The following is a 72,089-nucleotide window of genomic DNA, read 5'->3' on the forward strand; positions in this document are numbered from 1 at the left end:
ACAAAAACGCCTTTATCTTATGCCCATTTGACACCCACCATGCTTTGTACATAGCCTCCCCAAACAGCACAGACAGGAAGATGATGACGAAGATGAGAAAGCAGCGGTCAGTGTAGTAGGTAATCTTCTCCCTGCGGGTCTTCTGGTCCCAGGGCAGGGCTTGGCGGGCCTCGGCATAGCGGCTAAAGTGTAGCAAGGCATCCTCCTCCTCTTCAGCCGTCTCCCTCTCATGTTCAGTAACTCTGTCTCCCTGTGCCATCTCTTCAAGACTTCCTCTATTGGGCAATTCTATATATCCCTTCACCCTAAACCCTCTAGTTCAGGATTTCAAGATTTCAACGTTCACAAAACTAACAAATAATTAGAGATGGAGAGAAATGCAGAGAGTGGTGATTATAGTTTTACAGCATCCATACTGCTTGTGTGTCCCTCGTGAAGATTGGTATCCAGTCTATCGATTAGCACTCTCAGATCTCTGGTAACTTAGCTTCCATTGTCAACTCCTCCTCCTGTTGTTGTCTCTGTTTTCTGAATCAACGAGAAACAGTCTTGATGTCTCCTGTGTGTTATTCTGTCTGGTTTTCTCCCTGTGTTAGACTGGCTGTAGGGAAGAAAGTGCCAGGCTGATTAGTTTGGTCAGGACACTTCACTAAGCAGATATAGGGGATTAAGCCACACTCAGCAGTTTACAATCCTGTTTGACCCAAGGTAACAGATTGTAAAAGAGAGAGAGGGGGAGGGGAGAGCGAGGGGGGAGAGAGAAAGAGAGATCATTAAAATGGAAAATTGGCTTTTGTCAATCAAGTCAGTGTCCTCTTATACAGACAGTTAGCATGATTGATAGGAGCACAAGCACTCTTGCATCAGTGTCATCTCTCCCATGTACTGTCATGGAGTCTTTCAGCTGGGTAGACTGTCCATTTCTAACAGCTCCTTCTAACAGATCCATGCAGGACCTGAGCCATCTCTTCATATGAGCCCACCACGTCACCCACTGGGCACAGACGTCAATTCAACATCTATTCCACGTTGGTTCAATTTAATTTTGTTGAAATGACATGGAAACAACGTTGATTTAACCAGTGTGTGCCCAGTGGCAACTCTATGAATCATTGAGTTCAGGTGTTAAATCCTTAAGAGTCTATTGACCAGTGCGTCAATCTAAGTAACATAATACAATTAATTACTACTAAAACAGGAGTATAAAGATCCAGTCCATGTAAAAAACTGGAGGCCTCTTATTCATCAACGTTGTGATGCGAAAATCCTTGCAAATGCATAGCACATAGAATAAAAAAGGTTTTACCAGATATTGTTCATCCTGATCAGACAGGTTTTTTACATGGACAATATATTTTAGATAATATACGACAATTACTTGAAGCAATTGAACATTATGAAACATCAAAAGATACTTAATTTTATTTGGAATGCTAAGACATACAAAATTAAGCGTACCTATTTACATAATGAATATGTGTTTGGGGGGCTAAAATGATTAAATATTAAAGCTTTAAACCTCTCACTAAAAGCTTCACTCATACATAAGTTATACTTAAACCCAAAATGGTTCTCCAGTAGATTATTGAGAAAGGCTCATGTTCAAAAATTGCCTTTTTGCCTTTATACAGATTACAACTACTCATTTCCGACTAATTGAAAATGAAATTTTGTTTAAAGTATCGCCCTTTCTCCAAGTTATACAAAGCTGGTTTCAATTTCAGTTTTATCCTCCATAAAAGATTGGCATATTGGCAATTGGCATAAATAGAAAAATATACCAGTTTCAATTGACGACAAAAATGTTGACATCTGCGCCATGCAGGTTGCAAAATAAATGGAAAGAGATTTTCGATGTATCAATTCCATGGCAGATGGTTTATGAACTGATACAAAAAACAACACTTGATGCAAAACTTAGAGTTTTTCCAATTTAAATTATTATGCAAAATTCCACCAACAGAATGCTAAATATATCAAATCAAATCAAATTTTATTTGTCACAAACACATGGTTAGCAGATGTTAATGCGAGTGTAGCGAAATGTTTGTGCTTCTAGTTCCGACCATGCAGTAATATCTAACAAGTAAAGGCCAGGCAGAACTCCTCCAGTGGACGAAGGAGTTTGTGAAACACTTGGTGGTGCTGTGAATGGGCGGACGAGGAGTTTATTGTAAGTCATATTTTCTCTTATTTATTCCCATGTATGTTATGTTTGAGTGATAATGTACTTACTGTATTGTGCTTTGCCGTGAGCTAGCACTTAACCCTGAGTTGCTGAAATCATATCTGCTATAGGCAATGTGGGGATTGACACTGATTTTTGAAAAATGTTATGTTTCATGACCTGTGGAGAGGTGTTATTCACCATGTGGTGAATGAACACACATGGACACTAGGACACTGTGAACATGACTGCATGGGGGACAACCACACCAGGGAATGGATCAAAAAGGGCTCTCACAGACAAGTCCTCAAAACAAGGTGGCTGAAGGATCTTCATGAATACCTGAACTTCAGGTGGGTAACATGCCGGGGCAGTAGGTAGCCTACTGGTTGGAGTGTTGGGCCAGTAAGCGAAAGGTTGCTGGATCGAATCCCTGAGCTGTCAAGGTGAAAAATCTGTCCGTCTAACCTTGAACAAGGCAGTTAACCCACTGTTCCCCGGTAGGCCGTTAATGTAAATCAGAATTTGTCCTTTATTTTAAATGTAAAATTAATAAAAAGTTCTCAAGAATCCTTCCCCCGATTTAGCAACTGATTACAGCTAATGGTCCATTATGCACTACTGCAGTAATGTCCTCGGGGACCACCAGAATATGTATACAAATATCGGTCTATTGGTCACAGAGGACAGGGTTGGGAAACCCTGCATTAGGGTGATGTTTGGGAAACCCTGCATTAGGGTGTTGGTTGGGAAACCATGCATTAGTGTGATGGCTGGGAATCCCTTCATTAGGGTGATGGTTGGGAAACCCCATAATGACAAAGAGGATTTGAGGGGAGTGACCCAGGCTCGACCCAGGCTGGACCTTCTTCTACCATATGATTGCGAAGTAGGCGAAGACGTGGGATGCAGGAAAAATGTTGAGTAATTGAATATAAACAGGAACTTCTCAGTGTACAGTTGAAGTCGGAAGTTTACATACACCTTAGCCAACTACATTTAAACTCAGTTTGTCACAATTCCTGACATTTAATCCTAGTAAAAATTCCCTGTCTTAGGTCAGTTAGGATCACCACTTTATTTTAAGAATGTGAAATGTCAGAATAATAGTAGAGAGAATGATTTATTTCAGCTTTTATTTCTTTCATCACATTCCCAGTGGATCAGAAGTTTACATACACCCAATTAGTTTCTGGCAGCATTGCCTTTAAGTTGTTTAACTTGGGTCAAATGAGATGGGTAACCTTCCAGAAGCTTCCCACAACAAGTTGGGTGATTTTTGACCCATTCCTCCTGACAGAGCTGGTGTAACTGAGTCAGCTTTGTAGGCCTCCTTGCTCGCACACGCTTTTTCAGTTCTGCCCACACATTTTCTATGGGATTGAGGTCAAGGCTTTGTGATGGCCACTCCAATACCTTGACTTTGCTGTCCTTAAGCCATTTTGCCACAACTTTGGAAGTATACTTGGGGTAATTGTCCATTTGGAAGACCCATTTGCAACCAAGCTTTAACTTCCTGACTGATGCCTTGAGATGTTGCTTCAATATATCCACTTAATTTTCCGATCCTCATGATACCATCTATTTTGTGAAGTGTACCAGTCCCTCCTGCAGCAAAGCACCCCCACAACATGATGCTGCCACCCCCGTGCTTCACGGTTGGGATGGTGTTCTTCGGCTGGAAAGCCTCCCCCTTTTTCCTCCAAACATAACAATGGTCATTATGGCCAAACAGTTATATTTTTGTTTCATCAGACCAGAGGACATTTCTTTAAAACGTACCATCTTTGTCCCCATGTGCAGTTGCAAACCATAGTCTGGCTTTTTTATGGTGGTTTTGGAGCAGTGGCTTCTTCCTTGCTGAGCGGCCTTTCAGGTTATGACGATACAGGACTCGTTTTAATGTGGACATATATATACTTTTGTACCTGTTTCCTCCAGCATCTTTACAAGGTCTTTTGTTGTTGTTCTGGGATTGATTTGCACTTTTTGCACCAAAGTACGTTCATCTCTAGGAGACAGAACGCGTCTCCTTCCTGAGCAGTATGACGCCTGCGTGGTCCCATGGTGTTTATACTTGCGTACTATTGTTTGTACAGATGAACGTGGTACCTTCGGCCGTTTGGAAATTGCTCCCAAGGATGAACCAGACTTGTGGAGGTCTACAAATTTTTTTCTGAGGTCTTGGCTGATTTCTTTAGATTTTTCCCATGATGTCAAGCAAAGAGGCACTGAGTTTGAAGGTAGGCCTTGAAATACATCTACATGTACACCTCCAATTGACTCAAATTATGTCATTTAGCCTATCAGAAGCTTCTAAAGCCATGAAATCATTTTCTGGAATTTTCCAAGCTGTTTAAAGGCACAGTCAACTTAGTGTATGTGAACTTCTGACCCACTGGAATTGTGAAACAGTGAATTGTAAGTGAAATAATCTGTCTGTAAACAATTGTTGGAAAAATTACTTGTGTTTTGCACAAAGTAGATGTCCTAACCGACTTGCCAAAACTATAGTTTGTTAACAAGAAATTTGTGGAGTGGTTGAAAAACAACTTTTAATGACTCTAACCTAAGTGTATGTAAATTTCCGACTTCAACTATATGCAGTGTATTGTAAACCATCCAATCTCCTTTCTCTAAACCATTGAGGGAAGTGATGTACAACCTTATTTGTTCTGTTGTAGTCAGATTGTAAGATCTGTGACCTTACGAATTGACCTTGAAAGCACATTTTTATATTTTATAACACAATTATGTTGGTTTATAGCTATTAAAATATTTTGTTGGCCTCTTTACCCTCCTCTAATCCTTCCATCCCTGTGTTCATGGGGCTGCCTCTAGGGGTGGATATTATGTCTGGGCTGGCACACACATCTTTTATTTCTTGTTAGGTGACAAGTGGCAGAAGATTCTGGATAAAAGGTGTTTTTGATCTGGTTATATTCTGAGTTTCTGCTTTAGCCATTTATCACTTGTCCATTTTTCGTGATAGCTAAGGGTTAATTTGCGTTTGATCATGTTCACATTGCATCTTAACTCCTTAAAGCTGGAATCAGCGAGTCATTGGCGACCCCCAGGACGCACCTCTTTTGTTATTGCACTTTGAACAAAACCCAACCCTTGCCTCTTTTTCTCACTTCTCTTTTGGGGTCGAGTGATCCAGATCCAAAATGAATGATGATGATGCTTGTTCAGTATAACATTTCTGAAAATGTTGTCCCTGCTACCACAACTGTTTATCTACAACTAGCTAGCAGCTGACTACTCTGCTATTTACATTCTAGGTCTCTCACTCCCTCTCATACGTGCTCCCTCTCATACGTGCTCCCTCTCATGCCCAAACGCTCTCTTTCACATCTATGCACTCTCCCATTCTCTCACAACCATAGATTGTATATATAAACAACACAAGACGCGGGGGGAAGCCTGGGGTCATGGACAACTCGCTGATTACCACTTTAAATATGTCATTGAGTTTATTTGTTTTTTAAAATATTTGCCTAGTGGGTTAACTGCCTTGTCCAGGGGTAGTTATGTGTTTTATATCCCAGTTGAAAACTCATCTGGAATATCTGTACCATAGCCTAATAATTTCACGCCTCTGTATTAGTTCACTGGTTTATGTCTTATTTCACTGGACATCCCATGTCTCCTTGAATAGCAAGGCTTGGAGTAACTTCTCATTTATCTGCATAGACCTGGAACAATTAATTGGCGTTAACTGTTGTTTTGAGGGTGAAATTTGAACAGTAGGATTATGTCAAAATTGTAATATTTTTAATATAGACAAACGTTGTATAAAATGTGTAAAATTTGACCTTTGAAACGTTATATCCAGAAAAAACAATTATACAAACAAACTAATGTAACATTATTTATTTCAGCACACTTTCAGTTGTATAAATAAAGAAAATCTGACATTTTCCCATTTTAAAACTTTGCTCTGCCAGGAGAAAGTGCAGTGATGACACTTTTGGGTGAGAAATAAACTAACAACCTTTAGAATCTTTGATATGACACGGTGTGCCCAGTAAGAAGGTTTCTGATGTCCTGAAGATGCACCTGGCAGGTGTTTGTGTGTGGAGAATGCAAACTGAGAGAGAGGTTGTGGGGATGCCTACTACTGCATAGACTAGAAATCACTGGCCTCTTTAAGGACTAGAACACTAGTCACTTCAATAAGGTTTACATATCTGGCATTACTCATCTCATATGTATATACTGTATTCTATACTATTCTATGATATCTTAGTCACTTAATAATGTTAACATATTTTGCATTACTTTTTACGCATCTCATATGTATATACTGTTTTCTATACTATTCTACGGTATCTCATTCACTTAATAATGTTTACACATCTTGTATTACTCATCTCATACGTGTATATACTGTATTCTATACTATTCTACTGTATCTTAGTCCGTTCCGCTCTGACATCGCTCGTCCACATGTATGTAGTCTTAATTAATTCCTACTTAGATTTGTGTGTATTGGGTATATGTTGTGTAATTTGTTAGATATTACTTGTTAGATATTACTGCACTGTCGGAGCTAGAAGCACAAGCATTTCGCTACACCTGCAATAACATCTGCTAATCACGTGTATGTGACCAATAAAATTGATTTGACAACTCGGTTTCCTGCACTAAAGGCAACATGCTGCCACATCACAAACTGTGTTTAGGCAGCATGCCGTTACTCCCGGGCGTCATCTCCAGTCTCTGCTGCATCAGCCATTGCCAACACGTCAACCCTATACCGCCTGTGCAAATGTAAATATCCGTTGTCTAGGCAGTAATGGGCGAAATGTGGCAGCTGGCTTACACAGAGGTCTGGTCCCTGACCTAAACACTTCCTCTCTCTGTCTGTAGGCATCTCCCTGCAGTTACCAAGGTTACCACCTGGTACATGTTCAGGTGGTGGCTCACCATTCCGCCGCTGTTAAATCTCTAGGACATCAAAAACCAACCCTGGGTCTCGCTGAAACATCAGCCTCACCACCTCCCTGTTGTCTGCATCATCCAGCTCCCTGAGGAGGAATTCCTGAATTAACTGATGCACACATAGCCTATTATCAGTAAGGCAGAATGGGATATTTCTCTCCACACCCAACTAAAGGTATTTGTCATTATATATATATATATATATATATATATATATATAAGGTCTAGGATTCATTCAAAGTGATCCAAGATGGCGTAGCAGTCAGACGTCTTTGTACTTCGTCTTGTCGTGTCCCATGTATATATATTTTTATATATTTTCTTCGCATATCTTTTTTATATTTTTCTAAACCTCAACTTCAAAATACTCTCCTGCAACCCACCTCACCCAATGTGGTGTGGATCTGCTTTTTTCTAAAGTATTTTTCTTTACCTCTGAATCAGAATCCCCCAACAGAAGTTAGCCAGCTAACGAGCTACTAGCAAGTAGTCAGCTAACCACTGCTAGCGGTCATCAGCTACCTTTAGCTCGGAAAGCTCTCGCCGGTTTGTACAACGCGATTCAAACCAGAGCATACCGGACCTATTTTCTCTCCATATCTCCGGATTCCTACCGCAAGCGCTGAACCTTCTCACCTGGATCATCGCAGCTAGCTAGCTGCAATCCGAGTGACTACTCCTGGCTAACGTCTCTGTCCCGAAGCAAGTACCAATTAGCCTGGAGCTAGCCCATGCTAGGCCCATCTCCCGGCTAACTGAAGAGGTCCATCAGCCACTCCTGGGCTACAATACCTATTTTGCCAACTGGCCTGGACCTCTTTTACTGCTTGTACGCCGATCCTTCAAGACTGGACTACCGACGTAATCTGCTCGAGGGGGTTACTCAGCTGGCTCATACATCGCGACGCCCCGGAATGTGCATCTACAAGCCTGCTAGGCGCGGCCCGCTAGCTGTCTAGAGCATATTGGACTGTTAGATGAATAGATCCATTTGCCAATTGGACTGTCTGAATCGCAGTGTCTCCAGCCAGCCCAACCACTCACTGGACCCCTATGATCACTCGGGTACGCATGTCTCTCCCTAATATCAGTATGCCTTGTCCATTACTGTTCTGGTTAGTGATTATTGTTTTATTTCACTGTAGAGCCTCTAGCCCTGCTCAATATGCCTTAACCAACCATTTAGTTCCACCTCCCACATATGCAATGACATCACCTGGTTTAAATGTTTCTAGAGACAATATCTCTCTCATCATCACTCAATGCCTAGGTTTACCTCCAATGTACTCACATCCTACCATACCACTGTCTGTAGATTATGCCTTGAATCTATTCTATTGCACCCAGAAACCTGCTCCTTTTACTCTCTGTTCCGAACGTACTAGACGACCAGTTCTATTAGCCTTTGGCCGTACCCTTATCCTATTCCTACTCTGTTCCTCTGGTGATGTAGATGTTAATCCAGGACTTGCAGTGCCTAGCTCCACTCCTATTCCCCAGGTGCTCTCATTTGTTGACTTCTGTAACCGTAAAAGCCTTGGTTTCATGCATGTTAACATTAGAAGCCTCCTCCATAAGTTTGTTTTATTCACTGCTTTAGCACACTCTGCCAACCCGGATGTCTTAGCCGTGTCTGAATCCTGGCTAGGAAGACCACCAAAAACCCTGAAATTTCCATCCCTAACTATAACATTTTGCACCAAGATAGAACTGCCAAAGGGGGCGGAGTTGAAATCTACTGCATAGATGGCCTGCAGAGTTCTGTCTTACTATCCAGGTCTGTACCCAAGCAATTCGAGCTCCACCTTTCCAGAAACAAGTCTCTCACCGTTACTGCTTGCTATAGACCACCCTCTGCCCCCAGCTGTGCCCTGGACGCCAAATGTGAATTAATTGCCCCACATCTATCTTCAGAGCTCGTACTGCTTGGTGACCTAAACTGGGACATGCTTAACACCCCAGCCATCCTACAATCTAAGCTTGATGCCCTCAATCTCACACAAATTATCAATGAACCTACCAGGTACAACCCCAAATCCGTGAACACGGGCACCCTCATAGATATCATCCTCACCAACTTGCCCTCCAAATACACCTCACCTCTTCAACCAAGATCTCAGCAATCACTGCCTCATTGCCTGCATCTGTAATGGGTCTGCGGTCAAACGACCATGCCTCATCACTGTCAAACACTCCCTAAAACAATTCAGCGAGCAGGCCTTTCTAATCGACCTGGCCGGGGTATCCTGGAATGACATTGACCTCATCCCGTCAGTAGATGATGCCTGGTTATTTTTTTTAAGTGCTTTCCTCACCATCTTAAATAAGCATGCTCCGTTCAAAACATTTGAACCAGGAACAGATATAGTCTTTGGTTCACTCCAGACCTGACTGCCCTTGACCAGCACAAAAACATCCTGTGCCATACTGCATTAGCATCGAATTGCCCCCGTGATATGCAACATTTCAGGGAAGTTAGGAACCAATATACACAGGCAGTTAGGAAAGCAAAGGCTAGCTTTTTCAAACAGAAATTTGCATCCTGTAGCACAAACTCAAAAAAGTTCTGGGACACTGTGAAGTCCACAGAGAATAAGAGCACGTCCTCCCAGCTGCCCACTGCACTGAGGCTAGAAAACGCTGTCACCACAGATAAATCCACTATATTTGAGAATTTCAATAAACACTTTTCTACGGCTGGCCATGCTTTCCACCTGGCTACCCTACACCGGTCAACTGCCCGGCACTCCCCGCAGCAACTCCCCCAAGCCTCCCCCATTTCTCATTCACCCAAATTCAGATAGCTGATGTTCTGAAAGAGCTGCAAAATCTGGACCCATACACATCAGCTGGGCTAGACAATCTGGACCCTCTCTTTCTAAAATGATCTGCCAAAATTGTTGCAACCCCTATTACTAGCCTGTTCAACCTCTCTTTTGTATCGTCTGAGAATCCCAGAGATTGGAAAGCTGCCGCGATCATCCCCCTCTTCAAAGGGGGAGACACTCGAGACCCAAACTGCTACAGACCTATATCTATCCTACCCTGCCTTTCTAAGGTCTTTGAAAGCCAAGTTAACAAACAGATCACCGACCATTTCGAATCCCACCGTACCTTCTCTGCTATGCAATCTGGTTTCAGAGCTGGTCATGGGTGCACCTCAGCCATGCTCAAGGTCCTAAACGATATCATAACCGCCATCGATAAGAGACATTACTGTGCAGCCGTATTCATCGACCTGGCCAAGGCTTTCGACTCTGTCAATCACCACATTCTTATCGGCAGCCTAAACAGCCTTGGCTTCTCAAATGACTGCCTCGTCTGGTTAACCAACTACTTCTCTGATAGAGTTCAGTGTGTCAAATCAGAGGGCCTGTTTTCTGGGCCTCTGGCTGTCTCTATGGGGGTGCCACAGGGTTCAATTCTCGGGCCGACTCTCTTCTCTGTATACATCAATGATGTTGCTCTTGCTGCTGGTGATTCTCTGATCCACCTCTACGCAGACGACACCATTCTGTATACTTCTGGCACTTCTTTGGGCGGTTCTGACTTAGAATATGTGGACAACTACAAATACCTAGGTGTCTTGTTAGACTGTAAACTCTCCTTCCAAACTCACATTAAGCATCTCCAATCCAAAATTAAATCTAGAATCGGCTTCCAATTTCGTAACAAAGCATCCTTCACTCATGCTGCCAAACATACCCTCGTAAAACTGACCATCCTACCGATCCTCGACTTCGGCGATGTCATTTACAAAATAGCCTCCAACACTCTACTCAACAAATTGGATGCAGTCTATCACAGTGCCATCCGTTTTGTCACCAAAGCCCCATATACTACCCACCATTGCGACCTGTACGCTCTCATTGGCTGGCCCTCACTTCATACTCGTCGCCAAACCCACTGGCTCCAGGTCATCTACAAGTCTCTGCTAGGTAAAGCCCCGCCTTATCTCAGCTCACTGGTCACCATAGCAGCGCCCACAGCAGGTATATTTCACTAGTCACCCTCTAAGCCAATTCCTCCTTTGGCTGCCTTTCCTTCCAGTTCTCTGCTGCCAATGACTGGAACAAACTGCAAAAATCACTGAAGCTGGAGACTCATATCTCCCTCACTAGCTTTAAGCACCAGCTGTCAGAGCAGCTCACGGATCACTGCACTTGTACATAGCCCATCTGTAAATAGCCCATCCAACTACCTCATCCTCATACTGTATTTATTTATTTATCTTGCTCCTTGCACCCCAGTATATCTACTTGCACATTCATCTTCTGCACATCAATCACTCCAGTGTTTAATTGGTATATTGTAATTAGTTCGCTACCATGGCCTATTTATTGCCTTACCTCCCTTATCTTACCTCATTTGCACACACTGTGTATATACTTTTTTCTACTGTATTATTGACTGTGGTTTTTTTATTCAATGTGTAACTCTGTGTTGTTGTATGTGTCGAACTGCTTTGCTTTATTCTTGGCCAGGTCGCAGTTGTAAATGAGAACTTGTTCTCAACTAGCCTTCCTGGTTAAATTAAGGTGAAATACATTTTTTAAGCCAATTTAAATACTAGTTTCTATTGGAAATTGATCAAACTCGATCATGTTTCTATTGAAAGTAGTATGTGTGGAGAAATACCCTTTAATGCAGTATGCTTGGAGAAATAAACTTGAATGCAGTATGCTTGGAGAAATAAACTTGAATGTACTATGTGTGGAGAAACACACTTGAATGTACTATGTGTGGAGGAATACCAAATACCAAAATGTATTCAGCCAACAATAACTCTGTTCATACATAGCATATTTAAGAAAACTTTATTTCTGTTCAATTTATAGGCATTTTTCAATATAATGCAAACCTTTGTGGCAGCCATTCTATCACATCTGCAAGAACTGACGCTGGAGATGAGAAGCCGGTACAGAGAGTTGAACATTTAATGTAGCACAGACATGGAACAGGACAGGACCAGCGTCAGAACCGTGTAAGACAAAGACATACGACAATTAATGCAGAAACGGGGAGCAGAGCTGGGGAACAGACAGATATAAGGGAGATAATAATACAGTGATTGAGACCAGGTGAGTGCAATGAATCGCTGATGCGCATTACGAGGGAAGCAGGTGTGTGTATTGATGGTGGCAGGAGTGCATAATGTAGGGCAGCCTGGCGCTAACCCTAACCCATCTTCCCCATTATCCCCTGGGTATTCATACCTGTGTTTTCTGTCTGTCTGTGCCAGTTAGTCTTGTTTTGTCTAGTCAAGCAGCGTGTTACACCGTGCTCCTGCTTTTTCCTTTTCTCTCTAACCCTGCCCAAGGGGCAGGCAAGAGAATGGTCGTGGACAGGCAAAAGATCATAACCAGATCAGAGCCCAGGAGGTACAGATTGGCAGGCAGGCTTGAGGTCAGGGCAGGCAGTATGGTCAGGCAGGTGGGTACAGAGTCCAGAACAGGTAAGGGTCAAAACCGGGAGGACTAGAAAAAGGAGAAAAGGCAAAGCAGGAAACGGGGAAAAAACGCTGGTAGACAAACTGGCACAGAGAGACAGGAAACACAGGGATAAATATACTGAGGAAAACAAGCGACACCTGGAGGGGGTGGAGACAATAACGAGGACAGATGAAACAGATCAGGGTGTGACACATTGAGTCCTCCCATGTTCCTGTTTTTTCAGATTGTCTTGGCTCCAAAAACACAACCCTGTTATTGACTGGACCACAAGTTCAATCCTGGGTTGGAGTCCATTCTGCCATTCCCATTGCCTCAAAGCGGCGTAGCCTTACCCGAGACGGCCTCCTCAGGGCTTAAGTCAAGCCTCAGATTTCTCTGCTGTCCCCGCAGAGTACCATGACCTCCTGGAGGTCTTCAGCAAGGCACGGGCTACTTCTCTTCCCCCGCATTGTCCCAACGATTGTGCCATTGACCTTCTTCCAGGCCTATCCGACCTGGAGACCAAGGCCATGGAGGAGTATATTGAGGACTGGAGGCATGCGTCCTTCTGCATCCCCTGTTTTTCTTTGTGGAAAAGGACAAGACCCAGTGTCAAGGCACTGACTACTGGGGCCTTACTGACATAACGATCAATAATCGTTACCCCCTACCACTCCTCTACTCAGCTTTCCAACCTCTCCAGGGGGCTACCATCTTTTCCAAGCTGGACCTTCAGAATACCTACCACCTGGTTTGGATACGTGAAGAGGATGAGTGGAAGACATTTACATTTACATTACATTTAAGTCATTTAGCAGACGCTCTTATCCAGAGCGACTTACAAATTGGTGCATTCACCTTATGATATCCAGTGGAACAACCACTTTACAATAGTGCATCTAAATCTTTTAAGGGGGGGGGGGGGGGGGGTTAGAAGGATTACTTTATCCTATCCTAGGTATTCCTTAAAGAGGTGGGGTTTCAGGTGTCTCCGGAAGGTGGTGATTGACTCCGCTGTCCTGGCGTCGTGAGGGAGCTTGTTTCACCATTGGGGTGCCAGAGCAGCGAACAGTTTTGACTGGGCTGAGCGGGAACTGTGCTTCCTCAGAGGTAGGGAGGCGAGCAGGCCAGAGGTGGATGAACGCAGTGCCCTTGTTTGGGTGTAGGGCCTGATCAGAGCCTGAAGGTACGGAGGTGCCGTTCCCCTCACAGCTCCGTAGGCAAGCACCATGGTCTTGTAGCGGATGCAAGCTTCAACTGGAAGCCAGTGGAGAGAGCAGAGGAGCGGGGTGACATGAGAGAACTTGGGAAGGTTGAACACCAGACAGGCTGCGGCGTTCTGGATGAGTTGTAGGGGTTTAATGGCACAGGCAGGGAGCCCAGCCAACAGCGAGTTGCAGTAATCCAGACGGGAGATGACAAGTGCCTGGATAAGGACCTGCGCAGCTTCCTGTGTGAGGCAGGGTCGTACTCTGCGAATGTTGTAGAGCATGAACCTACAGGATCGGGTCACCGCCTTGATGTTAGTGGAGAACGACAGGGTGTTGTCCAGGGTCACGCCAAGGTTCTTAGCACTCTGGGAGGAGGACACAATGGAGTTGTCAACCGTGATGGCGAGATCATGGAACGGGCAGTCCTTCCCCGGGAGGAAGAGCAGCTCCGTCTTGCCAAGGTTCAGCTTGAAGACAGCCTTCAACACTGCCAGTGGACGTTATGAGTACCTGGCCATGCCATTTGGACTCACCAACGCCCCGCGCCGCGGATTGGCCCCAACCTATGTCCAGGGTGCAGCTACAACGTTTCCTGGGGTTTCCTGGTGTTTCATTCAAGGCTACAGCACCCTGGCGGCCCCCCTCTCGGCACTCACCTCTCCCAAGGTACCGTCCACATGGTCCCCAGCGGTTGACAGAGCCTTTGTGGACCTCAAGCATTGGTTCACTACAGCCCCCTTCCTCGTCCATCTGGACCAGTCCCATCAGTTTGTGGTTGAGGTAGATGCTTCTGATGTTGGAGTGGGGGCTATCCTGTCCCAGTGATCCGTCCAGGACCAAAAGCTCCATCCCTGTGCCTTCCTTTCCCATCATCTCAACTCTGCAGAAATAAACTACGACGTGGGTAACCGAGCAGTCAAGATGGCACTGGAGGAGTGGAGACACTGGCTGGAGGGAGCAGAACATCGTTTTTTGGTTTGGACCGACCACAAGAATTTGGAATATCTCCACACAGCCAAGTGCCATAACTCCAGGCAGGCCCGGTGGGCTCTGTTATTCACCAGGTTCAACTTCACAATTTCCTATCGCCCAGGGTCCAAGAATGTTAAACCTGATGCCCTTTCTCGCCTGTACTGTCCCGCTGACACATCCTCTGACTCCGAGACCATCCTTCCTACCTCATGCCTTGCGGCTGCAGTGGGCTGGGGTATTGAGACCCTGGTCTGCAAGGCACAATGTTCCCAGCCTGCCCCTGAAGGGGGCCCAGCTAACCGGTTGTTTGTCTCTAATTCAGTCCGGTCCTGGAATGGGCTCATTCCTCCAGGCTTACCTGTCACCCTGGTTCCCGTCAAACCCTGGCCTTCCTCCGACAACGTTTCTGGTGGCCCACAATGGTTCCTGATGCCTCTGCCTTCGTTGCCGCATGCACCATTTGTGCTCAGCATAAGACTCTGCGGCAAGCCCCTTCTGCCACTACCTGTCCCTCATCGTCCCTGGTCCCATATCTCCGTCATTCTGACGGTATTGGATAGGTTTTCCAAGGCTGCCCATTTCATCCCTCTCCCCAAACGACCCTCTGCCAAAGACGGCCCAGCTCATGGTGCAGCATGTCTTCAGTATCCACGGACTCCCGGGGGACATGGTCTCCGACTGGGGTCCTCAGTTCTCGTCTCAGTTCTGGAAGGCGTTCTGCACCCTTATTGGGTTGTCGGCCAACCTGTCCTCCGGATTCTAACCAAGACCCAACCCCACTACCTGGAGCCGACAACTGGTCTGGGTGGAGTATGACCGGAACACTCTTCCCTGTTCGGCCACGGGACTCTCCCCTTTCGAGTGCTCCATGGGGTATCAGCCTCCGCTCTTCCCAGAACAAGAGCAGGAAGTCAACATACCCTCGGCCCAGATGTTCATCCACCGCTGTTGGCGTACCTGGAGATGAGCCCGGGCGGCGCTTCTCAAGACCAACTGCAGGTATCGTCGACAAGTGGACCGCCGCCGGACTCCAGCTCCTCGCTATCGCATTGGGTAGAGGGTATGGCTATCCACACGGGACCCGCCCCTTCGGGTGGAGTCCAGCAAACTTTCCCCCCATTTCATTGGCCCTTTCCCCATCTCTAGAGTCCTTAGTTCCACTGCTGTTCGTCTTTTGTTACCCCGTACCCTCTGTATTCACCCTACGTTCCATGTGTCTAGGATTAAGCCTGTGTCTCACAGCCCTTTGTCTTCTGTTTCCAGGCCCACCCCTCTGCCTCTGCCTACTGTCACACCCTGATCTGTTTCACCTGTCCTTGTGCTTGTCTCCACCCCCTCCAGGTGTCGCCCATCTTCCCCATTATCCCCTGGGTATTTATACCTGTGTTTTCTGTCCGTCTGTGCCAGTTCGTCTGATTTTGTCAAGTCAACCAGCGTGTTAGTCCGTGCTCCTGCTTTTCCTTTGCTCTATTTTTTGATAGTCCTCCCGGTTTTGACCCTTGCCTGCCTTGACTCTGAACCAGCCTGCCTGACCATACTGCTTGCCCTGACCTCGAGTCTGCCTGCCACTCTGTACCTCCTGGACTCTGACCTTGTTATGATCTTTTGCCTGTCCACGTCATTCTCTTACCTGCCCCTTGGATACTAATAAATATCAGAGACTCAAACCATCTGCCTCCCGTGTCTGCATCTGGGTCTCGCCCTGTGCCCTTATAGCCTGTCCGTCCTCTGCCCCTGGCTCTCCCTCTAACTCTGCCTGTCTGTCCTCTGCCCCTGGCTCTCCCACATGGAGAGATCATCTGTTCACCTAGTCGGTGTCTCACAAAGACATGGTAGTTGGAACCAAAAATCTCAGATTTGTACTCATCAGACCAAAGGACTAATTTCCACCAGTCCGAAGTCCATTGCTCATGTTTCTTTGCCCAAGCAAGTCTTTTCTTCTTATTGGTTTCCTTTAGTAGTGTTTTTTGTTGTTGCAGCAATTCGAACAAGAAGGCCTGACTCACACAGTCTCCTCTGAACAGTTGATGTTGATGTGTCTGTTACTTGAACTCTGTGAAGCATTTTTTGGGGCTGCAATTTCTGAGGCTGGTAACTAATGAACTCATCCTCTGCAGCAGAGGTAACTCTGGGTCTTCCTTTCCTGTGGCGGTCCTCATGAGAGCCAGTTTCATCATAGCGCTTGATGGTGTGCTACATGGGCTACTAACAGCTTGCTACACAACTTACACTTAGTATAACTTTCAGTATACATATCTCCCTGACATATTACATAATTTATGCAGCAGCATACAATACATTTTTGGACTCACCTTGTTGTGCTGTGCTCACTTGAACAGGAATGTGGCGGGGCGGTTCTTCGTGGGCAAATTTTGTCATCAAACTTTGTCATCAAAGTTTTCCCTGTGGCTCAGTTGGTAGAGCATGGTGTTTGCAACGCCAGCATGGTGTGTGCAACGCCAGGGTTGTGGGTTCGATTCCCACGGGGGGCCAGTACAAAAAAATAAAAAATAATAATAATAATAAATGTATGAAATGTATGCATTCACTACTGTAAGTCGCTCTGGATAAGAGCGTCTGCTAAATGACTAAAATGTAAAAATGAAAGTCTGCCATTCTCTGGATTTATGGTGCTTTCAAAATAACTGGGAGAAAAAAAAGCTTGAATCATGATGATGTCAGTTATCTTCAGGTCATAGCTCTAGAAAGAGGCCCGAGTTCCGAATGTACAATTCTGTATTTTCTCAGTCGTAGCTTGTTTTTGCCCAGTTCCCAGTTGTCTTGAACTCATTCAAATCTGATTTTGCAGTTCCACGTTGTTGTTTTGTGCGCGGTGCAAATCATGCTTCACTGACAGCATGGCCAATGTTGAATGTTGAACTAGGAAAAGAGACCCTTAATTTTAGACTTGGGACCACACAGCCATTCCACTGAATAGCAAGCTAATGACTGCTTTGCAATGTTTGCAGTTAGCCACTGATTTCTTCCAAACCACTCACTGTTGAATTTGCGATTTCCAACTTGTTGTGTAATGTTTATGTCCAATGGCTGATGAACACTGATATGTTTTATCTGTAATTTCTCTTCATTATCTGCCAGCAGATTGTTGACTTGATTCATGATGATGACTGCTAGCTAAGATTTTGGACTGATCATGTCAACATCATACTTTCAATCAAAGCTACTGTAGATATGTGATTTGACGTCATTTTATCTGTGGCCAATGATCTTGAGCCATCTTGGATAGGCACTTCTAATGTAACTCTATGGCAGCACCCAAGGGGCTTGAATTTTATAGCTCTACCCTTAAACTTGGCGGTGACGTAGTGTCCCCATGAGTGACAGAGCACTGAGCCAATCACGGCGCAACGCTCCATATTTTCTGCTGGCTTGCCCCACCACCACAGAAAGTACTGAGCTAGGCTGAAACATCTGCATTTTGGAGCTGCTTTACTCAAGAAAACAAAAAAGAGACCATGTTTGTATGCGGCTTTATTAACTCAATGATATATATCTTTTTTTACATTGTTTGAAAACTGATATGTGACACGTATTAATGCCAAAATTACATGCAAAACAGGAAAGCTAAAAATGTGGGTCTCAAAACTGCCCCACCTGCCCTGAATGACGGGTCCCCACTGGGTACAACGTAAAACATAAATAGGCCAATTGAGTGTTCTTCCTGAGAAAGCGTGGGATTGCACAGTAGTATATATTTTACTCTTGTAAATCTCTCTTCTTGTTACAACGCCATCTTTATTTACAGAACAGATGAATGTGTTATAACTGTGCTTCATCTAATACCAGAACCAAAGGATCTGGATTACAGTTAGGATTACATTAAAATTGCATGGTGCAAGTGATCAGTGCTGTTCGAGATTCTGACAGATTATTACAAGTATTGTGAAGATTTCCACAGACCTGCGACCACCTATGCACAGTTAAAGTTGGAAGTTCACATACACCTTAGCCAAATACATTTATACTCAGTTTTTCACAATTCCTGACATTTAATCCTGGTAAAAATTCCCTTGTTTTACTGTGGATATAGATACTTTTGTACCTGTTTCCTCCAGCATCTTCACAAGGTCCTTTGCTGTTGTTCTGGGATTGATTTGCACTTTTCACACCAAAGTATGTTGATCTCTAGCCATCTCCTTCCTGAGCGGTATGACGGGTGGACTGGGGTTTTCTCAAACAGGGGTGGTGGGCTGGGCTGGTTGGGGCAAGGGCTGTTCTCCGTGGGTTTAAACAGCATGCAGCAGTGGAAGATCTGGACCAGCGTGGCACGGAACCGCTGTATTCGGAAGGCATATACCAGCGGGTTGAGGGCAGAGTTGATGTGGGTCATAAAGATTCCCACATACATGGCACTCTTGGGCATCCCACACTCCGGGCAATAGAAGAGGATGGAGTTCATGACATGCAGCAGCAGCCAGCACAGAGCGAATAAGAAGACGATGTGCGCCAAGGACTTGGCTAGCTATAGCTCCTTGTCCAAGTACTTGCTGGTGTCGCAGGTGGCCTCGGCACGCATGTTAAGCTGCTTCCGGATCACCCTGAAGATCTCAGCGTACAGCGCGATCATGATGGTCAGAGGAACCACCACCCAGCCGAAGAAGTTGAAGTAGACCATGTAGTCCATACGCATGACCTTGGTGAACTTGCAAACTATTATGTCATCGCTGGTGATGCTCAGGTTACCCTGTGTGTGCTCGTTGTGCCAGCCCAACATGGGCATCATCCCCGTCAGGGCAGAGAGGAGCCAGCATAGGAACACTGCCACCCACGCTCTGTTCTGGGTCACGATTATGCTGTACCTGCAGAGGACCAGAGGAATTATCAAAGTCAGTTTGAAAAATGATACAGTACATTGACAAACACAGAACATACAAAACAGCTGGAGGTGAAGCTTAGCTTAGACTTTTGATTATCTCCAGACAAATATGTCTGGAAACCTTTCCATAAGCCATTTGTGTAAGATGCTTGATGGATGCATCAGGCATGCATTTTTACAGTACATGCTGTTCTAAGGAGCTAAGTATGAGATTTTATGAATACCAATGATACACCATCTCTGTGTAATGCATTAGTGATTAAATTAATTTATGCATGTATTAAGTTCTGTCCTATATTTTTATTTACTTTATTTGTATTTTTAATCCCAGCCCCCGTCCCCACACGAGGCCTTTTGGTAGGCTGTCATTTTAAATGAGAATTTGTTCTCAACTGACTTGCCTAGTTAAATTAAGGTTACATTTTTTTAATTCTTTGTTTCAGTGCCACTCAGGCTAACAGGCTGTCAAGCCTATTATGTGACAGAAGCACAATGGATTCATTTATTCTTTGAATGAGATTTATAAAATGTCACCAAATAATAATTCAAAATATAGATATATTTTTTATTTTGGCACAAATCGATTTTAGAATGCAAAATACTGAGAGATAAGAAAATGCAAGCTATATTGCTTTCAGATTTTTAATGAAGGCGATTTTAAAGTGTCACCAAATTTCCTCAGTACAAAAATATAGATTTTTATTTGGCACATATTGGTTTTAGAATGCAAAATATTGAGAGTTAAGTAAATCCAAGCATCTATACTGAACAAATATATAAACACAACATGCAACAATTTCAACGATTTTACTGAGTTACAGTTCATATAAGGAAATCAATCAATTGAAATAAATTAATTAGGTCCTAATCTATGGATTTCCCATGACTGGGCCAGGGCACAGCCATGGGTGGGCCTGGGAGAGCATAGGCCCACCCACTTGGGAGAAAGGCCCATCCACTGGGGAGCCAGGCCCAGCCAATCAGAATGAGTTTTTCCCCACAAAAGGACTTTATTACAGACAGAAATACTCCTCAGTTTCATCCGCTGTCCGGATGGTTGGTCTCAGACGATCCCGCAGGTGAAAAAGCCGGATGTGGAGGTCCTGTGCTGGCGTGGTTAAATGTGGTCTGCTTTGTGAGGTACTGCCAAATTCTCTAAAACGACATTGGATGCAGCTTATGGTAGAGAAATGAACATAAAATTCTCTGGCAACACCTCTGGTGGACATTCCTGCAGTCAGAATGTAAATTGCACATTCGCTCAAAACATGAGACATATGTTGTGTGACAAAACTGCACATTTTAGAGTCACCTTTTATTGTCCCCATCACAAGGTACACCTGTGTAATGATCATGCTGTTTAATCAGCTTCTTGATATGCCACACATGTTAGGTGGATGGATTATCTTGACAAAGGAGAAATGCTGACTAACACGGATGTAAACAAATTTGTGCACCAAATTTGAGAAAAATACGTTTTCTGTGCATATGGAACATTTCTGGGATCTTTTATTTCACCTCAAGAAACATGGGACCAACACTTTACATGTTGCGTTTATATTTTTGTTTAGTATATATACATTAGTTTCAGATTTTTATGTGAGAATATAAAAGTTGGTAGTATGACAGCAATCAATTTTAAACTACATTGATGATAATTTAATATAAAACAACAAAATGAAGGAACCTTTGATAGTAAATTGCTGCTACCATAGATTGCTCTCTTACACAACTCCCCTGTCCACATGACACTACAAATAAATGAGACACACCAGCAACTCTGCCAAAAATGCCCAACGAACCAGCCTTAAAAGTCAATCCTTGGGACGGACAGGAACATTTTAATTGTAATTAGAATTAACAGAACATTTTCTTCACTAGGAATACAGTAAAATACTCAAGTTGTTGCCCTTAAGCAAAATCAAATCTCATTATAGACAATCCTATATGAAAAGTTTTTGCAAATGTATTGCAAATTAAATACAGAAATATCTCATTCACATAAGTATTCACACCCCTGACTTAATACTTGTAGGAGCACCTTTGTCAGCGATTACAGCTGTAAGTCTTTCTGGGTAAGATGCAAAGAGCTTTCTAGATTGTGCAACATTTGCCCATTTATTATTTTTTACATTCTTCAAGATCTGTCAAATTGGTTGTTGATCATTGCTAGACAACCATTTTCAGGTCTTGCCACAGATTTTCAAGTAGATTGAAGTCAAAACTGTAACTAGGCCACTCTGGAACATTAAATGTCTTGGTAAGCAACTCCAGTGTATATTTGGCCTTGTGTTTTAGGTTATTGTCCTGCCGAAAGGTGAATTAATCTCCCAGTGTCTGGTGGAAAGCAGACTGAACCAGGTTTTCCTCTAGGATTCTGGCTGTGCTTAGCTCCATTCCGTTTCGTTTATATTCTGAAAAACTCCCCAGTCCTAATGATTACAAGCATACCAACATGATGCAGCCACCACTATGCTTGAAAATATGGACAGTGGCACTCAGTAATGTGTTGTATTGAATTTTCCCCAAACATAACACTTTGTATTCAGGACAAAAAGTTTATTGCTTTGCCACATTTTTTGCATTATTACTTTGAATATTTGTAATCTGTACAGGCTTCTATCTTTTCACTGCCAATTAGGTTAGTATTGTGGAGTAACTACAATGTTGTTGATCCATCCTCAATCTTCTCCTATCACAGCCATTAAACTCTTTAACTGTTTTAAGGTCACCATTGGCCTCATGGTGAAATCCCTGAGTGGATTCCTTCCTCTCCGGCAACAGAGTTAGGAAGGACGCCTGTATCTTTGTAATGACTGTGTGTATTGATACACCATCCAAAGTGCAATTAATAACTTCACCATGCTCAAAGGGATATTCAATGTCTGTTTAAAAATATCTATATTTTACCCATTTACAAATAGGTCCCTTCTTTGCGAGACATTTTAAATCCTCCCTGGTCTTTGTGGTTGAATCTATGTTTGAAATGCACTGTTCGGCTGAGGAACCTTACAGATAAATGTATGTGTAGGGTACAAATATGAGGTAGTCATTCAAAAATCATGTTAAACACTATTATTGCACACAGAGCGAATCCATGCAACTTATTATGTGACTTGTTAAGCACATTGTTTACACCTGAACTTATTTAGGCTTGCCGTAACAAAAGGGTTGAATACATATTGACTGAAGACATTTAAGCGTTTCATTTTTAATGAGTTAGTAAACATTTCAAAAAACATAATTTCACTTTGACATTATGGGGTATTGTGTGTAGGCCAGTGACAAAAAACTCAATTTAATCAATTTTAAATTCTGGCTTTAACACAACAAAATGTGGAAAAAGTAAAGGGGTGTGAAGTCAGTGGAGTGTAAGCTAACATATATAATTGTTTTAAGATGGTCATACCATGGAGCTATTTGATTTTTACCCTTTAGGTATGAAAAAAAAAAAAATATATATATATATATCAAAAACATTTTGATAAAATATTGAATTTGGCCATTACTACTATAGCCCATAGAAACACACTGAACAACACATTCATAAATGGCAAAAAAAGACAGTCAAAAAATAAATCATAAGGAATAAGGTTTTGAAGTGTCCTATATATAGGATATATAAAAAAGCTCAGGACTTAAAAAATAATATATATATTTACACATATTTAACCCCTTTTTGGGGGTAGGCACAAAACTACCTCCATACTTACATTAATTATTTTAACTGGTACCAACTTCAGACCAAATCCTAACCCGGGCAACGCTGGGCCAATTGTGCGGCTGTGATTGGGACGCCGGGCCCTTCCCCAAGCTCTGGGCACTCCTGGTAAAAAAAGAAAGAAAAGCTAGCTAGCTGATGGATGCAAACAATGTTCTTCCCCAAAAACATAGTACAACGACATAATCTGTTTCAGTAGTTATAGTTAGCTAGCCAACTATCTAGCAAGGTGTCATCTAAAATACCCCTAATTTATAAGAGAGTTCTTATTTGATTAAATCGGACCCATCTATGTGAAGCTAGCCACAATAAGGATAAGGCACGCTAGTGGAATTTGCTGTTAGCCTTCAAAATAAAAGTGTGTCATTTATATTTACTATGGATCCCCATTAGCTGCTACTCTTCCTGGGGTCCAGCAAAATCAAGGCAGTTATACAAATAACATTATTTGACGCGTCAAATAAACTTGTTGACCAATTTTTTTAAACGTATTTTTAATCCCAGCCCCCGTCCCCACAGGAAGCCTTTAACCTTATGCTAGGCCATCATTGTAAATAATAATTTGTTCTTAACTAACTTGCCTAGTGTCACCGAGTAGACTGATAAACCATTTCATTGCTCCACATTCCAACCTTGTTAAACATGATCTAGTCTAAATATGGCATGATTCCACCAATTGTAACTTTCTGCGTCACTTTCAAAGATACACTTTTACTTTGAAGGCGAACTGAAAATTCCACTAGTGCGGCTAATCATTATTGTGGCTAGCTTCACAACACATAACCCGGTCCGGTCAAACCTCACCACCCAGATGAAGCTAGCTGGCTGTTTATAACGTTAGCTCTGGGCAACAGGTTCAAGTTGCGGCTAGCTAGTTATTTTCATGAACTGAGGTTAAATGTCAATAGGCGAACAACAAGTGGCTACCTAGCTAATACTTACGCACAAGGATTCCTAAATCATTGCTAAGAATATAAAAAATGACTGCAGTTTTTACTAGTCATTGTTTTCAGGCTGGTTGCATTAGTGCTAACGTTAGCTATCTACCGCCGAAGTTCTAACATCTGTATCAAAGATATTTGCCTTTTTTTTATCCTGCTCGTTTGATCCTGGTCTTATTTCAGATGCTCACACAGACGTTTTCCCATTCGGTCGAACAAATATGCCTCTTACCAACGCGGGGTTGTAAACACATCGTTCGTGGCCGGCGTGTGCTTGTTTGCATTCTTTTCTTTGTACAGTTTTGACAGTGCTTCTGATCGTAATTGTGGCGCTTGGCTTGCACGTGCAAATTCAGCTACACAACATTCAATAATAGAATTGTGTTATTTGACGTGTCAAATGGAAAGCTTATTTAACGCGTCAAATAGTGTTATTTTGACGTGTATATTTTTTGACATGCAAATACACAAACGGCATTCCATAATTGCTTCCTCATTGGGGTTTTAGGCTGGGCTTCTGTATAATCACTTTGTGACATCTGCTGATGTAAAAAGGGCTTTATAAATAATTGTGACAACGTTTGACATGTCCATGGCTCAGACATAATGCATTTTATAGTAGGCCTATGTTAATGCATTTCCATATTGAAGCCATGCAATTACTTAGAACAATGTGGACTGCAAACAAATTCAACATATTTAGAAAATGTGTTTCCTCATGCTATTTAACAAACTAGGCTATAACGGACTAACATATTAGAGTTGATTACAGCACAATACATACAAGACTATAAATACACAACTTGAAGCAACCACATATTTAGCCATGGAGCACGTTCAAACCTACAGCGCTACAGCCAGCACTACGATTTAACATTGCATTAGGTTTGTTAAAATAGAGCCCTCTGCGTGGTAAAGTTGGCAGTTGTTTTCAGACTGTTCAGAACGCTACCTGGGAAAAGTAAATAGCATGCAGCCGGTGTAATTCGACTCACTTGGGAATCTTGACCCGGAGGTAGCGGTCGATGGCAATGGCCACTAGGGACAGGATGGAGCCCTGGGTGATGATGAGGAGCAGGCAGGAGAAGAAGAGGCAGGTGTAGAACTGAGTCTTCAGCCCCAGACTGATCACTACAGCCAGGGGGATGACCAGGGCTCCCACAGCAATGTCGGCCACCGCCAGAGACACGATGAAGCAGAACGTGGTGTCTCTCAGGGCCCGGTTCGAACAGACCACCAGCACCACTAACACGTTGCCCAGGGCTATGGCTGTCTCCATGAAGATGTACATCATGTCCACATGCTCCCATGGCTTGACACCGGGAGAGGAAGACATTTTAAAATTCCCCGGATTTCCCCTTGCCTTTCCTCAGATTAAAAATGGTTTAAGAAGTAGTTAAAGGTTCTTCTTCTTCAGTTGGTCCTTTGCATTCAGCTAATTTGATTGTGTCCTCTTCCATTCTGTGTGTTCCCTCTGAGCTGCTGCTGGTGAGAGAAGCGTGGGTGGTCGCTGACCTGGCATTGACTCACTGAGTGGGCCACTGAGTGGACTGCTCCACACTGACCGGCTGATCCCCTGCGTCTCTCCATCTCTTAGAGGGGAGGGACCTCGTTCTCCTCCCATCACTCCTCTGGAACAGTAGGGAGCTTCTCACACATGCCATGGGCGCGCACATGGTATGTGTGTTTGTGTGGGTGCGCATGTGCTATGTGTGTGTGTTTTTGTAGGTGTGAATCTGTGTGTGCATACATGTGGGTGAGAGGGGAGCTGTGACTGGTCTGGCAGGTGGGTCTCATAAAACATGCATTTGGGATATTTTTTAACATTGCCTCTCAAGATAACAGGGTGTCAAATGACAATGTGAGTGACCTAGGTGCCATTTTAACATTTTAGTACTCTTTCTGTCACCTGAGATGAACTGCAGACAGGACCTTGACACTTACCCAAGAGGATTTGTGAGAAACTAACATTCTGCGCCCCCACCCATGCTTTTGTGCTAACCAAAACCGATTTCATCCTCTCAAATGGCTTTGCATGAATGACTGGACCGCACGCTGTGTCCAGATGAGCTGTATGTGATGTGATATGTTTTTACTTCCTGAATAACAGAGGATCTGTAGAAATAGAACCTTACATCGCCTCTAGATAATTGTTGTATCCTGCCTTTTTGCCTTTAGCCTTGTTCATAATGGTGAATTAATTAATTAATCAATCCATCATCTTTAGTGTGACTAGAGGGCTTCCCCTGCCTTTATAGATTTCTCCTTAATCACAAAGCATCAATAAATATGATACATGGGAGTAATTGGAATTATGTAATGTGCAGGTTATTCAGTTGCAATCCGTGATTTCATTTCATACACCAGCTAAATAACTTGTGTGAAATATGGTATGTTTTGAATGGTACATAGTGCATAACTGTAGCCATTCACTTATGTAACTCTATAGCGACAGGAAGATGATTGTGATTTTATCACATTTATATGCTCATGAATACATTTCAGCACACATTTTCTTCCTTTTATCATTTTGAAACATAATTTTCAGTGATTTTTTTTTTTACTTCACTCTGGCCACCAGTTGCACATTCATTGCCGTTCTGTACCTTCTTTACATAAAATTAATCATTCTGGACCAGCTCTTTGCTAAAATAGTAATGCAGCCATGCAAAAAAAGGGACACAATTTAAACACTGACATATTGAAATTAGAGGTTGACCGATTAATCGGAATGGCCGATTAATTAGGCCCGATTTCAGGTTTTCATAACAATCGGAAATCGGTATTTTTGGACGCCGATTTGGCCAATTATTTTATTTTATTTTTTAGACCTTTATTTAACTAGGCAAGTCAGTTAAGAACACATTCTTATTTTCAATGACGGCCTAGGAACGGTGGGTTAACTGCATTGTTCAGGGGCAGAACGACAGATTTTTACCTTGTCAGCTCAGGGATTCAATCTTGCAACCTTACGGTGAACTAGTCCAACGCTCTAACCACCTGCTTTACATTGCACTCTGTAACGCCCTGGCCATAGAGAGGGGTTTTTTGTTCTTTATTTTGGTTAGGCTAGGGTGTTACATTGGATGGGCGTTCTATGTTCTTTTTCTCGGTTTTTGTATTTCTGTGTTTTGGGCCGTGTGTGGCTCCCAATCAGGCACAGCTGTAGTTCGTTGTTGTTGATTGGGAGTCACACATAAGGAGCATGTTTTTCCTTTGGGTTTTGTGGGTAATTGTATTTTGTTAGTGTGTTTTCCTAACAGAACTGTTTGCTGTCATCTTTTGTTTATTTTTGTAGTGTTCTCTTTTTTCATTAAAACACTAATGATGAACACATCCTCCGCTGCGTATTGGTCCACCTTTTCCGACGATGACTTCTCTGTTTCATCTGACGACGAAGACAGCTGTTCACACTCCACGAGGAGCCTGCCTGTTACGCGAATGCAGTAAGAAGCCAAGGTAAGTTGCTAGCTAGCATTAAACTTATCTTATAAAAAACAATCAATCAATCATAATCACTAGTTAACTACACATGGTTGATGATATTACTAGTTTATCTAGCCTGTCCTGCGTTGCATATAATCGCTTAGGTACACGTTGCTCCAACCATAAACATCAATGCCTTTCTTAAAATCAATACGCAAGTATATATTTTTAAACCTGCATATTTAGTTAATATTGCCTGCTACCATGAATTTCTTTTAACTAGGGAAAATATGTCACTTCTCTTGCAAACAGAGTCTGGGTATATGCAGCAGTTTGGGCCGCCTGGCTCGTTGCGAACTGTGAAGACTTTCTTTTTAACAAAGACAGCCGACTTCTCCAAACGGGGGATGATTTAACAAAAGCGCATTTGCGAAAAAAAAGCACAATCGTTGCACGACTGTACCTAACCATAAACATCAATGCCTTTCTTAAAATCAATACACAGAAGTATATATTTTTAAACCTGAATATTTAGCTAAAATAAACCCAGGTTAGCAGGCAATATTAACCAGGTGAAATTGTGTCATTTCGCGTTCATTGCACGCAGTCAGGGTATATGCAACAGTTTGGGCCGCCTGGCTCGTTGCGAACTAATTTGCCATAATTTGACGTAATTATGACATAACATTGATGGTTGTGCAATGTAACAGGAATAACGTTTTGTTTTCGAGATGATAGTTTCCGGATTCGACCATATTAATGACCTAAGGCTTTTATTTCTGTGTGTTATTATGTTATAATTAAGTCTATGATTTGATAGAGCAGTCTGACTGAGCGATGGTAGGCAGCAGCAGGCTCGTAAGCATTCATTCAAAATAGCACTTTCGTGCTTTTGCCAGCAGCCCTTCGCAATGCATTGCACTGTTTATGACTTCAAGCCTGTCAACTCCCAAGATTAGGCTGGTGTAACCGATGTGAAATGGCTAGCTAATTAGCCGGGTGCGCGCTATTAGCGTTTCAAACGTCACTCGCTCTGAGACTTGGAGTAGTTGTTTCCCCTTGCTCTACATGGGTAACGCTGCTTCGAGGGTGGCTTTTGTCGATGTGTTCCTGGTTCGAGCCCAGGTAGGAGCGAGGAGAGGGACGGAAGCTATACTGTTACACTGGCAATACTAAAGTGCCTATAAGAACATCCAATAGTCAAAGGTATATGAAATACAAATCGTATAGAGAGAAATTGTCCTATTATTCCTATAATAACTACAACCTAAAACATCTTACCTTGGAATATTGAAGACTCATGTTAAAAGGAACCACCAGCTTTCATATGTTCTCATGTTCTGAGCAAGGAACTTAAACGTTAGCTTTTTTACATGGCACATATTGCACTTTTACTTTCTTCTCCAACACTTTGTTTTTGCATTATTTAAACCAAATGGAACATGTTTCATTATTTGAGGCTAAATTGATTTTATTGATGTATTATATTAAGTTAAAATAAGTGACTAACAAGAGAAATTAAGGTTAACCTGATATGGATAGGGGGCAGTATTTTCACGGCCGGATGAAAAAACTTACCCGATTTAAACTGGTTACTACTCTTGCCCAGAAATGAGGATGTGCATATTATTAGTAGATTTGGATAGAAAACACTCAGAAGTTTCTAAAACTGTTTGAATGGTGTCTGTGAGTATAACAGAACTCACATGGCAGGCAAAAACCTGAGAAAAAGTCAACCAGGAAGTGTAGGATCTGTGAAATGTAGTTCTTTCTAGGCCCTTTCGAAACTACAGTATCTGTGCTGTTACGTTGCACTTTCTAAGGCTTCCATTGGCTGTCTAAAGCCTTCAGAAAGTGGATTGAGCCTTCTCCTGTCTCTGGGCAGAGTATAGGAGCTCAGTTACTGAGTGGTCTGCCTGAGGACAAAGAGATTGGATATGCGCATTCCCGCGAGCATGCTGTTTTTTCTTTTCCTCCTTGAATGAATACACTATTGTCCGGTTGGAATATTATCGCAATTTTACATTAAAAAAATACCATAAAAATGTATTTTAAACAGTGTTTGACATGCTTCTAAGTTCGATAATGGAACATTTTGAGTTTTTGTGTCTCGATTTGCGCTTGCGCGTTACCCTTTGGATAGTGACCTGAACGCACGAACAAAACGGAGGTATTTGGACATAACTATGGATTATTTCGAACAAAAACAAAATTTATTTTGGAAGTAGCAGTCCTGGGAGTGCATTCTGACAAAGATCAGCAAAGGTAATACAATATTTTTAATACTAATTCTGAGTTTAGGTTGCCCCAAACTTGGCGGGTGTCTGAATAGCTCGCCGTGATGGCGAGCTATGTACTCAGAATATTGAAAAATGTGCTTTCACCGAAAAGCTATTTTAAAATCTGACACAGCAATTGCATAAAGGAGTTCTGTATCTATAATTCTTAAAATAATTGTTATGTATTTTGTCAACGTTTATGATGAGTATTTTTGTAAATTCACCGGAAGTTTTTGGTGGGAATACATTTTCTGAACATCATGTGCCAATGTAAAAAGCTGTTTTTGGATATAAATATGAACTTCATTGAACAAAACATACATGTTGTCACGTCCTGACCAGTATAAGGGGTTATTTGTTATTGTAGTTTGGTCAGGACGTGGCAGGGGTGTGTTTGTTTAGAGTGTTTCGGGGTTTGTTGGGTTATGTTCTTGTTAGAAATAGACTATGTTAGTTCTAGTATGTCTATTTACATTTACATTTACATTTAAGTCATTTAGCAGACGCTCTTATCCAGAGCGACTTACAAAATGGTGCATTCACCTTATGATATCCAGTGGAACAACCACTTTACAATAGTGCATCTAAATATTTTAAGGGGGGAGGAGGGGTTAGAAGGATTACTTTATCCTATCCTAGGTATTCCTTAAAGAGGTGGGGTTTCAGGTGTCTCCGGAAGGTGGTGATTGACTCCGCTGTCCTGGCGTCGTGAGGGAGCTTGTTCCACCATTGGGGTGCCAGAGCAGCGAACAGTTTTGACTGGGCTGAGCGGGAACTGTGCTTCCTCAGAGGTAGGGTGGCCAGCAGGCCAGTGGTGGATGAACGCAGTGCCCTTGTTTGGGTGTAGGGCCTGATCAGAGCCTGAAGGTATGGAGGTGCCGTTCCCTTCACAGCTCCGTATTTCTATGTGGTGTTTGTTGGGTTGACTTTCAATTGGAAGCAGCTGCTCCTAGTTGCTTCTAATTGAAGGTCCTATTTAAGAGGGGTGTTTTTTTCTATGGGATTTTGTGGGTAGTTGTTTCTTGTATAGCTGTACGCCTTACAGGACTGTTTATCGTCGTTGTTTTTGTATACGTGTGATTTGTTTTTGGTTTTCCTTCTTTCTGCCTAATAAAAAGAAGATGAGTATACACACTCCCGCTGCATTTTGGTCCAATCCCTACGACGCCTGTGACACATGTATTGTATAACATAATGTCCTAGGAGTGTCATCTGATGAAGATCAACAATTAGTGTTTCATTTAGCTGTGTTTTGGGTTTTATTGAAAATGGCTGTGTGGTTATTTTGGTCTATGTACTCTCCTAACATAATCTGTTTTGCTTTCGCTGTAAAGCCTTTTTGAAATTGGACAATGTGGTTGGATTCAGGAGAGGTTTATCTTTCAAATGGTGTAAAATAGTCATATGTTTGAAAAATTGAAATTATTGGATTTTTGAGGTTTTTGTATTTCGCGCCATGCGATCCCATTGGCTGTTGGCTAGGGGTTTTGCTGGCGGAACGGGGTTCTGCTAGCGGAACGCCTAGATGTAAGAGGTTAATCAGTTTGCATACCTGTTTCATCTCTTATTGTCCTTGTTGTGTTTATAACAATGTGTTTGTTTGCTTCGGTTGCATACAGGTGTAGCATCTTCATTTGATTACTCTTTTGTTGCTGATTTTCCTGTGACGCAGGAAATGCAGACGAGCTTTATGATTTACATAAATTCACTGAAAATCTGCACTAACACACATATTAACAGTATTGCATTTTTCATGTATAGTGATTTTGGACAGCTAATAGCCTAACCATCACACACAACATTATGTACTAAACGTTCAAATCCCGTTGCTGCAGGATTATTTTGTTGCAACAGTACTGGTCAAATTAAGATTATACATCTGTATCTGTTTTCTGGATGTCATTGCTGCCTTCATCAATGAAGTAGAGTAGAAGGATAAATCAGCAATATGTCCATGCAATCCGGGATCCTTGGGACGTGCCTACCTCATTGAAATTGACATTTAAAATGGTTAAAGTAAGGGTTAAGGTTAGGGTTTAGGGTAGGGATGTCCCAAGAAACTCGAATAGCACTGACAAATATGTCCTATAGGAGAAGCGTAAATATTGATGCGCTTGTGACTCCCAGATATTGTGGGTAGAAACTTTTGGCATCTGTACAGGAACATGGTGGAATATTACTCAACAATGACCCAGATCCCTGGCCACTATCACTCAACTCAATATAAACATTTATTGCAGAAGCAGACAAATCATTGAAAGAGTGCAATTTCTTTTCCTACAATTTTTGGGGATAACTGGCAAATAGTGCATGTTATTTCCATTTCTGGGCAATGTAATCACTACATCAAAATTCAGTACATTCAAGAAACAAGAGTCTTTAAACAGGAAATTGATAAGAGTAAAATGAAACCTGTAAGAGCCCACTTACTTGACTTCCTTGAAACTTCCTCTGTCTATTTTTACCCTTCAGTTTTTTTCAACAAATGCCAAATATAAAAATATGTCAATGTGGCATCCTAGCAGTAGTTTTCCCTTTTTATACAGGTTCTTAGGTCTTGATGCACTTTGCCAAAGATAAAAAGCTAAGCGACTATCACTTTTATTGTCTTCCTACACTATTAACATGCTGTACCTTCAACTGTGTCAATTTTCATAACACGGATAGCATTTCCATCAATATTTCTGTCTGCACTGTTAGGGTTGCTGCTGATAATGTTTTCAGTGGTCTGGTTGCTCTGAGAGCCCTGACTGCCACCTCGACACACAAAGAACTTCCTCCAGATCCTCAGGTACGCTTCCTGGATCTTGCAGATCTTAAAGGCATAAACAATTGGGTTGACAGCTGAATTGCCATGGGAGAGGAGGATGCCCATATAGAAGGCCTGTTGGGGTATGTCTGATGGGTTACCAAAGTAGGCAACACAGTTCATGATGTCCAGAGGGAGCCAGCAGAAAACAAACAGCACCAGGACCAGAGCCAGGGATCGGGCAAGGCTCCTCTCCTTCGTGAAGTAGGTGTGGGACTTGGTACCGCTCCCCACGCTCTCTCTCAGGTTCTTTTGTATGATACAGAAGATGTAGCAGTACAGGACAGCCATGATAAGCAACGGAGTGAGGGTGCAGAGGAAGAAGAAAAAGTAAACCAGGTATGACAGGGGAATCACATCCAGGAAACGGCAGATGATGGTGGTTGAGTTCCCTGAGTGAGACAAGGTGTCACGGTTGTACCACCCAAACATGGGTGGGAAGCTCAACATGAAGGCAACAAACCAACATATTGCCACCACCACCCAAGATTTCCTCTCTGTCACTGTCCTCTTGTACCTGTTGAAGCAGAGAATCTGTTCATCTGACATGACAACCATTTTTTTAAACTGTGTATGTACTGTATATGCATGCACGCTCACCTGAGAGCGATGAAGACACGTAGGAATCTGTCCACAGAGATGGCTAGCAGAGACATGACCGAAGTCATTGTCAACATGACGACCACACAGCTTATGAAGAGACATACATTGAACGAGGTGTACACCCGTCCATCCACCAGCACAGCCAGCGGCACAGCTACAGAACCTACAAGGAAGTCAGCTGCAGCCAGAGAAACCAAAAAACAGAAGGTGGGCTGCCGGAGGTTGCTGCTCGACCACACTGCCCAGATCACCAGCACATTTCCCAGACAGCACGCAACAGCGATCAGCACTTCCAACACTGTGTAGGCCACCTCTCCTCCAGACATCCTGTCAGCCATCCAATGGAAGTTTAATATTGGCAATTACTGTACTTAACACTAAGTGTGCCCTATTCTATACCCCTGGAGCTTTTCCTGTAGGCTCGAGGATGTTCACTTGGTTATTGAAAAGGTTTATTGAAATGTCACAGCCCCCACTTGCCTGCTATAGGTTGGTGATAAGTGGTGTTGTGGTATCTCACTTATCCTACACTGCAAGTAGGAGGAGACTGTGTATAAACTAGTTTGTTCCTCTCAGTTGAAGCCTTATCTTGAACATTTGGTAATAAGAGGCAAGGTGTCGCAATCTTAACATTTATGTTGGCTACAGAAACATGTTTAGCTGTGGTCGAGTTGTACACATTTCCTTTGGCTTTAGAGTAAGGATGCTCAAAAATACACTTTCCTCTGTGAATGGTATGCATGTCACAATGTGGAAAGTGACAGGTGTTATGTCTGGGATGAGCAGGCACAGTGAAGGCAAAGGCAGACAACAAAATGTATTATAGGCCATGGTTTTCAATCATCACCGTTTCAGTAATCAAGTTCAATCACCATTTTTAACGCTGTCCCACAATTCAGTTCAAATGTTTCACTTCCTTAAATTATTTTATTTTTGCTTTTAACTTAGAAAACCATGCTACTTCAAAATCCAGCCTGGTCTCATAGACTAGACGTAACATAGCAAATGGATATCCAATATATTATGTTTGGTATGGTTACATAAGAAAGAGAGTTACTTAAGGCAAAAACTAAAGGAGGGTGGTTGGTCGGGGTCGGCGTATAACGCGAACATCTTGCAAGCCTAAGGTTGCGTGTTTGAATCTCATCACAAACAACTTTAGCATTTTAGCAACTACAACTACTTAGCATGTTAGCTAACCCTTACCCTAAACCTTTCTCCTAACCCTACTCTTAACCCTTTAACTTAACCCCTAACCAAACAAAACAAGGGGCATAGGAAGTGGCAGGCGTTCATTTTCTCTAAATCTCCATTGTAACAGATCTGTATATAATGACGAGGTGCTCATGTCTCAACCCTAACAATTGGTGTCTTTCTCCTAAAGCTGGGAAGGCAGACGACAAGCTTAGGTCCAAAATAAGCCCATAAAAATGCATTGGGCTTATTTTGCACAGATGAAAGCTCTTGCTTCGCCTCTTCCTCTCTGATTGTAACTCAAACAAATCTCCATTAGCCATGTGGGCTCACCAATGCCATCACATGCTCTGGCAAACTTGGGATCCACCATCATTCCGGATTGCATTCGCTTCCTGTGGGCTGTCAGCATAGCCGCGAGAAGTAGGGGTGCTGAGGGTGCTGCTGCACCGCCTGAAAAATCAGGATAAAAAACATTAATATAAATATATATATATATATATATATATATATATTATATATATATTATATATATACCTTTGCTAGTCCTATATTAGAGGACCGTTATAGCCATCTGTAGCTTTGCACCCACCCAAACAAAACAGTTGAGATGACAACCAGAGCAACCAGACCACTGTGAACAAAACATGTATCACCAGTAATCCTAGCACTGTGATTGAGTCATAGTTAATGATTTGTTGAATGATAATTACAAAATGACATTTTGGTTTTCCTTACCCTGTAAGCAGTCTATAGACAAGGTATGACAGCAATCCATGATTTGCTTTCGTTTACCTGGGGTGCGTTCATTTTGCTTGACAATTTGTGCTGAATAACACTTTTCTCCAAATTGGTCCACAGTGTCCTTCGATAGCCTTTGAGGTACGTTTGCTCCAATTTGGTGGGCGTGGCATGACCAATATGGGTGTAACCAATTGAAATCGCAAAACTCGTGCAGCACATCATACGGTAATCGCCCTCTGTGCAATCATAATCACAGCATTTTTCAACTGGTAGTTCAATACAGTACAATTTCTGTTGAATTGAACATTGCACACCATTCTGTCACACTGACCACACCCCTGGCCACTGTTTCCAAATGCTAACTTTGGTACCGATATTAGAATTTTTTGGAGCTTCATGTCCAAATCATCCTAAAGTATCTCAAATGTATTGTGTACCTCAATAAAATTGCTTATAGATCATTTGGACATGAAGCACAAAAAATGCTAATATCGGAATTTTGGTGAACTATCCCTATAACCTAACCCTTGTTCCAGAACCTAACCTCACACAAATGAACCGGTCCATCGTATTCTAGCCTACAGCTCTCTGTCTCTGGATATAAGATTGTAGTACTCTATTCTACATTACCCTCTCTAGATTGACTTGGCATAGCCAGTACAGGCCCTAAATCATTCTATTGTGGTAGAAAGGTTTATTGTAATATACTGTATGAGGACGAGCTATTGTCCACTGTCTTCAAACGCTATGTTTTTAGAATTGTGTCCAAAAACCACTGCAAGTCAATATCCCCGAAAAATATTTTGGGGGTGGATTTATATCCAGATCATTCTAAAGTGTCTAAAAGTTACTTTAACATGATTTTGACATGAAATGTGAAAAATTCTAACTATCCAATTCTATTGAATATTACCAAAGTAAATCATAAAATTAAAAACATCTACTGAGCTGCGAGTTCATATTTTAATAGGAGGGCAGAAGGACAGGTGCTCGGGTGCTGGTTGAGCCCTATCTGTCTGCTAGAGTTTTGACTTCTGGGTATGTTTTGCAACAGAAAACCACTGGCCAGTGAATACACCTCTGAGACTGTAACCAACACTATGAATAGAAGTAATGAATTAGTACAGTACCATGCAGAGGTTCTCCAGGTCAGGTTCCTCAGGGGATTAAGTGGCTGTGGTGAAGAGATCCCATTACCGGTAATGCACATCGACACAGAGAAGAGGGTCGTAGAATGGATGAATGTGTTCCAATGGTAAAATGTGAAAAACAGTGAGTTAACATATATAATGTATTTCGGTTCTGAGGGAGCCAGCAATAAAACAATGGCATTGAAAATGTAATACCAGTAGGATTTCAGAAGACTAGAAGCAGCACGAGCTCTACTGCATTATCAACCACACAACTTCTGTGGAAGATTCTATTGTTTTCGCATCATAGCTTAATAAGAGGCCTATGTTTTGACACAACGATCCTTAATATCAATTTTTTTTTACTTCTTCTCTTTTTAAAGAACAAAAAATCCTGCTTTAGTCCCAACAAAAAAAAACTGCTTTTGTAACGCCCTGACCTGAGAGCCTTTTTATGTCTCTATTTAGGTTTGGTCAGGGTGTGATTTGGGTGGGCATTCTATGTCCTTTTTTCTATGTTTTTGTATTTCTTTGTTTTGGCCTGGTATGGCTCTCAATCAGGGACAGCTGTACATCGTTGTCGCTGATTGAGTGCCATACTTAGGTAGCCTGTTTTCCTTTGGGGTTTTGTGGGTAGTTATTTCTGTTTAGTGTTTTGCACCTGACGGAACTGTTGGTCGTTTTGTTATTTTGTCTAAAGTGTTCTCAGTAAATAAATTTAATGATGAGCACTAACCACGCTGCATCTTGGTCCCCTCTTTCAGACGATCGTTACAGCTTTAGTCCCATGGGGTTTACAGATTATTTTATTATATTTTTGACTGTCTGCTAAATTAGTCTTATCATTTATTGCTGAAGCAGACAAATCATTGAATGAGATTGCAGTTTGTATTTCCTTGTTTCATATGCCCAATTCATATTTACGTTTTCAGATTACACATCTACATATTTATTGGAAACTGCCAAATAAATCATGTTATTTCCATTTCTGGCCAACTTGATCATACAGTAAAAAAAAAACATTTCAAATTCAGTACATTTCAGAAATGAGAGTCTTTAAACAGGAAATGGATGAGTAAAATGAAACCTGTAAGAGCCCTCTTACTTGACATCCTTGCAACCTTCTCTGTGTATTTTTAACCCTCAGTTTTAATCAACAAATGTGAAATGTAAAAATATGCCAATGTATGACACCCTGGCAGTAGTTTTCCCTTTTTATAAAGGTTCTTAGGTCTTGATGCACTTTGCCAAAGATAAAAAGCTAAGCGACTATCATTTCTGTTGTCTTCCTACACTATTAACATTCTGTACCTTCAACTGTGTCGATTTTCACAACACTGATAGCATCTGCATCAGTATTTCTGGCCGCACTGTTAGGGTTGCTGCTAATATTGTTTTCAGTGGTCTGGTTGCTCTGAGAGCCCTACTTGTCACCTCGACACACAAAGAACTTCCTCCAGATCCTCAGGTACGCTTCCTGGATCTTGCGGATCTTAAGGGCATAAACAATGGGGTTGACAGCTGAATTGCCATGGGAGAGGAGGATGCCCATATAGAAGGCCTGTTGGGGTATGTCTGATGGGTTACCAAAGTAGGCAACACAGTTCATGATGTCCAGAGGGAGCCAGCAAAAGGCGAAGAGCACCAGGACCAGAGCCAGGGATCGGGCAAGGCTCCTCTCCTTCCTGAAATAGGTGTGGGACTTGGCACCGCTCCCCACCTTCTCTCTCATGTTCCTCTGGATGCTACAGAAGATGTAGCAGTATAGGACAGCCATCACAAGCAACGGAGTGAGGGTGCAGAGGAAGAATGCAAAGTAAACCAAGTATGACATGGGAATCACATCCAGGAAACGGCAGATGATGGTGGTTGAGTTCCCTGAGTGAGACAAGGTGTCACGGTTGTACCACCCAAACATGGGTGGGAAGCTCAACATGAAGGCAACAAACCAACATATTGCCACCACCACCCAAGATCTCCTCTCTGTCACTGTCCTCTTGTACCTGTTGAAGCAGAGAATCTGTTAATCTGACATGACAACCATTTTTTTAAACTGTGTATGTACTGTATATGCATGCAGGCTCACCTGAAAGGGATGAAGACGCGTAGGAATCTGTCCACAGAGATGGCTAGCAGAGACATGACGGAAGTTATTGTCAACATGACGACCACACAGCTTATGAAGAGACATACATTGAACGAGGTGTACACCCGTCCATCCACCAGCACAGCCAGCGGCACAGCTACAGAACCTACAAGGAAGTCAGCTGCAGCCAGAGAAACCAAAAAACAGAAGGTGGGCTGCCGGAGGTTGCTGCTCGACCACACTGCCCAGATCACCAGCACATTTCCCAGACAGCACGCAACAGCGATCAGCACTTCCAACACTGTGTAGGCCACCTCTCCTCCAGACATCCTGTCGGCCATCCAATGGAAGTTTAATATTGGCAATTACTGTCCTTAACACTGTGTGCTGTATTCTATACCCCTGGAGATTTGCCAGCACATTTCTTGTTCCTGTAAGCTCGAGGATGTTCACTTGGTTATTGAAAAGGTTTATTGAAATGTCACAGCCCCCACTTGCCTGCTATAGGTTGGTGATAGGCGGAGTTGTGGTATCTCACTTATCCTACACTGCTAGTAGGAGGAGACTGTGTATAAAAGAGTTTCAATATACCATAAATAGACTTGTAGTAAATCTGAAACATCTACAATGCTACCACAGCTAAAACATTTCTGTTCCTCTCAGATGAAGCCTTATCTTGCATAAAAATTTGGTAATACGAGGCAAGGTGTTTCCATCTTCAAATCTGAGAGATGGTACAGGACTTTTTTATGTTGGCTGCAGAAACATGTTCAGCTGTGGTCGTGTTGAGCTGTGGTCGTGTTGTACACATTTCCTGTAGCTTTATAGGAAGGATGCTAAAAAATACACTTGCTTCTGTGAATGGTGTACATGTCACAATGTGGAAAGTGACAGGTGTTATGTCTGAGATAAGTAGGAACAGTAAAGGCAGAGGCAGACAACAAAAAGGTCAGTTTCAACATGTATTTTAAGGCATGGTTTTCAATCATCATTGTTTCAGTAATCAAGTTCAATCACCATTTTTAACACTGTCCCACAATTCAGTTCAAATGTTTCACTTCCATAATATTTTCTTTTTGCTTTTAACTTAGAAAACCATGCTACTTCAAAATCCAGCCTGGTCTCATAGACTAGACATAACATTGTAAATGTAAATCCGAACACTCAAATTACTATGATATATTATGTTTGGTATGGTTACATAAGACAGAGGGTTACTTAAGGCTAAAACTAAATGAGGGTGGTTGGGCGTATAACGCGAACGTCTAGCAAGCCAAAAGTTGCTTGTTTGAATCTCATCACAGACAACTTTAGCATTAAATAACCCTTCCCCTAACTCCTAACCTTAACTAGTGGCGACCTGTCATTCAGGGCAGGTTTTGCCTGTATTTTATTCCTGTTTTGCATGATATTTTGGCATTAATATGTCACATATCCATTTGCAAACAATGTAAAAAAAAATATTGACTTAATGAAGCTGCATACAAACATGGTCTCTTTTTTGCTTTCTTTTGTAAGGCAGCTCCAAAATGTAGGTGTTTCAGCCTAGCTGTGCTTTCTATGGTTGTGGAGCAGCCAGCGGAAAATACGGAGCTTAGGGGTTAGTTATGTTCTCTGGTTGTGCCGTGACTGGCTCAGTGTTCTGTCACTCATGGGGACACTACGTCACCACAAAAATGACAGGTAGAGCTCGAAAATGTAAGCCCCTTGGGTGCAGCCATAGGTTTACATTAGAAGTGCCCATCCAAGAAGCCTCAAGGTTATTGGCCAAAGATAAAATCACATTATATCAACTGCAGCTTTGATTGGACAGATCATGTCAACATCATACTTTCAAAATCTTAGCTAGCTAGCAGTCATCATCATGAATCAAGTCGACAATCTACTGGCAAATCCTTTTCAATCCTTGTCATATGAAGAGAATTTATAGATAAAATGTATCTGTGCTCTTCGGCCATTGGACATAAACATTACACAACAAGTTGGATATCGCAAATTCAACAATGAGTGGTTTGGAAGGAATCAGTGCCTAACTGCAAGTTTTGCAAAGCAATCACTAGCCTGCTGGTCAGTGGAGTGGGTGTGTGGTCCAAGTCTGGGTTTAAGGGTCTCTTTTCCAAGCTTAAAAGGATAAACATTCACTCGCAACACACCATGGGTGAGAAAAGGTTGAATACATTGGCCATGATATCAATCCAGCATGACTTCTGGCGTGTTCAAAACAACTGGAAACTCGGGAATGGGAAATCTCAGACTTCAGTGAGTTCAAGACAACTGGTAACTCGGGATAAATCTAGCTCAGACTGGGAAACAAGTTTTGAACGGTCATTCAACTTGAAATTCCAATTAGGGAACTCTGGCCTCTTTCTAGACCTGAAGATCACTGACGTCATGAATCTACCTTGATTTTTTCCTTGTTCCCAGTTGTCATGAAAGCACCATAAATCCAGAGAATGCCACTTTGATGACAAAGTTTGATGACATAATGTTCCCAGAAGAACCGCTGCGCCACCTTATTGTTAAAGTGAGCACAGCACAACAAAGTGAGTCCAAAAATGTATTTTATGCTGCTGCATAAATTCTGTAATTTAACAGGGAGATCATATTACTTTCTTTTCTACAGTATACCTAAGTGTATGTTGTGTAGTAAGCCGTTAGTAGCCCATGTGCCTTCATAACTTAGCCTACTGTTCTGACTTGGTGGTGCACATGTAGCCTATAGTTTTAAAGAAATGTAATTATCGAATATTGTAAGAGCTTTCATTGGCTGCTTACATGCCCCCTTTATTTATCCTACGGTTCTGACTTGGTGTACAGGGAGAATACTGTAAGAACGCCCCATGTTCTAAATTCTGTCGCTGTATATTTCAAAAGTGCTGAACAAATCGTTATATTGACTACGTCCGTCCTAGCTCGCTCATTAATGTCTTAAGCGAAATTAGTGATTGCCTCTCATGCGCTCGTCGTCCCCTTATGCCATTGTTTGTACATCTCAATTGTCAGTAGAAACCACATTTCTTTAAGAAAGTCAGCCACATCAGCTATATTTTTAAAAAAAAGGCAGTATATGAGGCTGAATGAACTGTTTCACTGCCAGACTGCCAGACTGCTTCGCTGATAGCCAGGCGTAGAGGTGGAAAGGATTCACTCCATGGTGCTGAAAAGAAAGCTATTGGGACAGCTTTATGTAGACCCTAACAGTTGTGGGCACCATTTGTCACCGTAATAGTGCAATTAATGTATTGTTTAGTGTTGTGGTTTTGCTGGCATGCATTAAACAAAAAAATGGGGAGTTTGCTCCACCAAGATTTATATGCTAAAATCGCCACTGACAACCCCTAAACCTAACCCCTAGCCAAACAAAACAGGAAGTCAATTTTCTCTAAATCTCCATTGTAACAGTTCTGTATATAATGACAAGGTGCTCATCTCTCAACCCTAACAATTGGAGTCTTTGTACAAAAGCCAGGAAGGCAGGCAACAAGCTTAGGTCCAAAATAAGCTCATAGAAACGCATTGGGCTTATTTTGGACAGGTAAAAGCTCTCGCTTTACCTCTTCCTCTCTGATTGTAACTTAAACAAATCTCCATCAGCCATGTAGGTTCACCAAAGCCATCATATGCTAAGGGAAAACTTGGGCTACACCATTCTTCCAGATTGCATTCGCTTCATGTGAGTGGCCAGCATAGCTGTGATAAGTAGGGGTGCTGAAGGTGCTGCAGCATCCCTGAAAAATCAGAATACATTTTTTTATAAAACAAATATATACAGTTGAAGCCGGAAGTTTACATACACCTTAGCCAAATACATTTAAACTCATTTTTCACAATTCCTGACATTTAATCCAAGTAAAAATTCCCTGTCTTAGGTCAGTTAGGATCACCAATGATGTGAAATGTCAGAATAATAGTAGAGAGAATTATTTATTTCAGCTTTTATTTATTTCATCACATTCCCATTGTATCATAAGTTTACATACACCCAATTAGTATTTGGCAGCATTGCCTTTAAATTGTTTAACTTGGGTCAAACGCGATGGGTAGCCTTCCACAAGCTTCCCACAACAAGTTGGGTGAATTTTGGCCCATTCCTCCTGACAAAGCTGGTGTAACTGAGTCAGGTTTGTAGGCCTCCTTGCTCGCACACCCTTTTTTTAGTTCTGCCCACACATTTTCTATGGGATTGAGGTCAAGGCTTTGTGATGCCCACTCCAATACCTTTACTTTGTTGTCCTTAAGCCATTTTGCAACAACTTTGTAAGTATACTTGGGGTCATTGTCCATTTGGAAGACCCATTTGCAACCAAGCTTTAACTTCCTGACTGATGTCTTGAGATGTTGCTTCAATATATCCACGTTATTTTCCGATCCTCATGATGCCATCTATTTTGTGAAGTGCACCAGTCCCTCCTGCAGCAAAGCACCCCACAACATGATGCTGCCACCCCCGTGCTTCACGATTGGGATGGTGTTCTTTTTCTTGCAAGCATCCCCCTTTTTTACATACCCAATTAGTGTATATAAAGTGTCTTTAAACAGTGGTCCTTATGGTCGAACAGTTCTATTTTTGTTTCATCAGACCAGAGGACATTTCTCCAAAAAGTATCATATTTTTCCCCATGTTCAGTTGCAAACCATAGTCTGGCTTTTTTATGGTGGTATTGGAGCAGTGGCTTCTTCCTTGCTGAGCGGCCTTTCAGGTTATGTCGAAATAGGACTCGTTTTACTGTGGATATAGATACTTTTGTACCTGTTTCCTCCAGCATCTTCACAAGGTCCTTTGCTGTTGTTCTGGGATTGATTTGCACTTTTCGCACCAAAGTACGTTCATCTCTAGGAGACAGAACGCGTCTCCTTCCTGAGCGGTATGATGGCTGTGTGGTCCCATGGTGTTTATACTTGCGTACTATTGTTTGTACAGATGAACGTGGTACCTTCAGGCGTTTGGAAATTGCTCCCAACGATGAACCAGACTTGTGGAGGTCTACATTTTTGTTCTGAGGTCTTGGCTGATTTCTTTTGATTGTCCCATGATGTCAAGCAAAGACACACTGAGTTTGAAGGTAGGCCTTGAAATACATCCACAGGTACACCTCCAATTGACTCAAATGATGTCAATTAGCCTACAAGAATCTTCTAAAGCCATGACATCATTTTCTGGAATTTTCCCAGCTGTTTAAAGGCACAGTCAACTTAGTGTATGTAAACTTCTGACCCACTTGAATTGTGAAACAGTGAATTGTAAGTGAAATAATCTGTCTGTAAACAATTGTTGGAAAAATTACTTGTGTCATGCACAAAGTAGATGTCCTAACCGAATTGCCAAAACTATAGTTTGTTAACAAGAAATTTGTGGAGTGGTTGAAAAACAACTTTTAATGACTCCACCCTAAGTGTATGTAAACTTCCGACTTCAACTGTATATGTATAGAAATAAAGGATACACAAAGATGACATTTGTTTTAATAATTATTACAGAAAAGTATTACATTTTATATTTGTTTATACTTACATGATTTTATTAGAATATTTCAAAATATATTATTTTAGGGTGCAGGACAATTTAAAATGTGGTTTATATTAAAGATTTGTCAATGTGCATATCGTTTAAACCTTTTGCATTTGTTGAAAAGGAAACGGAAGATAAGCATGAAGTTGCAGGGGGTTGTAACTTTTTCAGTGAGCAAATGTACATTCTCGACAGACTGGTCCAAGAAACATTACTGTAAAATCCTCAGGATTATAGTTCAGTGGAATACAGTAGAATATTACACTTCCATCGGAATGGCTGACAGGATGTCTGGAGGAGAGGTGGCCTACACAGTGTTGGAGGTGCTGATCGCTGTTGCCTGCTGTCTGGGCAATGTGCTAGTGATCTCGGCAGTGTGGTTGAGCAGCTCTCTACGGCAGCCCACCTTCTGCTTTATGGTTTCTCTGGCTGTGGCAGACTTCCTTGTAGGTTCTGTGGCTGTGCCAGCGGCTATACTGGTAGATGGAAGAGTGAAGATCTCGTTCAATGTCTGTCTCTTCATAAGCTGTGTGGAAATTTTGTTGACATTGGCCTCTGTACTGTTTCTACTAGCCATCTCTGTGGACCGATATCTACGAGTCTTCATCCCTCTCAGGTGAGCTGTCTTCTGACCTAAATACTGTAAATAGTCTGTAATTATTGTTACAGTGAAGCATTTTTTCTTCTTTTGTTTGAAATCAAACATTGATTACGAGGTCAAAGTGCTGACGGTCAGCATTCATTTGAGGGTATTTTCATGAACCGTTTAGAAATGACATCCCTTTTGTACATAGTCCACCATTTAAGGGAACCAAAAGTATTGGGACACATTCACTTATATGTGTAATAAGGTACTACACATTTGTTGGATGCATTTGCTGTTTGTTTTGGTTGTTTCTGATTATTTTGTGCCCAATAGAAATGAATGGTAGATAATGTATTGTGTCATTTTCGAGTTACCTTTATTGTAAATAAGAATAGAATATGTTTCTAAGTACTTCTACATTAATGTGGACACTACCATGATTACAATAATCCTGAATAAATCGTGAATAATGTTGAGTGAGAAAGTTACAGATGCACAAATATCATACACCCATGGTATTCTAACCTCTCACACAGTTGCAATTTTAGCATGTAAATCTTGGTGGGGGAAAAAATAAATAAAAGTTGAATGCATGCCAGCAAAGCCACTACACAACACAACACTAAACAACAAATGAATTGCACGTTAACAGTGACAAACTGTGCCCACAAACTGTTAGGGCCTACATAAAGCTGACCCAACAGCAGTCCCAATATCTTACCACTGCTGCACCTGGCTATCAGCAGAGCCTTGTCTGGCAGTGAAACAGTTCATTCAGCCTCATTTTATTGTCTTTTAAAAAAAATTAGCTGATATGGCTGACAAATGTGGTTTTTAATGACTATTGAGATGTACAAACTATGGCATAAGGGGAAAACAAGCGGATAAGCGGCAAACCATAATTTCGATTAATGCTCTGTAACTTTGTCGCTCATCATTATTCACAATTCATTCCGGATTATCTGTGATCATGGTTGCATTCACATTAACATAGAACTGTTTAGAAACATATTCTATTCTTAATTACAATGAAAGTGACTCCAAAATGACACAATACAGTGTAAGGGAATTTTAATGTTTGTGCTTTTCTGATAACTAATTTCTGTGTTCTATTCATGTACTGTTCTGTGTTCATGCAAGTGACTGATTTCACGAATCCTTATCAGTATCTGCAATTTGGCAGTTCGCCCAGACCTTGTTTTGAGAACAAATGAAAGATATCTCAGTTTCAAGGTCTCAGCTTAGAGAGAAGAAGCCTCGGGAGGTATTGGTCTGTCACATGTTAGGAACCAGTATTGGTCGGTCACATGAATGAAACAAACCAGTAATGATTAATTAATTATGCTAAATCATGCAAATATAACTTATCTGTGTATAGCCGTATAAGACAACTGCTGGGACTGCCCAAGGAGAGCTATGGTGCATTGAGTTGGTTGGAACCTCTCCAGCGCGCTGACAAATAAAGGATGATTAATTAAAGATTGACTTCGAGTGTCCCTGTGTAAAAAAATCCACTACAACAGCATTTACCATAAATTTCTATTGGGCACAAAATAATCTGAAATACAACCACAGCAAATGCATCCAACAAATGTGTAGAGTCACAAGCTTGATGCCGTCACTGCGTTCTATGAATATGGATGAAAATACTTTCAAATTAAAGCTGATAATCTGCACTTTAACCTCATAGTCATTGCTTGATTTTAAATCCGAACTTTTGGAGTTTAGAGACGAAATAATATTTACTGTCCAAATAATTACGGAGGGCACTACATTTATCACCTAGCACATTCTCTCAAAGGATTTCCCCTTTGTAATTATTATTATGAATGTATCACAAAATAGGTGGGTGCGTGCGTACAAAGGAAAGCATCAAGGTTGTCATGTCAGATGAACAGATTCTCTGCTTCAACAGGTACAAGAGGACAGTGACAGAGAGGAGATCTTGGGTGATGGTAGCAATATGTTGGTTTGTTGCCTTCATGTTGAGCTTCCCACCCATGTTTGGGTGGTACAACCGTGACACCTTGCGTCACTCAGGGAACTCAACCACCATCATCTGCCGTTTCCTGGCTGTGATTCCCATGTCATACATCGTATACTTCAATTTCTTCCTCTGCACCCTCACACCGTTGCTTATCATGGCTGTCCTGTACTGCTACATCTTCTGTACGATCCGGAAGAACCTGAAGGGGAGGACGGGTAGCGGTGCCCAGTCCCACACCTACTTCAGGAAGGAGAGGAGCCTTGCCCGATCCCTGACTCTGGTCCTGGTGCTCTTCGCCTTTTGCTGGCTCCCTCTGCACTTCATGAACTGTGTTGCCTACTTTGGTAACCCATCAAACATAACCCAACAGGCCTTCTATGTGGGCATCCTCCTCTCCCATGGCAATTCAGCTGTCAACCCGATCGTTTATGCCTTTAAGATCCGCAAGATCCAGGAAGCGTACCTGAGGATATGGAGGACGTTTGTGTGCCGAGGTGACAACCAGACCACTGAGAAGAACACCAGCAGTAACCCTAGGGTAGCCAGAAATGACTGATGGAAAGGGTCATTGTAGGGATGCAAAGCAATTTAGAATGTGGTCTATATCTCATATTTGTCTTTATGCATTGTATTATCAGTTTAATATAAGCATGTGTAGATCAGGTAGAGCTAATGTCAAAGTATTTTACTTTAGCGTTGGCATATCACAGCAAATTCCATTTCTTGCGAATGAAACTGATGGTGAAAATAGAAAGAGTAGTGGGTGTTTAATTTTGTTGATGCAGTTCCTTTGTCTAAATGCCACTTCCTCAATCCAAAAGTTGTAATTGTTACCTTCTGTATGTATACAGTGCTTTCCCAGAATTGGAAATAAGATGTACTATCTCAATGAAGGAGTACTTCACTAATGAACTTTTTTAGGATTATGGTTATTTTCAACACAACCATACACAACGTTCTAACACAACTTTTCCCACAAGTTTATGTTTAATGTATTTTGTGGTGGTAATGTCTTTATACCATCAGGTGACACAGAAAGTATACAAATAGGTCTCCATCAAATTCTTTCTTCATCAAAATATACATTTTCTGAGATGAGGAAATCCTCTCTGAAGTTAAGTTTTTATTTCAAAATGATTTGTAAAATACATACTATTACATTTGTTATAATATACATATGTTGAAGCTCATGATTATATTGTGTCTATTGATTAATGTATATTAACTAGCAGTACATCTTTACAGTTCCCCTGGTCTTGTCTAAGTACACTAGATGGCAGTACGCAGTGGGATATGTATTACATTATTGCAATATGGCATATTGCAATAGATGAACGCATTGTGTTCCTACCAGAGTGAAACAATGGCTGGATATACTCTATCAGACCTCCACTGACCTTCGTAACCATCGTGTATTTTTCCATTAGAGCTACATACTTTCGGTTTCATTCACATACTGCAAACTAGGTAATGCTTTAGTGTTCAAGTCATTGTGATACTTGTAGCATCGCTGCGGTAGATGTAGTTTCGTCCACGGTTGTGGTATGTCTATGCAAAACATTATAATCCACATGACATTATATACAAGAGAAAGATAATTTATGTACAAGCTAAAGAGTAGAAGCCCTAAAAATAGGAGCAATCTGAGGTCTTGAATTGCTTCAAAATTCAGAGTAAAATATAGAGGCCAGTTTCATAGCTTTATTTAACCTTTATTCATTCATAGAACCTTGAATAATGTTGACTTGTAACAGTACTACAATACTGAAAAAGGGCTTGATTTAGGTCTGGAGAACCAACCCTTATAGTTTAGATTATGCCAAACTCATGCATTCTCTATTAAGTTAATTTCATATTCTTTACTTCCTGCTCTGAGTCGTGAACCTATGAGCAGAGGTGTAAAGTAAATCATTACAACTACACTCGTTACTGTAATTGAGTAGCTTTTCTGAGTACTCTGTTGTTATTGTATTTTCATTAAAGTAACAGTACTTCTACTTGAGTAATATATTTCAGTACTCTTTCCACCTCTGGTGAGTGAGGGAAAAGATAGTTTGTGAGTGGGCGAGGGAAAGAGTGTGAATCGGTGAGTGAGGGAATGTCAGCCGGTCCCATGGATAAGTAAGATGTAACAGAGGGGTGAATGATGGATTGAAAGGGTGAAAGAATGAGACATGTTTTTTTCTGGAATATGAAGTATATTGAAGTCTGCCAACTTTATTCTTTATGCACTTTATTTTGCATTGCTGAAAGTAACAGTACTCCTACTTGAGTAGGATATTTCAGTTCTCTTTCCACCCCTGCCTACGGGAACCTTCAGGTGGAATGTCTCTGGAGTCCTGCTGCTCCTTCGCCACTAGGTGACGCTAGCAAACTATAATAAATACACCAGTGCTCCCTCTGTCACTTTACCACAGTAAGATTGCATCCAATGCACAGAGGAATTCAACAAGCAGCTTTCTGTGGAGTTCCTCATCGCTGCAGACGGTCATTGTTCCTCTCAAGGAAGGCAATAGACTGTATAGTTATCACCTGAATAGGATTCTATCCCTTCACAAACTATACAACCTACTACCTCACCTCGCCAGGACACACTCACCTAAAAGACTGACGGATGAGGGGGGAATGTCATTCAAACACATACAGCGAGAGGCGACAACACAAACACACTCACCCTAAAGCACACTTTCACTCAAACACAATAGGGCCATATCACAATAGGCCCCAATCGCTTTAAACCAAATAAAGTATTGGGTGGTCTAACAGAGGAAATGTTGCACATCCTCATGTTGTCCTGGAACATTCAGTGAATGGATGTGATATGCTAATTTTTAACTTCCCCACAGAACACAGACAGGCTGCAGGCTGGGGAGATGGATGGGACAGCCAGGGGAAAATGGTCTGGCTTCAGGGGTATTGCTGACTGGTCTGTCTCCTTAGGAAAGACAGTAGATTGTATAGTTATGTCAGAGGGAGGACATATACCCCACAACTATTCAATCTACTACCTCAGTCTCAAGGACAGGTGCTCTGTTTATCATCAACCCGGAGAGGAGGTCAGGACTTCTACTGGGAAACTGGGAGAGAATGAGAAATAGAAAGAGAGAGAGAGAGAGCATTTGTATGTTTAGTGGTTGATCATTACTGTACATAATAAACACATACACACATTGCACATTTGCATTCAAACAAATGGTCACACATAGACACACATACATTCAGACACACCACAGGACAGTAGATTTAACCAACTTGAATAATCAGGCATAAACAGAAACTCGGCACAGGTCCAGATTATTCAAATGACATCCCCCACTACGGACTGAAGAGTTAGTCTGGTAACAGTTTTATAGGGAATTACTTCCAAGGAGCAATTTCCTCTTTGGTTTTGGCTCTGATGTTTAAACCTGGGCCTGGTTCAACTGCTTTGCTTTGTGTGAGCTGTGGAGCTGAACCTGAAGATTCATCAGTTCGTATTAAGGCAACGACAGGTGTGTGTCTGTGTCACTGTGACAGTTATAGAGAAAAGCAGGCAAGTGATCTGATCGCTACGGAATCGCTAAAGGTAGCTTAGGTCAAAAGATGAACGAAATAATAACAAAAGAATGCAGTCGCTACGGAAAGTGTGTTAATTTGTGCGAGTCTAAAACGTAACTCACTGGCATTCAGAGAAGGTGGCATGTAATAAAGGAGAGCTGTGCCAGGAATTAGTGCCCATTTTCTTTAGAAACTTGGCTCTTTCCAGCCCTACAACCTTACGGTAGCTCGCTGTTTAACAGGCAGAAGTAAAAAGCTGAATTTTAACCCCCAGTTGCCTCCCCCTAGCGTGAATAGAGCTGTGTGGATAGCCTGAATAGAGCTGTGTGGATAGCCCGAATAGAACTGTGTGGATAGCCCGAATAGAGCTGTGTGGATAGCCTGAATAGAGCTGTGTGGATAGCATGAACAGAACTGTGTGGATATGGTGAACAGAACTGTGTGGATAGCCTGCAAGCAATGCAAAGGAAGGAAGGGAACCGGACGTAAACAAAATAGTAGTGCTTTGGCCATTTTAGGGAGTTGCTTGGCACTCTTAAGTGACAACATCTGTGGGGCAGAAACCTGTGAAACTCTCCCACTGCTTCTTTCAATTCATTGGATTGAATCTCAGCTGGGTCTGACTGTTTTACTTGTAAATGGTGACTAAGCTCAATTACATTTATCACTTTGCAGCGTCCATCATTTCGAAGAGATGAAGGTGAATGAAAACTGATAAAATTCCATTGTTTTTATGCTGACATGGTATTTGATAGTGAACTATAAAGATGTTTATATCATTTCTACCATAACAAGAGAGTCTCAAATGTCCCCAATAAAACTGTGGTTGTTTTTCTCAGTGTGGAAGCCATTTCCAGCTCTTTGAAAAAGAGCTCAGTGTTAGCTGTGCCAACTAGAGTTTGAAGTACCAGCTGGGCAGTGCAGCCCGCGCCCCCCAGGGCCATGCTTCGGCTGGGTGGGTTGGGCCAGCTCAGGCAGTATTACGGTAGATGATGGTCAAACCATGAAGAGGCCCCGCCGCTTTGCATAAATTAGCATGTGAACCATATCCTCTGAAAGGCACCAGGGCAGTTCATTAACATTCTGAATTCCTATTTGGCCTAATTAAGGCAGACAGTGATTGAAATGTTTTGGCAGGCTGCGAGGCAGTGTGTAGGAGTGCCAGGGACTGCTCTGTGGGGGAGAATGAGAAGGCAGTGGGGCAGGGATGGAGTGGAGGTCTTAATTGAGATGTTGAATTAATTAGACGCCAAATAAGAGCCTCTTCTGACTGGTCAGTGTACATAGATGAGACAGACTGAGGGGGACTGATTTCTATTGACAAAAATACGTGATTAAAGGCTTAGGGCTGAATCCTAACTTGTGAATCCCTAACTTGTGAATCCTAACTTGATACATGAATGTATTATGAAGTTTACCTTAGTTTGAGGTATTTCGATCTTGAAGTTAGAGAAAAATAATTCAATTTCCAGGCTGTGAGTATACAATTATTTAGATGTCTTAATAAGGTCAAATAAGAAATGCATTTTGAAATGCATTTTCAGTTGGATTTTGTTGGAGTAACTCCACATTTCTTCATTGATGATTTTCTGGTTGTTTATGAATAATTAACAACGCAGACCGGAAGTTTAACAAAGGAAATAAGATAGTGGTCAATTTCAAAATGGTAAAATATCTTAAGAAAACAAGCGTAGCACATTGGTAACACTTGATCAAAGATAAGGTTGCAGTAATCACTTGTATAGTTTTGGTAGCAAGTTTAGTACGAAGAAGCTACACAAACTTTTGCATACCATTTTTCTATATGAAACCCATCCTTCTGTTTGAAGTGCTGGTATGCAGTAACTACCCACTGAACAGTGCTTCATGAGGATGATGGGCCTCATAGTTCTGGGACAGGTTTTTGTCAAGCCTGAAGACTGGATACATGACAACAGGTGATGGGACTGACGGTGAGAATCCATAATATGATTGAGTATATTTGGATTTGGAGAAGTGTTATACCTGTATGACCGTATGTCCTAATTATATAAATACAGATCTGCAGGCTTGGTAGATGTCAATATCATACAAGACAGTGAGTCATATTTGTGCACATAATATATAACCTACACGAAAACAGACACATTTAAACTTGGAGAAGAGATAATACTTACAAACATTAAAAAGTTTAAGTCAGCAAAAAGCTGGATCCTTATTATCAACTGTTCAAATCCCAGGCTTCTCACTCACTGACTTCATTGGACAAAAGAAAATGGCTGCCGTGGTAAGTAAGAGAGAGGAGCTGTCTTCCTGTCACCTCTCCTGTACACTTTATCTGACAAAGACATCATCAGAAAATGCTGTTTCTGTGTTTCGCCTTATAGAAAGATGCCCGGACAGAGTAAACCAACCGTCGCAATAACAAACTTGGTTCTAATGTTCCATACTGTGGATTAGCTGGATTACGAATCACTCGCGATTAGTATTTTGCCACAAGCACAATACGAAAAATATCTAACATGAGTTGGCGATGGTCCACGGGGATCGGTAAAACACTGGGCACGACCGAGAGGGAAGAGACTGGGGTAGAATCTTGTACGCTTCTCTCTTCAATATCCTGTGCCAAGAAATGGGCATTGTCTGTGTGCCAGGCTGAATCTCAATGAACCAAAAAGCAGTTGATGTAGTGGAGGGAGCATGGCGATGCTCGCCACTGACAGGGGAGGGGGAGGGGAATATTGGCACCGAAGCAATGGGAGTCTGCCATGTAAAAAAACAAAAACGTGCATGTAACAATACCATAACTACTATGGCATCGAACTAGACTTACACCATCGCAACATCAGCTAGATCCTGTGCTCAAGTTTTCAATTCTGAGAAATGTCCAGAGAGAAGAGTAGAGCTAATGCAGTAAAAGACTGATCCTGTCTGTGTGCTCCATCCGTTGAGACTATCTGTAACACATCCTGTTTATTTTCCCTCTCTCTCTCCATTTGCCAGGAATTTACAATGATCTTCTGCCTAATTAATGTAAACAGTTTTTTCCGCTTTACAATTAGAAACACTTTGTTCGCCTGCCACTTCAGTATGGTAATGATTGAAAAGGAAGTGGCTATTATCACGTTGAGTTCGCCCGTTTGCAAGCATCTGCCTCTGTTAATGTTTTGAGCCCATTTTGTTTAGAACAATACGTTATTTAGTGTCTGTTTCAATACATATCCAATCAATTATGAACAATGTTTTCAACCATGAAATCAATGGTGAAAAAAATGCACGTCACTCATTTAGTATTCACATATATTTAACATGGATTTAGAAGAGATCAGTTGATCAATTCACCAGTAGACAAACAGTGTATGACAGAGTTGTTCTGACAATACTGCTTTCAAAAATGTTTTTGCTTTAAATCCGTCAGCATTATTAAGCCAGTGTACTGTTTGAGTCAATCAGCATTTACTTCCAATCTTAAGTATGCATGTACATAACCAACCTCTGCAACAACAACAAAAATACCACCATATTGTTCTGTACAGTACTATGGACGTGGTGTGCCTTTCCTTTCCCATAGCCAAGCAGTCAACGTTCAGTGTCTTCCTCGTGTTCATGTTCCAACTCTCCAGTCTACCCTTTCAGCTAATACCAGACTCAGGCTCCACATCTTTTCTTCTCAGTTCAATTTTCTATTGAGCCTAGTATAGGAGAGTTGTAAAATCCTCCAGCATAGATACACTATATATCCTATTGAGCCTAGTATAGGAGAGTTGTAAAATCCTCCAGCATAGATACACTATATATCCTATTGAGCCTAGTATAGGAGAGTTGTAAAATCCTCCAGCATAGATACACTATATATCCTATTGACCCTAGTATAGGAGAGTTGTAAAATCCTCCAGCATAGATACACTATATATCCTATTGAGCCTAGTATAGGAGAGTTGTAAAATCCTCCAGCATAGATACACTATATATCCTATTGAGCCTAGTATAGGAGAGTTGTAAAATCCTCCAGCATAGATACACTATATATCCTATTGAGCCTAGTATAGGAGAGTTGTAAAATCCTCCAGCATAGATACACTATATATCCTATTGAGCCTAGTATAGGAGAGTTGTAAAATCCTCCAGCATAGATACACTATATATCCTATTGAGCCTAGTATAGGAGAGTTGTAAAATCCTCCAGCATAGATACACTATATATCCTATTGAGCCTAGTGTGGTACCTAAACACTATATGTCTAGACTAAAGCAAGTACACTTTTGTATAGTACAGTAGCCTACTTCTGTTCCCTACATTAACAACGACAGAAATTATTCATCATGTAAATCGGCTCAATCCTAGGATAATGTCCTGGTTGCAAAAATAGCGGACCCCAAACAGGAAGTATATCTGGCATTGACCTTGTTCGATTCCATCCTGTGGTCTCTGGAGGCCTCAGCGTAGGGTGGCATTTAAAAAAAGAATAATAATAATTTCACCTTTATTTAACCTGGTAGGCTAGTTGATAACAAGTTCTCATTTGCAACTGCGACCTGGCATAGCAACCCCTATTTGTTGTAACACTAATAACATGCAGCAACTAACTGCACTAAATCATGAACAGACCTAGATGATTAACATTTAATGGATACATCTTTCACTTTGTTCAATATTCATCCCCATAGATTTGTTTCAAAGAAAACAAAGAATTTCATTTCATACAGGCCTTATGAATATTGATACCAAATTTGACAATTACGGTCTTATACTGAGTTCAAGTTTATAAGCTGTTAGGGCCAAAAGGCTCCATAACAGCTTCTACCCCCAAGCTATAAGACTGCTGAACAATTAATCAACTGGCCACCGGACTATTTACATTGACCGCCCCCCCCCAATTTGTACACTGCGGCTACTCGCTGTTTATTATCTATGCATAGTCACTTCACCCCCACCTACATGTACAAATTACCTCAACTAACCTGTACCCTGCACACTGACTTGGTACCGGTACCCCCTGTATATAGCCTCATTATTGTTATGTTATTATGTTACTTTTTATTCTTTTTTTTAAACTCTTCTTGAACTGCACTGCTGGTAAGCATTTCACGGTAAGGTCTACACATTTTGTATTCGGCTCATATGACAAATAAAGTTTGATTTGATTTAATTTTGTTAGGATAACACCTATTGTTCTTTTTCAGAGCCATGTTATATGGTCTACTCCTATTTCCATCGAACAATAAAATATGTTCACTTAAATCCAGAACTTTTCCCTCGATTTTGTAGCAGTGGATACATCAGAGTTAAACATAACTTTCAATATTGTTATTTTTTTACTTCTCATTGGCCTTCAAGTATTGTCAAATCGGATTGTTTGAGTATGCTTATAGTTCCTGATGAAGGCAATGAGACTTTGTTCCTGGTAACCAGTGGATCACTGTAACCGGGGGGAGGAGACACAAATAACAGGGGATATGAATGGCCTGGCTTCCAAAAGAACACATCATCAAGTTACATGACAAGTTCATCTGAGGAGAACGCAACGAACAAGGGGAGGAGTCATCTGAGAAGAACGCAACGAACAAGGGGAGGAGTCATCTGAGAAGAACGCAACGAACAAGGGGAGGAGTCATCTGAGGAGAACGCAACGAACAAGGGGAGGAGTCATCTGAGAAGAACGCAACGAACAAGGGGAGGAGTCATCTGAGGAGAACGCAACGAACAAGGGGAGGAGTCATCTGAGAAGAACGCAACGAACAAGGGGAGGAGTCATCTGAGGAGAACGCAACGAACAAGGGGAGGAGTCATCTGAGGAGAACACAACGAACAAGGGGAGGAGGAGCTCATTTTCTGTCTCTTCCCTGCCCCCACCCCTTTTTAATATTTCTCTCTTACTGTAGCTTTGGCTTTCTGTATGACGTGCTCTCTATCTTTCTCACACACACACAAACATGCACATACACACCATCACACACAAACACACACATACACAAACACACTCGCACACTAAGCAAATAATAGACTGTAGGTAATATTCTAGAACTGGAGAAAAGAGTGTAGGCCTTGGCTACATGAGCAATTTATTAATGCTGTGCATTGTAGTAAGTGTACGTGTACTGATAAAATGTCGACTTTTGACGTCCCTTTGTTGAAAGCAGAGCTACTGTTAATAATCACGAGCCACTTCAACATCAAATCCAGACCTTTTTTTCTTCTTCTATTAACGTGATCATTTCTGCATGATCTTATTTGTGACATGCCAACAATAACAACTTAAAGCTACATTGTGAGTGCAGAAATGCTGAAATTGAGACCCTAAAATCATACTATACTCTACGAACCCCTTCATGTATAGAACATTGCTTGCATCAGAATGATCTGGTTCATACTGGTTTCTGGACAGGTCTGTAGGTAACAGCAGTAACTAACAGACCGTTAGTTACCAAAGAAGTAGTCCCCCCATTCCTTATCAGCTCATTTAATGTTTTAATTTAGTTTGACATCTCTGTTTCACTTTTTAACACATTTGGTAGAGAGAGCTTTTGTGTTACACAGCCTCCAGGGCTTTCTAAATAGTTATATTTTGAGATGTGACTGTATTATTGCTTGAACTATCATAATAGTTAATGCAAAAACATTAAGATCAGGGTCTCAAATGTTTTATATATCAAATCATCCAAAACATCAGCATATCATAACTGTTTGTGTGTGCAGACATACAGTAAATATGTTACAGACACATTGTAAGTGACTTTGAATTTCTGAATATAATCAAAATAACAAAACTGTCCATATTCACATTGTGGCCGATAATACTAGAGCCAACTTGTTGACTTTATTATGTTCACTATAGAGCTGCTCTATTTTTGTGAGAGTCATCTTCTTTTGATCATACCAATTGTATAGTGTTTGTATAGTATTGTATAGTATACCAATTGTATAGTGTTTGTATAGTATTGTATAGTATACCAGTTGTATAGTGTTTGTATAGTGTTTCCTCCACAACAGACAATGCAGGAGACTGGTTGCTGATTTTTCACTATGTTTTAAACCTTATGGAATTGAATTCTGCGAGAAAGGTAAACCGCAGTGTAAATATGCAAAAGTCCTTTTATCTCAAAGTACTTCCCTTTTAAACCTTCGAGAGGCAGCGCTGGTGCAGTTTGTTTCTTTTTAGGGCTATAGGATTTATGGCAGAGTAGTGTGATTAGGCTTTCTTTGCCTCATAACGATACATTAAATGTTATTGTTGACTAAAAGCCTGAAAGGCCAGAGCCAGCCATGAGACCACTAAGAGGCCTATGTCTTTATCCTCAGGTGACTGTTCTACCTAAAACGTCCTACACAAACAAAGCTGTCCATCACATTCAATATAAAAGAATGCATCTCGTCCTGAGCGGATGCCTCATGCGCTAAACGTTTGACCCTGAAGTGAATAGCTATCACTGTAGCAAGCTTCACTGTGTTAACAAAGTGCATAATATGCTCGTCGTCTAGCTAATTCTCTTTACCTCTTCATACAAAAATCTGCTTAATTTCTACCGTACAGTAATGGCAGAGATTAGGCGGCGGGGGCGAGGCAGACACGTGTACAGGAGGAAGATGATGGTGGAAAAGAGGAAAAGATAAAAGATTAAAGATAGGAGTAAAGAAGAGGTAAATGGAAAAAATAGAGTTGCAGGGCGCTGGCTAAGAAGCAGTATTAAACGTGGAAATACCTGGAGGTAGATTTTGTAAAGGACAGAGCAGGGATCTCGGCAGACATGACCCGAGGGGAACAGGCCATGTTGGTGGAGAAAAAAGGGTGGGAAGAAAAGAGAGCGCGTTTCCACATCCCTCTCTTTCCCCTGCAGAATGAGGGAAAGGCTGAGCGGCGTGCTGGCGAGCAACACCACTCGAACAGGGGTTGGGGCTTGAGAGCAGTCTCTGCCATGCCCTCCTCTCTCCCTGCCCTCCTCTCTCCCTGCCCTTCTCTCTCTCCGCCCTCTTCTCTCGCTGCCCTCCTCTCTCCCTGCCCTCCTATCTCCCTGTCCACTTTGGTCCAGCTGCAGAGAGAGAGAGAGATTCAGAGAGAGAGAGAGCATGAGGTCACAACAGCCTGCTCAAAATCATATTTTGTCTTAGAGCTGAAAGTGTTCGATAGCGTAAATTGAGCTCTTGAACTTTGAAATCCTCTCTAAAATAGTGTCTGTAAGGAACAATGAAACAAAGTCACCTCACAAGGCCCTTAAACCCAGAGACTGACAGTCTATCATCATCAACACACCTCACAGTAACACACTGAGGCAGAGGGAGCAGGAAAAAACCCACGAAGGCGGAGATAGGTATCAGAATTAAATACTCACATCGGTTCTTGCACCCCAAAAAGCTTTGCCAGACTTATTATATCAAAACAAGTCAATGCTGGAGATCTCCGCTGCATTTGGGGAGAAGAAGAGGAGGAGTTAAAGACTGCAGAGCGTGCAGTGAAGCCTTTTGTCAGCAGTTGGCATCAGTCCCAGGTAGTACATGCCTCACGATTCCCATTTTCGGTAGTCATTACAGACGTCTGTAGCTGTTCTGCACCTGCCTGTGTCTTTGTTTTGAATTGAAGCAACACTGAGGGTGAGGAAAACTTCTGGGAACAGACGGCAGTAGTAAAATAAATACAATGACAGAGTTCCGTGGGACTTCATGCCAAGAAAAATTTAAGTCACCAAAATAATCCAGTGTCACTGTGCCAAAAAGTGTCTCCCCCCCTTCCTCCTCTGTATGTCCACCAGAGAGAGACATAGACACATACAGTATGTCAGATAAACAAGTGCTGCAGGCAAGAACTGTCATCATGCTCTTCTTTTCTCAGGCATTATCCCGGACAGCTCTCTCCGTGACGTCATCAAGCTCTTCTTTTCTCAGGCATTATCCTGGGCTGCTCTCTGTGATGTCATCATGCTCTTCTTTTCGCAGGCATTATCCCGGGCAGCTCTCTCTTTGACATCGTCTGCTCTTTTGTTATTTTCTCATTTATTTCTGTCCTTCAATGTATCTCAATCCTCATACACACTCCTCCCAATGTGTTTTATGTTTTCTTGTATAGATTCCCCTTTTAATAAACCCTAACAATTATCTAGAAAGATATACGGTTGCCAAAACTTCAGGAGCGAGCGCAGAGAGGAACTGGAGAATACTCCCTTTACAAATCTTTCTCTGTGTCCCTCTCTTCCTGCTCACCAGCAGTGAGCTTGTAAAAGTTTCAGCTGCAATGGCCTGGGCCAGCCTCCGTTGGCAGCGGTTCAAAAGAGTGCTGCCTGCTTCTAAGTCTCTGTTAGTCAGCTCGGGCTGGCTCCCTGCTCTCTCTCTCACTCCACCCTCAATTGGGAAAGCTTCAGGGGCAGTGGCCACACTCAGGCATCCCTCTTATGGCATTGCCAGTTCAGGCAGTGCACAGTAACCAGCCATCTTTTTCAGTTTTATTAACAGTAACAATAGGACTGTGTGCTCTGGTCTCTCATGTGTATGTATGCCCAGCAGAGAGTGTGAGAGAAAATGCAGGCTGTTCTCTAATGTAGCGCTACTTCCTGGATCTCTTGTCCTCCATTTCAGATGTGTCAGGCAAGGCAGGCAGACAGGAAGGCAAGTAGGAAGGCAAGGCAAGCAGGCAGGCAAGATGACAAGCAGGCAATCAGACAAGCAGGCAGGCAAGATGACAAGCAGGCAATCAGACAAGCAGGCAAGGTATTTAAGGCAGGCAGGGCAGAGCAGGCAGACAGGCAGGACAGGCTCTCGTGAGGTTCATGGCTGTTTGCTCTAGAGTTCACAGCAGGTTCTGAATGCCTCACCCGAATTACTGTATACAACTCTAGACTTAGCTAGTCCTGGGAGCCTCTGTCAAATATGTTCTTTCCTTTCATGTGAAGGATTTGAGTTCTGATACTTCTGTTGATTTTAATATAATTAATAGATTATATTTGTCAATACAATCTTTTTAGAAATGTGTACAGCAATTTAAATGTTATTTTCAAAGGTTGAATAAAAATACAATAAAAAAATCTCCACTTGATATAGAGAATCTTTCATTGGTATAAAATGGGTAGTATAACTTCATGGTTTATGATCAGAAAACAGTAACCCAACCACCCACCAACTACTGCACATAGCTCTCCTGTTCCACCGAGACACTCAGGTGCTGTAACGGCCCGATCATTACAGTCTGTTTGCACAACTGTGCCTCTCCCACAGCCAGAGTCAGAGCAGGACACTGTCCTCAAGGCAAGATGTCACCCCAGGGCAGGGAAAGGCTGTGTTGTATCATGGTTAAATTGAGAGTGACTGACTGATCTACAGATAATAATAAGTAGTTATTTATGATGCAAGGTGATTTGTAGATCGGTCAGTCTCGACTCGCCTTTAAAGCCAGCTGCAATGTGGAACACGCCCAAAGTCTCTCTGTGCCTGGCCCAGTACGGCCTGCTCTTCATTTCAGGAAGGTGTTTCCTCCACTACCCTTAAAAGATCTGATCGGACTGGATTACTTAAAGCAACATGGCAGAAACTGGGTGGTTGAAGCTATTGCTTAAACCTACCAAGTTGTCTCAGATTCATGAAAGGGGAGTTAAAGAGGACATAGGAGAGGGAACTTCTTGGAACAAAATGCAGCCTGGTGGCTCTGCAAACAGCCTCAACCCTAGCCCAGTTATCAGGAAACACGTTCACCCTTAACACAGCTAGCTGTCTGGCAAATGGAAGGTCAGATGTGTTTCACATCTCTATGTAGGCTAGTGTTGTTGCAAGAGGAAGGGGCAGCAGTAACATACTGTACCCTGTTTGTGTACAGTTGAAGGAGTGTTCTGGGGAAGAGAGAGATATGAGTCAATCCAGGGATTAAAACAAATGTGTCTGGATAAGTAAAATCAGTCAAATCTAAAATGTCATCTATTCACCTACTGTCACTGAACAGAACTTTGTAAGTCTACAACAATTCATGGCAACTCTGAAAACTTCTTGTGATCCAATCAAAACCCATGTGTGCTGTGACTACTAAATGTATAGCTGTTAATAAAAAAATGATTTTGCATACAATGTACTTTGCAAATTGTTCCTAATCATTTGATAATCCCTTGCAAACCACACTGTTTTCTAATCATAGGTGGTCCATATGCCTTAATGACTGTACATGTGAATATACAGTACAGTGCTGTGTGTGTGTGTGTGTGTGTGTGTGTGTGTGTAGAAGTTGATGTGGAATCTATGAACTTAATGGTCTCTGTAGCCCCAGAACACATATACTCTCCACTGGGACCCTCCATTAGCTGCAGGTTTACCCACGCACGCACACACACACACACACACACACACAAACCTTGCTGGTGATGAAATCCTCCTCTGGCATACGTTAGGGTTGCCCTCCCTCTTCGGGGAATCCTGGCTTTCCTCTCTCTTCTCCTTTTACTTTTACCAATTATTTTTCAGACAAGGGTTTAGCAGTTTAAGGCAAAAGCAAAGTGTAACATTATCCAGTTTTCCTTATTTGTACATTTTTTGTGTGTGGATTGGAAACACTTGAGAGGCTGATGAGAAATGTAAAAAGGCCCTTGATTTTTTTGTTTATTAAGTTTCACACAACACTGGATCGGCATCGGCCTGCTCTAGTAACCTTTTCCTAATGTCACCATTTGACTTTTGTGTCTTGTCTTTTTGCTGTGTGGAATTTCCATGGTAACACCTGAGGGAGAACACTGGGGTTCCAGCGAAGAGAGATGTGAGACCGCTGTGTACGGAGAACTATCGAAATGTGATTCTCAGGAAAATGTGACGTCCTGGAGTTAAGTCTAACTGTTTTGTATTGTATCTACAATTAGATGTCTCGACTGATAAACATGTGGTTGTTTATTTCAAACAAATAAAACTATTCTGAAAAAGGGGGGGGACCAAACCCACGCGACCGGATATTTCACTCAACAATCAAGAATACGGTTACTAGCAGTGGAGGCTGCTGATAATGGCTGGAAAGGAGCTAATGGAATGGCATCAAACACATGGACACCATGTATTTGACGTATTTGATACCATTCCACTAATTCTGCAAGGGCTTCCGAGTGACGCAGGGGTCTAAGGCACTGCATCTCAGTGCTAGAGGCTTCACTACAGACCCTGGTTTGATTCCAGGCTGTATCACAACTAGCTGTGATAGGACGGCCCACAATTGGCCCAGCGTCGTCTGGGTTAGGGTTTGGCCAGGGTAGGCAGTCATTGTAAATAAGAATTTGTTTTTAACTGACTTACGAAGTTAAATGAAAATAAAATAAAATAATTTAAAAAATGAGCCTGTCCTCACCAACTAAGGTGCCACCAACCTCCTGTAGTTTCTAAAGAACTATTGTAGCTGGAAACGGCAGATTTTTTTATGGAATATCTACATATGCTTACAGAGGTACATTATCAGCAACCCTCACTCCTGTGTTCCAATGGCACATTGTGTTAGCTAATCCAAGTTTATCATTTTAAAAGGCTAATTGATCATTAGAAAACCATTTTGCAATTATGTTTGCACAGCTGAAAACTGTTGTTCTGATTACATCTAGACGTTCCGCTAGCGGAACACCTGCTCCAATAGCCAATGATGGGCGTGGCGCGAATTACAAATTCCTCAAAAATACAAAAACTTCAATTTTTCAAACATATGACTATTTTACACCATTTTAAAGACAAGACTCTCCTTTATTTAACCACACTGTCCGATTTAAAAAAGGCTTTACAACGAAAGCAAAACATTAGATTATGTCAGCAGAGTACCCAGCCAGAAATAATCAGACACCCATTTTTCAAGCTAGCATATAATGTCACATAAATCCAAACCACAGCTAAATGCAGCACTAACCTTTGATGATCTTCATCAGATGACACCCCTAGGACATTATGTTATACAATACATGCATGTTTTGTTCAATCAAGTTCATATTTATATCAAAAACCAGCTTTTTACATTAGCATGTGACGTTCAGAACTAGCATACCCCCCGCAAACTTCCGGTGAACTTACTAAATTACTCACGATAAACGTTCACAAAAAACATAACAATTATTTTAAGAATTATAGATACAGAACTCCTCTATGCACTCGCTATGTCCGATTTTAAAATAGCTTTTCGGTGAAAGCACATTTTGCAATATTCTCAGTAGATAGCCCGGCATCACAGGGCTAGCTATTTACACACCCACCAAGTTTAGCACTCAGCAAAGTCAGATTTACTATAAGAAAATTTTTATTACCTTTGCTGTTCTTCGTCAGAATGCACTCCCAGGACTTCTACTTCAATAACAAATGTTGGTTTGGTCCCAAATAATCCATAGTTATATCCAAATAGCGGCGTTTTGTTCGTGCGTTCAAGACACTATCCGAAAGGGTAAATAAGGGTTACGAGCCCGACGCGTTTCGTGACAAAAAAATTCTAAATATTCCATTACCGTACTTCGAAGCATGTCAACCGCTGTTTAAAATCAATTTTTATGCAATTTTTCTCGTAAAAAAGCGATAATATTCCGACCGGGAAAGCGTGTTTACGTTCAAAGAGAGAGAAAGTAAAAGCATGGGATCCCCTCGTGCACGAGCCTCAGTCTGATGGCCCTCTGATCGACCACCATCCAAACGCGCTAAAGTTTTTCAGCCAGCGGCTGGAATTACATCATTCAGCTTTTTCCCGGGTTCTGAGAGCCTATGGGAGCCGTAGGAAGTGTCACGTTACAGCAAAGATCCAAAATTTTCTTTAAACAGAGCCAAGAAGCCCAAGGAATGGTCAGAGAGGGTACTTCCTGTACAGAATCTTCTCAGGGTTTTGCCTGCCATATGAGTTCTGTTATACTCACAGACACCATTCAAACAGTTTTAGAAACTTTAGGGTGTTTTCTATCCAAAGCCAATAATTATATGCATATTCTAGTTTCTGGGCAGGAGTAATAATCAGATTAAATCGGGTACGTTTTTTATCCGGCCGTGAAAATACTGCCCCCTAGCCATAACATGTTAAAGAAGAAATAAAACTGGCCTTTAGGCTTTGAGTATCTGGAGCATCAGCATTTGTGGGTTCGATTACAGGCTCAAAATGGCCAGAAACAAATTACTTTATTCTGAAAGTTGTCAGTCTATTCTTGTTCTGAGGGGTCTCGTGGTTGATTTGGAATCCAGTGTACGAGAAACGCTCCATGCACAACGATCATAGATCAGAGATTCCTGTTGTGTATTATTATTCTATTATATTGCCCTGAGAGCCTGGTGCTGGTGGTTCTAGAACATGATGTTGTTTATAGTGAATAGTAAAGAGACCTCCTGCCATTGTCCCTGTCTTCAACTCTCCTCTGAACAGCAGTTTCTTCAGGCCCTGACTCATTTAGCTCACATCTTCCTGTTTTATTTTCATTGTTTGCCCTTCCTGAGATACAGCATCTCTCTCTTTCTTTCTCTTTCTCTCTCTTTCTCTCTAGCTCTCTCTAGCGCTCTCTCTCTCTCTCTCTCTCTCTCTCTCTCTTTGTGTGTGTATGATTCACCAGGCTTTACAGTGCACAGGGTTCATGTCCTCAACCCAAAGATTGTATATAAATGGACAAAGTCATCGATCACGTGACACCATTCATACCAATGTGAAGACTCAATAGCACATTTGAACCCAAGGAAGTCAGTTAAGATGGCGTCTCATGGAGACATAAAATGCGCAGTTTGAGCTACTCCAGGAAGTGACGTTTCAGGCTAGCTCAGTGCTGCCCCCTCTCATTAAATAACTCAAGTTGAAGGCCGATCTGGGTACTGCAGGCTGCCATTAGCAACTAAATTATCGTTATAACGTCTTCTGTGTGTTATTTTAAAATAAACGGTTCAAGGATATACATCTGGTGTATTAGAAGCAATTAGTGGTACCATGAATGTCTTGTAATTTGTATTTATTTACACAAAGATTTAGCACAAATATTGCCGTTTGCGTCCTGTTTCTTTAATAAAACAATGCCTGCAGTACCGTGGTTGGCCTTGAACTCCATGGCTTCAATGAGAGGGGGCAGTCTTTCTCCCCTTCCTCAACCACACTGCCTGCTGGGCCGGCAATAACTGGCAAACTGAAATGTCATAATTTCCCCTGGAGCAGTACCTGGCTTTGTATACTTAATAACATAGTTTCCTGCCAGGTCACTGTTTGCGCAACCTTAAGAATGAGTCTCCTGTCCTGCCCTTTTATTTTTGAGCAGTGTATTTTGTGTTTTGATTTTGTTCTGTTTTGTTGTTACAGTTGTTGATGTGTCAGAATGTTGCTTTAACTAGGTTTTCTTGGTATGTCTTGCCTACTTATCATTATGGATGCAATGTTAACCCCCATCCTGTCATGAGTAACACGTTCAGCACTAATAACAACAGTAGGCCTACAATACATGTCAAATTGCTGTGAACACACACACTATCCCACCCATTCCCCCAGTTACAGTCAGCTAGGAGTACTGTCTCTTTAAGATCTTGACGCCCTCTCCCCAACACCCCTGAGGTCATTGGCCTTCCTTAGGCTGTCTGCCATGTGCTGTGTTACTGTCAAGGGTTTACAGAAATGGCAGCAAAGCTATTAGTCTAGACTCCTTTCAACAGGCAACAGGCTGGCCAGTGTGAGGGGCCAAACAGAGAGGAGAGAGAAGGGGAAGGGAGGAGGGGGCTTTCATTGAATAGCCTGAATACTGATTTACTGTTGGAACACAAACAGGTGCAGTCTGCAGATGTACATGTGACCTACAGCCCTGTATACTGTAAGTGTATAGTGTAAAGGCTGTATACTGTAAATGCTGTATAGTGTAAAGGCTGTATATGGTACAAGTGATACTATCATTACTACAGTACGACTGATGTTACTGGTTATGCCTACTGATACAACAAACAATTAGATTACTACTATTACTACTAATTCTACTAATACTACTAATACTACTACAATACTATAATAATACTGCTACTACAAATACTACTACAACTAATACTAGTACTACTACTAATAATAATACTGCTACTACAAATACTACAACTACTACTACTACAACTAATACTAGTACTACTACTACTACTAATACTACTACGAATACTACTAATGCTGCTACTACTACTACTACTTCTACTACTACACCTACTACTATTAAAACTACTACTATTACTACTAGCATATGACCTACTAATACAACTAATACTACTACCAATACCACTAACACTAGCTACTACTACTACTACTACTACTACTATTAATACTAGCATATGACCTACTACTACTACTACTACTGCTACTACTACTAGCATATGTCCTACTTCTCCAACCAATACTACTACCAACACAACTAGTGCTACTGCTACTACTACTACTACTACTACTACTACTACTACTACTACTAATACTACTAGCATATGACCTACTTCTACTACTACTACTACTACTACTCCTACTAATATTACTAGTACTATGTCTAATACTACTACTACTTCTACTACTACTCCTACTAATACTAATACTACTATGACTAATACTAATACTACTACTTACTAATACTAGCATATGACCTACTACTACTACTAGCATATGACCTACTACTACCACCTGTTGATTTGACTAACAATACATTACTACCACACCTCTCTGATTCAGAGGGGTTGGGTTAAATGTGGAAGACACATTTCAGTTGTACAATTGACTAGGTATCCCCCTTTCCCTTTCCCGTTTACTACTTCACCACCAGTATTATATTGACTAATAATATAGTCCAATTAATGAAAATGGTATAAATGTATTTACATTTAGCAGTTAGAGTGAAGCCTAAATGCAATGTAAGTACATATTCATAATGAATAACACATGATCATCACACATTTTGCTTATAGAAACATATATCTGCAAAGTAAATATTGTAGGGGCCTGTTATTGACTGCCCCTTTGGTTAAATGATCTGTGGTGTCTAGGTTCCTTGGGACGTCCGTACCCAAATGAAGTTGACCTTTTAAATGGTTATGGTAAGGTCTGGGTTATGGTTTTTATTTTTTACTATTATTTAACTAGGCAAGTCAGTTAAGAACAAATTCTTATTTTCAATGACGGCCTACCGGGGAACACTGAGTTAACTGCCTTGTTCAGGGGTAGAACGACAGACTTTTACCTTGTTAGTTCAGGGATTATGATCTTACAACCTTTCGGTTACTAGTCCGACGCTCTAACCACTAGGCTACCTGCCACCCAGCATCTGGGTTAAGGTTAGGGTTTAGGGTACAGACGCCCCAAGGATCCTATAATAGAGAACACTCTTATTCAATTTGCCTCTAATTAAAATGGCTGTATACTGTGTAATGGCTGTATAGAATCTCTCAAATGTCTGATTTGCGCCCCCATGTGGTGGTGCTGGCTCCTGCAACGCTTGTGGTATACTGACATTCAGCAGCATCTGGTGGTAGAAAGTGGGAACTACAACTATGCATCATATGACTAGCAATATGCTATAAAACCATTTTCCACCATTGGTAAACACAGGTTTACGTTCATATACTAGGATGAATGTTGAATCTTTTTTTTCTTATCGTGGCCAGGTCAGAGCACACTTCGGATAGAAGTTGACACTCCAAACCTATCAGAACTCACTATTTCTTTTAAAAAGGATTGAAAAGTCCCCAGATGGTGCAGAGCTGATTAGTGTAAGCTGTAATGGGGGGAGAGGGTAGGGTGGCAGGTCAGGATGTCTTGTCCTGGTGGGGTGGGTGGTAGTGGGGGAGACCTGTAGCCCTGCTAGAAATCTGATTAACAGGTAGTAGCTCAGTTGAGAGGATCAGATCCTTTGTGGGAAATCCTCTTGGTGAAGGGGTCCTATGACCAGCCAACATGGCCAGGATCAGTACGGACTCCTGTGGGCAGTCATTGTGGAGGGCTGTGTGTGGGGAGACCACCTGACCACACACAGAGTACACCCACTACCCATCCAAGATGGCGTAGCAGTCAGGCGTCTTTGTCTTAATCTTGTCGTGTCCCATGTATATATATTTTTCTTTGCATTTTCTTCACATATATTTCGTATATATATATTTTAATATTTTTTAACCTCAACTCCAACATACTCTCCTGCAACCCACCTCACCCAATGTGGTATGGATCTGCTATTTTCTTTACTTTATTTAGTAGTCAGCTAGCCACTGTTAGCGGTCATCAGCTAACCTTTAGCCCGGACAGCTCCTGCCAGTCTGCAAAGTGCGATTCAACCCAGAGCATACCGGACTCTTTTTCCCCACATCTCCGGATTCCTACCACAAGCTCTGAACCTTTTCACGTGGATCATCGTAGCTAGCTAGGTGCTATCCGAGTGGCTACTCCTGGCTAACATCTTTGTCCCGAAGCAAGCACCAATTAGCCTGGAGCTAGCCTATGCTAGGCCCAACTCCCGGCTAGCTGAAGAGGTCCATCAGCCACTTCCTTGGTCTACATTACCTATTTTGCCAATTGGCCTGGACCCCTTTTACTGCCTATACGGAGCCCCGCCGATCCATCACAACTGGTCTACCGACGTAATCTGCCCGAGGGGGTTTTCAACAGGCTCCTCTGTCGCGACGTCCCCTGAATGCCCATTTGCTAGCCTGCTAGCCGTGGCCCGCTAGCTTTCTAGAGCATATCGGACTGTTAGCTGAAGAGGTCCATCAGCCTATTTACTTGGGCTACAATACCTTTTTTGCCAATTGGCCTGGACCCTTTTACTACACGGAGCCCTGCCGATCCACCACGACTAGTCTGTCGACATAAACGCCCGAGGGGGCTACAACTGACTCTTCTGTCGCGATGTCCTCCTAAGGCCCTTCTGCTAGCCTGCTAGCCCCGGCCCGCTAGCTGTCTGAATCGCCGTGTCTCCAGCCCGCCTAGCTACTCACTAGACCCCATGATCACTCGGCTACGCATACCTCTCTCTAATGTCAAAATGCCTTGTCCATTGCTGTTTTGGTTAGTGATTATTGTCTTATTTCACTGTAGAGCCTCCAGCCCTGCTCAGTACGCCTTAGCTAACCCTTTTGTTTCACCTTCCACACATGCGGTGACCTCACCTGGTTTAAATGGTGTCTCTAGAGACAATACCTCTCTCATCGTCACTCAATGCCTAGGTTTACCTCCACTGTACTCAAATCCTACCATACCCTTGTCTGTACATTATGCTTTGAATCTATTCTTCCATGCCCAGAAACCTGCTCCTTTTACTCTCTATTCTGAATGCACTAGACGACCAGTTCTTATAGCCTTTAGCCGTACCCTTATCCTACTCCTCCTCTGTTCCGCTGATGATGTAGAGGTTAATCCAGGCCCTGCAGTACCTAGCTCCGCTCCCATTCCCCAGGTGCTCTCATTTGTTGACTTCTGTAACCGTAAAAGCCTTAGTTTCATGCATGTTAACATTAGAAGCCTCCTCCCTAAGTTTGCTTTAGTCACTGCTTTAGCACACTCTGCCAACCCGGATGTCCTAGCCGTGTCTGAATCCTGGCTTAGGAAGACCACCAAAAACCCTAAAATGTCCATCCCTAACTATAACATTTTCCGACAAGATAGAACTGCCAAAGGATGCGGAGTTGCAATCTATTGCAGAAACAGCCTGCAGAGTTCTGTCACACTATCCAGGTCTGTGCCAAAACATTTTGAGTGTCTACTTTTAAAAATACACCTTTCCAGAAACAAGTCTCCCACCGTTGCTGCTTGCTATAGGCCACCTTTTGCCCCCAGCTGTAACCTGGACATCATATGTGAATTCATTGACCCCATCTATCGTCAGAGCTCGTACTGTTAGGTGACCTAAACTGGGACATGCCTAACACCCCGACCGTCCTACAATCTAAGCTAGATGCCCTCAATCTCACACAAATTATCAATGAACCTACCAGGTACAACCCCAAATCCATAAACACAGGCACCCTCATAGATGTCATCCTAACCAACCTGCCATACAAATACACCTCTGCTGTCTTCAACCAGGATCTCAGCGATCACTGTCTCATTGCTTGTGTCCGTAATGAGTCTGTGGTCAAATGACCACCCCTTATCACTGTCAAAAGCTCCCTAAAACACTTCAGCGAGCAGGCCTTTCTAATTGACCTGGCTCGGGTATCCTGGAAGGATATTGACCTCATTCCGTCAGTAGAAGATGCCTGGTTATTCTTTAAAAGTGCTTTCCTCGCCATCTTAAATAAGCATGCCCCTTCCATTTTTTTTTACCAGGAACAGGTATAGCCATTGGTTCAATCCAGACTTGACTGCCATTGACCAGCACAAAAACATCCTGTGGCGTACTGCATTAGCATCGAACAGGCCCCGTGATATGCAACTTTTCAGGGAAGTTAGGAACCAATGTACACAGGCAGTTAGGAAAGCGAAGGCTAGCTTTTTCAAACAGAAATTTGCATCCTGTAGCACAAACTCCAAAAAGTTCTGGGACACTGTAAAGTCCATGGAGAATAAGAGCACCTCCTCCCAGTTGCCCACTCCTTCCAGTTGCCAATAATTGAGAATTTCAATAAGCATTTTTCTACGGCTGGCCATGCTTTCCACATGGCTACCCCTACCCCGGTCAACAGCCCTGCTCCCCCCACAGCAACTTGCCCAAGCCTCCCCCATTTGTCCTTCACCCAAATCCAGATAGCCAATGTTCTGAAAGAGCTGCAAAATCTGGACCCCTACAAATCAGCCGGGCTAGACAATCTGGACCCTCTCTTTCTAAAATTATCCGCTGCAATTGTTGCAACCTTTTATTACTAGCCTGTTCACTCTCTTTCGTATCGTCTGAGATCCCCAAAGATTGGAAAGCAGCCCTCTTCAAAGGGGGAGACACTCTAGACCCAAGCTGTTAGAGACTTATATCTATCCTACCCTGCCTTTCTAAGGTCTTCGAAAGCCAAGTTAACAAACAGATCACCGACCATTTCGAATCCCACCGTACCTTCTCCGCTATGCAATCTGTTTTCAGAGCTGGTCATGGGTGCACCTCAGCCACGCTCAAGGTCCTAAACAATATCATAACCGCAATCGATAAGAGACAATACTGTGCAGCTGTATTCATCGGCCTGGCCAAGGCTTTCGACTGTCAATCAACACATTCTTATCGGCAGACTCAACAGCCTTGGCTTCTCAAATGACTGCCTCGCCTGGCTCACCAACTAATTCTCAGACAGAGTTCAGTGTGTCAAATCGTTGTCCTGTTGTCCGGACCTCTGGCAGTCTCTATGGGGGTGCCACAGGGTTCGATATTCTCGGGCCAACTCTTTTCTCTGTACACATCAATGATGTCGCTCTTGCTGCTGGTGATTCTCTGATCCACCTCTACGCAGACGACACCATTCTGTATACTTCTGGCCCTTCTTTGGACACTGTGTTAACTAACCCCCAGACGAGCTTCAATGCCATACAACTCTCCTTCCGTGGCCTCCAACTGCTCTTAAATGCAAGAAAAACTAAATGCATGCTCTTCAACCGATCACTGCCCGCACCTGCCCGCCCGTCCAGCATCACAACTCTGGACGGTTCTGACTTGGAATATGTGGACAACTAAAAATACCTAAGTGTCTGGTTATATTGTGAAGTCTTTTTCCAGACTCACATTAAGCATCTCCAATCCAAAATTAAATCTAGAATCGGCTTCCTATTTCGCATCAAAGCATCCTTCACTCATGCTGCCAAACATACCCTCGTAAAACTGACCATCCTACCGATCCTTGACTTCGGCAATGTCATTTATAAAATAGCCTCCAACACTCTACTCAGCAAATTGGATGCAGTCTATCATAGTGCCATCCGTTTTGTCACCAAAGCCGCATATACTACCCACCACTGCAACCTGTATGCTCTCGTTGGCTGGCCCTCGCTTCATATTCGTCGCCAAACCCACTGGCTCCAGGTCATCTATAAGTCTTTGCTAAGTAAAGCCCCGCCTTATCTCAGCTCACTGGTCACCATAGCAGCACCCACCCGTAGCACGCGCTCCAGCAGGTACATTTCACTGGTCACCCCCAAAACCAA

The 72,089-nt window shown here is 42.1% G+C and overlaps 3 protein-coding genes, 1 long non-coding RNA gene and 1 pseudogene across 4 annotated transcripts; 1 reads left to right on the plus strand and 4 right to left on the minus strand.

Moving 5' to 3' along the window:
* Positions 1-18,114: 18,114 nt before the first annotated feature.
* Positions 18,115-25,669, minus strand: LOC106566070 (adenosine receptor A1-like; annotated as a pseudogene).
* Positions 25,670-32,151: 6,482 nt separating this feature from the next.
* LOC106566076 (adenosine receptor A3-like) lies at positions 32,152-34,822 on the minus strand. The gene is made up of 2 exons (XM_014133897.3): positions 33,343-34,822; positions 32,152-33,259 (listed from the first exon to the last, which is right to left on the minus strand). The coding sequence occupies exons 1-2, from the start codon at positions 33,681-33,683 to the stop codon at positions 32,554-32,556; spliced, it is 1,047 nt and encodes a 348-aa protein (XP_013989372.3). The 5' UTR covers positions 33,684-34,822; the 3' UTR covers positions 32,152-32,553.
* A 2,460-nt stretch (positions 34,823-37,282) lies between these two features.
* LOC106566075 (adenosine receptor A1) lies at positions 37,283-38,984 on the minus strand. The gene is made up of 2 exons (XM_014133896.3): positions 38,500-38,984; positions 37,283-38,416 (listed from the first exon to the last, which is right to left on the minus strand). Exons 1-2 carry the CDS (start codon positions 38,838-38,840, stop codon positions 37,837-37,839), a joined length of 921 nt encoding a protein of 306 aa, XP_013989371.1. The 5' UTR covers positions 38,841-38,984; the 3' UTR covers positions 37,283-37,836.
* Positions 38,985-44,283: 5,299 nt separating this feature from the next.
* LOC106566069 (adenosine receptor A1-like) lies at positions 44,284-47,817 on the plus strand. Its single transcript, XM_014133891.3, has 2 exons — positions 44,284-44,624; positions 46,510-47,817. The coding sequence occupies exons 1-2, from the start codon at positions 44,284-44,286 to the stop codon at positions 47,135-47,137; spliced, it is 969 nt and encodes a 322-aa protein (XP_013989366.3). The 3' UTR covers positions 47,138-47,817.
* Positions 47,818-48,262: 445 nt separating this feature from the next.
* Positions 48,263-59,279, minus strand: LOC106566031 (uncharacterized). Its single transcript, XR_014379803.1, has 2 exons — positions 57,799-59,279; positions 48,263-49,658 (listed from the first exon to the last, which is right to left on the minus strand). It is a non-coding gene; the product is annotated as an uncharacterized LOC106566031 (long non-coding RNA).
* Between the last annotated feature and the right edge of the window lie 12,810 nt (positions 59,280-72,089).

Source organism: Salmo salar, chromosome 12 (assembly GCF_965601325.2).
Source record: "Salmo salar chromosome 12, fSalSal1, whole genome shotgun sequence".
NCBI lineage: Eukaryota > Metazoa > Chordata > Actinopteri > Salmoniformes > Salmonidae > Salmo > Salmo salar.

Excerpts from the sequence above, each read along its gene's own strand:
- LOC106566076 (XM_014133897.3), bottom strand. The coding sequence starts at position 33,683 with ATGGCTGACAGGATGTCTGGAGGAGAGGTGGCCTACACAGTGTTGGAA. Across the intron at positions 33,260-33,342 it reads CGTGTCTTCATCGCTCTCAG|GTACAAGAGGACAGTGACAG; the intron begins GTGAGCGTGCAT and ends CTGCTTCAACAG.
- LOC106566075 (XM_014133896.3), bottom strand. The coding sequence starts at position 38,840 with ATGGCCGACAGGATGTCTGGAGGAGAGGTGGCCTACACAGTGTTGGAA. Across the intron at positions 38,417-38,499 it reads CGCGTCTTCATCCCTTTCAG|GTACAAGAGGACAGTGACAG; the intron begins GTGAGCCTGCAT and ends CTGCTTCAACAG.
- LOC106566069 (XM_014133891.3), top strand. The coding sequence starts at position 44,284 with ATGGCTGACAGGATGTCTGGAGGAGAGGTGGCCTACACAGTGTTGGAG. Across the intron at positions 44,625-46,509 it reads CGAGTCTTCATCCCTCTCAG|GTACAAGAGGACAGTGACAG; the intron begins GTGAGCTGTCTT and ends CTGCTTCAACAG.